This window comes from Silene latifolia, chromosome 3, assembly GCF_048544455.1.
Source record: "Silene latifolia isolate original U9 population chromosome 3, ASM4854445v1, whole genome shotgun sequence".
NCBI classification, from domain to species: Eukaryota; Viridiplantae; Streptophyta; class Magnoliopsida; order Caryophyllales; family Caryophyllaceae; genus Silene; species Silene latifolia.
Window position 1 is genome coordinate 7,503,103 of NC_133528.1, and position 58,859 is coordinate 7,561,961.

Sequence of the window (58,859 nt, forward strand, 5' to 3'; positions counted from 1 at the left end):
TCACAACCTCCTTGCTCGCCATGATGGGCCTTATTTGGAATTGTAGGGGTCTCAATAACACGCTCTCCCCTACAATTCCTAAAATAAGAGCGTTATTAGGTAGTAAATTTTACGATTTCTTGTTTTTAATTGAGACGAAGTGTAGTGCAAGCCAAATTTTCCCTATTTTTAGGTCGGTGGGTTTTAATAGACATTTTGGTGTTGGAGCTTGTGTCCTCCAGTTAGTGCGGATAACGTCATTGCACATACACTTGTACGGACAAGTGGGAGCTTGTTGGGGTTGGTGTCCTTAACAGTTAGTGCAAGGACTTATAAACCTCTAAAAGGATCAAAGGGCATACTTTGGTATTATTATCAGTTGATCCACGTTTATCAATAACGGTTGGCTTGCTAGATAAGTTTGACGTTATTGTCATACAGATGGCGGTGATCAACTGGTCCCTAAAAGTCACACCTATAGGATACGTTCGAGAGACGTGACAAGATGGAAATCTTGTCATGTAGATGCAAATTTGACTAACCGATTAGTCCGAGTTATTTGACTAGTAATTAGTCAAATATGTGATGTTGAGATATTATATTTAATACGGATTAAATATCATGGGCTAAGGCGAATTAACGAGTTAATTCGTAAAATTAAATATAAACGATTTATATTTAATTAAATGTATATTGAATATAATTATACAACAATTGTTTTTGTCGGACACGAATTAATAATTCAACTAACCCGTATTATTAGCTGATGCCTTAATTTCCGATAACCGATAACAGTTTATAATCAAACCGCGTCATATACATTCAGTCATTGGGGTTCGGACTACGAGTCAAATAGAAGAGGAAATGGAAAAGCCCATTTCCTCCCCATGGACTCGGTTTGGCCGAGCCAAACATAGACAAAAGGAGAGCTTCTCCTCTTGTCTAATCTAATCGTTCATTAGACAAAATATTAGGGTTTTGAAAGAGCATTCTCCTCTATCGAAACCGAGATCTCTCATCTCTAACAAACTCACATCAGTTCTCCACTTGACATAAGCCTCGCAGCCCCAAACCCGTATAAAGGACAAGTTAGGGACCGTTCCCTTCCATAGTTCATATGGAGTCTTGTCATGAGCTTTAGACGGACTTGATTAAGTATTAGAGCGGTGACAAAAGAGCATAACCCCATAATGAATCGGGTAAAACCGTGTGACTCATCATGGATCGAACCATATCAAGTAGTGTTCGATTTCTCCGTTCGGACACACCATTGGTGAGGTGTTCGGTGGAGTTAATCGTAGGGCAATCCCAGTCCTTTAGGTGTTGATCAAACTCGTGAGAAAGATACTCGCCACCACGATCTGAACGCAGTGTTTTAATCTTTCTACCTAATAGGTTCTGTACCCTATTTTGGTATTCCTTGAATCTCTCAAAGGATTCACTTTTGTGCTTCATTAAGTAGACATAGCCATATCTACTCAAATCGTCCGTGAAAGTGATGAAATACCTATAGCCTTCTCGTGCGGTGATTGACATAGGACCACATACATCCGTGTGTATGAGCCCTAATAGGTCAGCAGCGCGCATTCCAACACCTTTGAAGGAAATCCGAGTCATCTTACCGATGAGACATGATTCACACGTGCCAAATGATTGAAAATCAAAAGCCGAGATAGCTCCATGTTTGATGAGCTGTTTTACGCGTTTCTCATTAATGTGTCCCATACGGCATTGCCATAGATACGTTTGATCTTTGTCACCAACCTTTAACTTTTTATTCATTACGTGTAATATTTCCGAGGTCTGATCTAAAACATAAATTCCGTTCATGGAAAGCGCCTTGTCAGTAAATCATATCGTGTAATGAGAAAATGCAAGCATTGTTTTCTATTACAAATGAAAAACCAAGTTTATCAAGCGCGTTTAAACCGAAATAATGTTTTTGGAAAGACTAGGTACATAATAGCGATCATATAATGACAACTCAAATCCGCTTGGAAGCTGGATCACATATGTCCCCTTGGAGATGGCAGCTACTCTTGCTCCATTTCCAACACGCAGGTCCACCTCACCCTTTACGAGGGGTTCGATGTTTGAGCCCCGCACATGATTACACAGATGAGAACCACAACCAAGTATCAAGTACCCAAGTTCCGTAACTTGCGTGGTTAATCTCAATCATATGAATAAAAGTAGAAGAGAGAGAAGACATACCAACGGGTTTAACACGACCTGCCTTTAAGTCCTCATGATAAACAGGACATGTGCGTCTCCAATGCCCAGACTTGTGGCAATGATGGCATTCCATGTTTTCACTCTTGCTCTTTGTCATGCCCGATGAGTTGCTCGCCTCACCAGGACCACTCTTACCTGAACCCGACTTCTTGAACTTCGCCTTACCTCTTTGTTAGGTTTGCCGGAGCTTTGCCCTTACCTTTCCCTTTGTTTGACACAACGAGAACATCTTGTTTCGAGCTCCCACTGAACTTCATGTCCTTCTCGGTCTGTACGAGGAGGGAGTGCAATTCATGGGGAGTTTTCTTCAAATCATTCATATAGTAATTCGCTCTAAATTGCGAATAACCATCGTGGAGTGAATGAAGAATACGGTCGATAACGATATTCTCGCTGATGTTACTGATTAAAGGTCTCCAGTTTCTCGACATTCTCAATCATGCTGAGAATGTGTGGGCTAACAGTTGGCCCTTTCGAGTCTCGCATCAAAGAAGCGAGTGGTATGCTCATAGGTCACGATTCTCGGTGCTTTCGAGAATTCCTTGGTGAGCGTGGTGAAAATCTTGTTTGCACCATGGGCTATGAAGCGTTTCTGCAAATTGGGTTCCATTGCAAAAATGAGTACGTTTTTTACCGCACCCGCTTCTAAAGCGAAATCGTTATACTCGTTGATTTCGTTAATTCCAGCCGTGGGGCCTGGGTTTAACGGCATGGGCTCAGCGAGATATCCGAGCTTCCCGTCGGCAGCGGCGGCAGCATTCCGTAATCGCCTCCCGATCGCGAAGTTGGATCCGTCATTCTTGATCGAGTAGACCGATTCATCCGACTCATGAAGATCCTAAGCCAGGACTCACGGTCCAATGTGGCACTTGGCATTGGGTTATCACTTGAACCAGCCATTTGTTGTTTAGCAGTTTAATACGTGATCTACACTGAAAAAGAAGAAAAACAAAACGAAATAAGCAACTCATCGAGGTGATTTAAGTCTATTTTAAAATTCATTTTAAACATGTAGACTCTTGCACTTGCATAATTGATCTCCCTCAAGAATGATACAAGTGATCCCAAGACTCAATTTGATAAATTGATAAGCCAACTGTTTAGCTAATTCTTAGGAAGAACTCTTGGTCGATAGATTTCTGTAAATCCTATCTATAGTCCACCATGATCACAGGATCGTACGAGTGACCATAGTGTTGAGATAAAATAGGTCAATTGGTTCCAACTTACCCGACGTAGAAGGGGTCATAGTATGCCTACCGACGAAGAAGGGATTCATTGGAGTTTGACCTATAAAGACCGTTCTCAATTTTAGTTTATACGAGGAAGATCCCATCAACTAAATTATAATTCATTTTAAGTGAACGAATAACTAGCGTCTGTCGTGAATGAATTTATTTGGATGATGGCTTAAAACGTGTGACATGAGAATGTCAATGAAAACTAACTCGTGACCTCTATATGTGTCAGTTTTCATGCAATAATTAGGTGGTTTGGTTTTTAGGTGGAAAATGATGCAAATTATCGTAACAAGGAATAAATAAAGTAATGCAAAACGTAAATAAAAATTTCCTAGTGTGGCCTATCCTAGTATAAGAACAAAATACATCTTTGGAATCCACCGTTGGACCCGAAAAGCTTGTCTTGATGTTCCATCTTGATCCAAGTAGCGGGAGTGAGCATCTGGTCTCCATCTTTGGTCTTCTCAAAAATTACAATTTAAAATTACAAATATAAACCTATTTACATTCTAATTAAAACTGTAATTACAAGTGAAAAATCCAAAACGGAGATGCGAGATCTCAAAATACAACCAAGACCGTGTTCCATCATTACGGTAACACGTTCTACTAAGGCCACACTAAGTTACAATCAATTGTAAAAATTAAATACGTAATAAAAGGCATTCACGGCATTCATAATTAACGATAAATAAAATGCATCAACTAAAAACAAATTCATTCGTGACATAATTCCGTAATTATGTTAAATTTATCCAAACCACCTTTTAATGATTAAAATTCATGTGATAAAACCGCTTCTATCATTTAATTTTAATCCATTATAATCCGTCATTTTAAAGACGCTTTAAAACAACTATATGGTACGTGAGTGAACCGATTCACTATTAAGCGAGTGTACTATATCCGTATAAAGTACATATTGAAGCCAAAAGAAAATTTAAATCAAAAGAAACAAATTTTCAAAGCTGTTAAAGGCAAAATCCCTCGATCCAGGGACACAAGTGCTCGATCGAGGAACAAAAGGGCTCGATCGATCGAATCGCAAGTCGATCGAGGGGTATCTGTCGGGAGTACTCGATCGACTAACCTGGAGGTCGATCGAGTACCTATATCAGCAAATCTGCTCGATCGAGTACGAGGACAACTCGATCGAGCGGAGGGTTTTGAAGCGAGGTCGATCGAGTACGCAAGGACTCGATCGAGCAAAAAATTTTGAACGGGGTCGATCGAGTACAGCAGGGACTCGATCGAGCAAAAAATATACAGAAAAGCCACTCGATCGATTAAAAACATGGTCGATCGAGTGCTAAAAACTCTGGAAAATTCAAAACCCTCGTGAAAACATATTTCGAGACAAAAACAATTGCAAATATGATCAAAAACGCATTAAAACAAATTTGACAATTGACAAAACATGACATATTGTTATAATCTCTGTATAAAACAACAATATGCAAAAACCAAATCGAAAAAACATGAAATTACCGTGTAATACATGACACGGTTTGAAAAAAAAAATCTGCCGTGTATACTAGGCACGGTTTTCAAAGCAGAAAATCATCGTTTCAAAAACGTTTTATGAAAAACACATGAAAAATCCACGTGGCCTCGCTCTGATACCACTTGTGGGTTAATATCCGTATACTACCCTTTAAATTTAGGACTATAACGTAAATTTAACATGCGAATATCGTCATAAAACATGAAAACAATAGAAACGATAATAAACAAGAAATAACCTCGGGTCCTTATTGTGCGGCGTAAAGAACAGGAATCAAACGAGTTTCCCTCCTAATTGTTGCACCCAAGACTTGTCCGAGATATGCCCTTGTGCTAGATAGTGTTCTCCGATTGCCTTGCAGTATTGGGAGAACTGATGTGAGTTTGTTAGAGATGAGAGATCTCGGTTTCGATAGAGGAGAATGCTCTTTCAAAACCCTAATATTTTGTCTAATGAACGATTAGATTAGACAAGAGGAGAAGCTCTCCTTTTGTCTATGTTTGGCTCGGCCAAACCGAGTCCATGGGGAGGAAATGGGCTTTTCCATTTCCTCTTCTATTTGACTCGTAGTCCGAACCCCAATGACTGAATGTATATGACGCGGTTTGATTATAAAGCGTTATCGGTTATCGGAAATTAAGGCATCGGCTAATAATACGGGTTAGCTGAATTATTAATTCGTGTCCAAAACAAAAACGAGTATTGTATAATTATATTCAATATACATTTAATTAAATATAAATCGTTTTATATTTAATTTTACGAATTAACTGGTTAATTCGCCTTAGCCCATGATATTTAATCCGTATTAAATATAATATCTCAACATCACATATTTGACTAATTACTAGTCAAATAACTCGGACTAACTGGTTAGTCAAATTTGGCATCTACATGACAGTATTTCCATACTGTCACGTCTCTCGAACGTATCCTATAGGTGTGACTTTTAGGGACCAGTTGATCACCGCCATCTGTATGACAATAACGTCAAACTTATCTAGCAAGCCAACCGTTATTGATAAACGTGGATCAACTGATAATAATACCAAAGTATGCCCTTTGATCCTTTTAGAGGTTTATAAGTCCTTGCACTAACTGTTAAGGACACCAACCCCAACATTTGGGGTTGATGCCGTAGAGGCATCGGGTGGTTTATGGGTAGGATGGAGAGTTGAAGCTAAGATGAAGTTGGTGAAGGCTTGTAATAATTTTATTATCCTTGTTGTCGAGAAATATAACGGAAGGTTATGGTATCTTGTGCTTTTTTATGGTGCTCCAAGTTTAAGTTTGCGTACCTCTGTGCTAATGGAAATAGAGAAATGGATGGATACATGTCATCACCCATTCCTTATAGTAGGGGATTTTAATCAAGTTGAGTACAGTTGTGATAAATTAAATTCTAGTCAAAGACCAATCGAAGGGGCGGAGGATTTCAGTCTATGGAAATTAAGGAATGAGTTGGTGGAGATTCCTTTTAAAGGACCACGCTTTACATGGTGCAATAACAGAAAGGGAAATAAGAGGGTTTACGAGAGGCTGGACAAAGCTCTGGGGTCTAAAGACTGGTTCTCCTTCTTTCCGGAGTCGGGTATTAAACATTATCTTATCCAAATTTCTGATCACGCTCCGATTGAAGTTGATTTGAATCTAATTAAGAATGAAGGTAAAAAACCGTATAAAATCGATGCGTGGGCACTGGATTACGAGGAATGTCTTGAAAAGGTGCGGCAGGTTTGGAGTACTAGTGATAAGGGGTCACCGGCTTACTGCATCACCAGGAAGATGGCCCGAGTTCGCACTAGTATTAAAAAGTGGACTCTGGACAAAAAGGCGGAATGACAGGTGAAATGAGATGATTTTGACAGAAAACTTGAACAAGGGATGAACTTAGCGTGCTCGGGTGAAGGCTGTGAAGAGTATGACAAAACAAATGATGAGGTGAGGGAATTTGCAAAAGCCGCTGCGGTTTTTTGGAAGCAAAGAGCGAAATTAAAGTGGACTGTAGATGGGGATACATGTACTAAGTTTTTCTTCAATTGGGTCAAGGGGCGCGCAGGAAGAAATCATATCCATGGGATAAAAGGGAAAGATAGTCTATGGCGGTATGACGATGATTTTATTAGTGGTGAATTTCAACACTCTTTTATGGATCTCTATTTGGCATCGGGAAATGGCGTGGAAGTAAGGGATGGCTCGGCTTTTGTTAATATCCTCAAGCATGTCAAACGGGTGGTAGCACAGGATGAGGGAGACAGATTAGGTAGACCTTTTACAGCTAAAGAGGTTCGGGGGGCTGTTTTTCAAATGGGGGCTTTTAAAGCTCCAGGTCCGGATGGTATACCAGCTTGTTTCTACCAAAAATGTTGGTCGCTGATTAAAGGTGAGTTTACCATGGCGGTGCTATCCATTTTAAACTCTGGTAGGGTTTTACGGGAGGCTAATAGAACCTTTATTACTCTTATTCCAAAAACCGATACGCCAGAAGGGGTTTCAGATTATCGTCCTATAAGCCAGTGTAATGTGATAATGCGAGTTGTTACCAAATGTATTGCAAATCGGATGGCAAAGGTTATGGGTTCCTTGGTAAGTGAATCACAAAATGCATTTCTGCCGGGTAGAAGCATTAGTGATAATATCTTAGTGGCACATTAAGCGATTCATAATATTTCGAGGTTTAAAATGGGTAAACATGGAAGATGTGCTTTTAAAGCGGATATGAGTAAAGCTTATGATAGGGTAAGATGGGATTTTCTGGAATCGGTATTACTAAAGTTTGGTTTTCCTCAGAAGTTGGTAAGGCTCATTATGAACTGTGTTACAACAGTAAGTTATGAAATTCTTTTTAATGGAAAGCCGTTACCTCAATTTCGACCGTTGTGTGGATTAAGACAAGGAGACCCGCTGTCACCATATCTTTTCATCCTATGCATGGAGGTACTTGCGGCGAATATTGATGATGCCCACGATTTGAGACGGATTCATGGCTTTCAACTATGCAGGAGTGTAAGACCAATAACACACCTGTTTTTTGCTGATGACTCCGTTTTCTTTTTCAAGGATAAGGGTAGAACGGCTGAAAATCTCATGTGCCTTATTAATGAATATTGTGCGGCTTCAGGACAAAAAATAAACCCGACAAAATCAGGTATCATCTTCAGCCCGAACACTACTTTAGCTAAGGCTCAGAACATTTTGAAGGTCTTTCGGATTAGGGCCAACAAAGGAATTGGGAAGTACCTTGGAATTCCGGCAGAGTTTCAGGAATTGAAAAAAGGTATTTTTAATGCTTTAGTGGAGCATATTACAAAACGCATCTCGTTATGGAATGGAATTTTCTTATCACCAGCGGGAAGACTTACTCTAATTTCATCAGTCCTATCAAACCTCTCAAATTACTTTCTATCGGTTTTCAAGATTCCGGTAAGAGTGTCAAAAAAGATTAATTCTCTTCTGGCACAATTTTGGTGGACGGGATGTAAACTAGGGAAGAATATTCACTGGTGTAGTAAAAATTTCCTGAGTTTTCCTAAATGCGTTGGAGGACTTGGGATACGGAATGTGGCGTGTTTGAATCAAGCTCTGTTGGCCAAGCATGGTTGGAGGCTCGTTTCTGGAGACACCTCCCTGTTTAGCAAGATCTTTCGGCACAAATTGTTTGGCACAAACACTTTTTCTCACAGCAGTGTGCACATCAAGGGAACTGGTGCGTCGTGGGGTGTCCGCAACATCATTCATGGGTTCCATCTGATTAGGGAGCACATTGGTTGGAAGCCAGAGCGAAACTCAAGTCTAAACGTATGGTTATCTCGGTGGGTTGGGGGTGTATGCCCCGAACCAAGAGACTGCTGGTTAGGTGTCAATAATGTTCACTTGGCTAATCTACAAGTGAGACATCTTTTACTGCCAAATGGTGGATGGAATGAACCCTATATCCGGACACTTTTCAAGGAGGATTATACGGAAATGATTTTGGCAATTCCTCTTCGCAACTTGCGAGAGGTGGATGAGGTTTTTTGACCTCACACAAGGGATGGGGTCTACACAGTTAAGAGTGGCTACGGGCTGATCTTTGATGAGTACATGTGTAGGCATGGTTCACAGAAAGATAAAGCTAGGATGGGAGACCGGGGAAAGGTTTTTTGCAGGAAACAACTATGGCATCTCCAATCCCTAATATATGGAAAATCCTGATCTGGAGGATTTTATCGAACACACTTCCCGTGGGAATGGAATTTAAGAAGCGAGATCAGGACATGAGTGTCACTTGTGGAATGTGCGGGACAAACCAAGGACAATTGGAAACAGTTGAGCACATCTTTCGAGATTGTGCTATCGCAGGTAGGATTTGGGCGGGTTCGGACCTAGGTATAAGGGTTGAAAATGCAGGGTCACTCAGCATCATTGATTGGATTATTGACTGGGTCAGCTACCTATCTGGTGGGGAGGAAGGAAAGAAGCGGGTGATAATGTTCATGGCAGTGATGTGGGGTCTGTGGAATTTACGCAACAGGGTTAAGTTTGATGGAATGACCTTGAATTCGCAGGTTATATCGGGGTTTTTGTTTACCCTGATTAAGGAAAAAGCTAATATCCTCATTGATCACGTTGATGGTGCTCGACTCAGGTCTAATCCAAGAGGGGTGGATGATGTTGTTCTAGACACTATGCAATCTGCGATTAAGGATGGCTTCCCTTTCCAGATGATAGGTAACCCGGACTAATGTGACATTATCCGCGTTAAAGTGTATGCTAGTTGGAACCGGAACTATGCGGCGGCGTTCGGATGGGTGGCTTACGATTGGACGGGTCGGGAGTTGAACTGTTGACAGGTGCGATCTCGAGCGGAATCAGCACTGCAAGCGGAAGCGATGGGACTGCGAGACGTTCTCATTTGGGCATCTTTGGGGGGACATCTTCATTTGCAGATCTCGACTGACTGCTTACAGCTTATCTATGAGCTTGCAGGGGTGGATAAGGCTGATCATCTAATCGTGGCTCTTTTAGAAGATATGCGGAGCCTTTCTAGCGTTTTTCATTGTTTATCTTTTACTTTTATTCCAAGACATCTTAATATCTTAGCGCATGGCCTGGCTCGACAGGCCATGAGACTGTAGAACTTTCCTTTACAGCTGTGAAAAAAAAAAGTTTAGATCCTGTGCTATATTACGGTTTTTTTTAGTTTTGTTTTATACAAAGACATTCTCATTAAATTAATTACATAAATTGATTTGTAACCTTTTTTTTCTCATTTCTTTAAAAGTCATCCTACATACAAACAACATTATACAAAGTATAACCTCACCTATGCTGGCAGGATAGTCCTAATCAACTCTATGTTGAATACTCTTTATTCATATTGGGCAGGCATTTTTCTTATTCCTAAAGCTGTGATTAAGAGGATTGAAGCAATTTGTAGGAATTTCTTATGGGATGGGAGTTCTGATTATCACAGGGTCCCTCTAATTGCTTGGGATAAAATCACTTTACCAAAAGAGGAAGGAGGCCTCAGAATCAAAAAAGCTGAGACCTGGAATGTTGCCACTGTGGCCAAACTAGTAGATTGGATATAGGGTAAGGCTGATAGACTCTGGGTTAGGTGGATAAATCATATCTATCTGAAGAATGGAAGCTGGCATGATTACAGACCACCTGCAGATGCTGCTTGGGCATGGAAATCTATATGTAAAATCAAGGAAAAGATGAAACTGGCCTATGTGAATGATCAATGGACTCCTGACTCAGATGGGTACTCTGTCAAACATGGATATGAATGGCTCAGGCATAACCAAAATAAGCAAGACTAGTATACAGTGGTATGGAATAAGTGGAATGTTTCCAAGCATGTTGTTATCACTTGGATTGCTATAAATAATGGGCTCAATGTCAGGGAGGAGCTTTTGGGTGGTTATTGCCGGGAAGCAAGCTGCGCAATTGTGAATGTGCAGCTGAAACAACTGAGCATATGTTATTCAAATGTGATTACAGTAGAAAGGTGCTGCAGTGTATTGAAAACTGGTGTGGTTTCAGAATTGATGTGTCTATGACAAACTCAGGTAGAACAGGTCTGAAGTCAGGAGTTCATTCGATGCTATGGACAGCCTGCTATTATTATACCTGGTACCAAAGGAACAATGCTCGACTAAATGTAGCTCTGATGAGGCCTAACAAGGTAGCTGAGTGTGTGAGGGAGGAAGCTAAGCGAAGGATACGTCTCATGATTTGCAATGATCTGAGTCGAGGTGACAAATAATGGATTAGGAGATGGGGTTTGGTCCCTACTGTTGGCCAAGATACTAGCTAGCTTCTCTTGTTTGTATTGTTTTCCTTGCTTCTTTGTAGGAGTATAAGCATGTTCAGGCTGATACTCTTGAACTTTATGGTCCATGTTTAAACTCGTCGTCAAAAGCTACCAACCAAAACAATATTTATAACTTCACAAACTACTCTTAGTAAAGTGGTAAATACAGGTCAGATCCCAAGGGACGAGTATTGATGTAGGATTCTCAATTATAAATAGCTATGTCTTAGGGTGTCACAATTTGGGTTGAGGTGATGTGTAATCTAAACTAATCAACAAAAATGAAAGTAAATTAATGAAAACAAAGCAAAGTAATTAAAGAGGTTTGTAAACAAATGATTAAAGGCACTAGGGTGTCATGGGTTCATAGGGGATTCATGGGAGTTGATCATACAAACATGTTCTCAATTAGATGCAAGCACTTATTGTTGTGATGGGATCGAGTTAGTGTATATCTTACAATCCCTAAGAAGGTTTGGGTCCCGGAGACAAGTCGTCTAGACTGTACAACACCTACAAGTCGGCTTAATCATTCCTATTCAACTCTATGCATGGTCTAATGAGGCTCGAGTTGGTTTATGTCTTACAAGCCTCATTGAAAAGATAAGGGATGGTCAAAAAATGCAAGGTCAAAAAATGCATTTCATCAAACATAAAATGTGCATAGGTTGAAATCACAACAAGCAAGCAAATTAATTATGAAAACATATTAGATTAAGCATAGATCAATCCCCATGTTTGTTTCCCCTAATCCCCCATTAACCCTAGCTAAAGAAACTACTCACTCATGATTAAGTTTAGCATGCTAATAAGGTTGTCAATCATACTAACAAAGCAAAACATGATGAATAAATGAAAGTGATTAACAATAATTAAACAAGATTAAGAAGGAATTATACCTATGGAGATGATCCAAAATAATAAAGGAAAGAATAATAGAAGTACTTGATGATTGATGGAAGGTTGTCAATCCTCCAAATAAACCCAAATAATCTTCTAATTACCGAAATAAAAGGAAAAACAATAGAGAAATTAAGGAAAGATTAAGATGTGATTAATATTGAGAATTGTATTGCAACTAAATTAAGACTAATTTAAGAGAGTATTAAGATTGGATTAGAAATTGATTAAAATTGGATGCTAATCTAGGTAGTACAAAGGGGTATTTATACTAAAGATTAGGTACAAGGATTAGGGTTACTAAGGGCTTAAATGACTATTAAGACCCTAAGAAAAATTGAGGAAATGCTACTCCCGAAGGAAATGCGCGAATCCTCCTTGCTAGTCCTGCCACGATCCGCTCGTCCCGTGCTGAGGCACGGGCTGTTCTGTCTTGGGATCCGCTCGGATCAGGGAGGAGACGCTCAGATCTTTGCTGCACGGTCCGCTCGTCCTGGGATCAAGCCGCTCGGATCCTTGCAGTGTGGCACGCTCGGATCATGCTCGGGCCGCTCGGATCCTTGGGCAGAGTGCTTCTCTTGTTTAGCTCCTTAACAATCCGCGAGGATCATGTTGGGGATGCAAGGATCCTTTCATCATTGCCCATTTCACTTTATTTATTTACTTAGGCCTCTAGTGTCGGTCTTCTCTTTGATGCTTGGTCATTAGATGCGATCCATTTAGCTCCATTTCGCCTCATAAATGCAAGGTTACCCATCCTCTCCTACCAAGGACACAAAACCTCAAAGAATATGCAAAATGGGAAACTAAAGATAATAAATGACTCAAATATATGCTAAAAAGCATAGGAACGAGGTTAATTCGGGGACTAAATGTGCTCAAATATGAGTCACATCACTTTGGTTGTATATTTGCAAAGGTTTGATATATACTATCTACTCACATTTCACCAAAAAAAAAAAAAAAATACAAATGGAGATAGTTTATTAAGCTCAAAATAACACACATGAATGAACTATAAGATAAATTATGCACATGAAAGAATCATAAGATAAATAACACATTAGTAAATTGGTACCTGCAAATTCTTGACAAGTTTTCAGTATACGCGGTTTAGTCACAAAATGGAAATTGGGGGCGACAAGTACAAACCATTAGATTGCATTACAGAAATGAAAAAATATAACAAACCAAGGTAATTTATGAAGATTAAAATAACAAATGTGAATGTTAAATTGTTCAATTCATGATTTAAGGTTTGTAAAAGATGAGAAGTGAAATTGAATCATAACCTAGTCTCAGTTTGTTCAACACCCTTGTTATTTAACAGTTGTGGGTCAAAATCAATTCACTAAATTTCTGGCTACAGATTTGGTTTCTCTGAAAGTTAACTCATCAACCCTAATCATCAGATTGGATCAAAAACTCATCACTAACTGTAGCATTGAGGCACAAACATAAGACACATATGCAATGATGAGGATGAGATAAGTGAATAAACGAACTTTAAAACCGAAAAATCAGAAATCTCTAATTTTGTAATTTGAATAAAAACACTTATAATTACCCAAAAACCTAATTAGTTAAATCGAAATTATTCAAGTTAGGAGATTATACCCTGGCAAAGAGAACGAAAATTTGCAGAGGGATGAGCCGCCGTTGCTGGGGTTGTCACAGTGGATAAGTTAGGGCTCGATGATGGCAAGGACGAGTGCGTCGATCGCAGAAACTGAGATTTGGGAAATTAGGTTAGAGCTGCAAAGGACGGTTGTATAAGCGTCTTCGTGGGCTGCATCCTGATCTTTGTGGTTGACAATGGTAGAATACATATTAACTAAAGAAACTCGTCATAAACCTAATTACCCAGAAATTAGAACTAGAAATTTAAAGCAACAATTAAACTTGGAACTTGAAATTTAAGGAACAAATTAGGGAAAATTACCAATTCGCAGTAGGGTTGATGTTGAGATGGATCCGCCTCAGATTTGTGGTAGGTTGTGATTGTGGAGAAATCCGAGAGAGAATGAGAAAGAGAGAGATCGAAAATGGAGCTTAGATTTGTTTGATTGAGCTTCAAGTTGAGGCTTATCTGAATATCTGTTACCTTAAACAACTCGCGTGACACGTGCCTTCAATGTGGCTATTTGAGGCGTTATATAAAGAAAACGCCGCATATAAGTCATTTGAGGCGTTATTCTATAAAAATGCCGCAATTACTTTAATTTTTGGGGAAGAAAAGGGAAAACTCGATTTTTATTTGCCGTGTTTGCGTGAAAAACGCCTCAAATAACCCGCCGCAAAATAATGTTTTTCCACTAGTGGGAGCCTCACAGATGCTCTAAGATTCTACCTTCGTCAATACTCTAGCCCTACAATGGGGTTTATGGGTGGGGGTTGGTGGAGTGGGGTTTCAACGGAGGTGGTGTAGGGAGCTGCATGCTGTCGACTATATGGCAAGGTAGTCAGGGAGTGTGCACACTGACGACTAGAACTTAGAGAGACTGCCGTCGGTGGCGGTGGCCTGGTGGGTTAATATTTCACATTACGTTCTAAACCAAACAAGTTTTATAATCAAAGGGGAATTCAATTCATTTCCCCGAATTTCCCTTTCTAATTCCCTTTCCCGCCTTCGAACCAAACGCCTTCTAAAACTACTAAAATTATTAGACGGAATTAAAAATATAAACCAAAAGACCGCTTGCAGCATTGCGCGCAGTCGGGCACCTAGTTTAAAGATAAGAGGAAACCAGATAGAAAGGAAAAAAACATCAGCCACAGTTGAACACCACTTGAACAACGCTTAACACATAACCTTTTGCTACCCTTAAATTAAGCTTCAATCTATTAGTTGTTCAAAACAAAATTCATCTAAAACTACTGCGTCAGTAGTCACATACTGTGATTCCAAGACAATCTAAAATCGACTCGGCAAATATTCATTCATTTGTTTGTTACTTAATAACGCTCCATATTGAATGGCACCTTGCCGAGAACAAGGTTCTATCTCACGGGTCCCTGCAGGAAGCCCTAAGGGCCCTCGACTATAAGCATCCACGGAGCTTCCGGCTCTCTCCTTCGTGCTTCTGTGATTCAAATCCAACCCGGGATAATTACCCTCAAATGGTTATCACAGCTCTGCCTTCGCCTCCAAGTCGATTTGGATTGAGCCATCATCCCTAACATTCTCCATCTTTAGGGAGGGCATTGCTAGCTCAAGCTGGTCCATTTCTTCACCTGTAATTCTAGCAGTGAATCGCCTCGCCTCCAAGTCAAGGTCTTTCCACTCGGCTACAATTCTTCTAGCACCCTTGGTGTTGCAAAGAGGCAAAGTGCATTAAACAAAACTACATTCTGATTGTGTATATGTTGAATACTGGGTAACAGACGCCAAACTCTGGTTTTAATTATATATTAGCCATGTTCAATTTACGGGAGACCTTGAGGCTATGGTATAACACAATTGTTATTGTTTATTGTGTTTGATTTTCAGGAGTACCATTGACTTTCATTTGTTATATAATGATTTGTCAAAAATTGTAAAATCTACATCATTATATAGAAATATATTTTTATAAAGAATACTAACTTCATAGAAATTAAGACATACTGATAATAAAGAAAGGCAGATAAAAAAAAAAAAAAATTCAGAGCCCTACCTGAAGCTTAGGCTCCTTGGTCATTGGATTGTTGCAAAGGTCAATAGTTTTTGCCTTAGATTTCGTAGAATTGCCACACCATGACTCACACCAGAGCCACTCCTGGGGTAGAGAAAAGATGGGCACGGTATGCTGAGCATAGTTTGGGAGATCCTGAAATATACCCAAATATTAACAGCATGACAAAATGATAAGGAGTCTTTCTTCTTTCTTCCAAATCTCTTTTGGAGAATGTTCATTTTCTCAAATGTTGGCAATTACTTTACAGTTTTACCAAACAGCACAACTTTGAGTGCATGTGAAGTTGAATCGGGAGTAAAGATGTATTTTCTATTTCTAACTGGAGCCAAATATTTTCTTCATTTTTTTTCCATTTTTTTGTTGCTTTTGAATATGATGGAACAAAACAAAGTTACTATACAATACAATACGCTTCTTTATTGTGAAGCCACATTGGGTTGATGCAAATCTTGATGCATTTTCAATATGGCTCATAAAGAACCTTGAAACACATGGGTAATGTTATTGTTGTAGGCAGAAGAGAAGCAGCTCTTAATTGGCCCAAAGGCCGCCTTGAATTTTTTTACAAACTAAAACAAATCAGTTAAGTTGCAAGTTGAGACTCTTATGAGATACCTGGTCTAGATTAGAGAGACTATTCGGATCCTTGCTAAGAGTTTCATAAAATACTCTGAGGGTATCTCCAGCAGCAGTTTGACGAAATTTTGCCAGATCTACAACATAAAGTGCACTGCAAGATGCAAAATTCAACCAAAAATTAGTCTCCTCAAAGACGGTCTCATCAGAACATAATTTGAGACAACCCTAATTCAACTACTAGAATCCATACCAATACCAATTAACCCACTAAATAAAACCAACAAAACTACCCAAGAATATGGTTCAGCCTCATGTTCTTTCCTGAAGTTCGTGTTCATTGTTCAACATAATGGATTCCAATAAAGAATATTGATAGCAGATGTAAATGTGTAATTCAAGAATAAACTTCCACCTGATGTGATACGGTCTACCACGTAAATGCTCCTTCCAAAATCCCTACACAAAAGGTATCAAAATTGTAATTGCATATGCCATACTTTGAGAATTTTGAGGCCAATATAAAGCTGTAGATACTGAAAAAAGAGATTACTTGTCGCCAAAATCTATAGCCATCCATATCTCTGTTGTTATCACAGAACGGGGTGTACGCCAGAGGTCTCCCTTTAATGTCCATGTCATAGAGCTCGCCCATGTCTGCACGGACGATCTGATCAGCATCAACGAATATAACCTGCAGATTCTCACATTAATGAAATATCCATCATTCGCAAGAATTTTACAAGAATTTTTTTCAAAAGAAAAGAAAGAGAGCTTAAATCATACTCCGTATAAGGCTAAGCTATATAGTACTCCCTCTCTCCCTGTCATTTGTTGTCCTTTTCCATTTTGGGGTGTCTCAGTCAATTGTTGTCATTTCTATTTTAGGATTGCATTTGATGAACAATTTGATCATTCACACTCAATTTCATCCACATGTCATTTAGTAATTAGCTCTCTCCTCTTTCCTTGGTCTTTGAGCCAAAACCAAAGGACAACAAATGAGCGGGACGGAGGGAGTATATATCTACTCCAACAAAAAAAAGCTAAATTATATATACCTTGTCCAATGAAAGGGGAAAAATAACATCCAGAAACAAAATTTTGTAAGCCCAGATAATTCGTTGCTTTTCAGCCTGTTTATGAAGCCATGTGGGCCATTTGTACGTAATTAATTCATAATCAAAACCATATTCTTGAGCCATATGTGGAATTACATCCTGCACATAAAAGTTAAAAACAGTCAATCCCAAAACACACTATCATTTTCTGCTCAGACCCGATGGAGATGGTATACAACCTTAAACTGTGGAGACAAATAGTTCTTGATGAACCAAAACTTTACGGGCCGATGAGTGTGCTTCAGTACACTCAACATCATAATTTTGAGAAAGCGTTCATACCTGTAAAATAAAGCATACGTTAACTTGCATACCGGAGCAACAACAACAACAACATCAGAGCCTTAATCCCAAAATGATTTGGGGTCGGCTGACAACAACAACTTGCATACCGGAGCAAATGAAAAAAACGCATAGAAGTAAACATTTGCACGGGACACAGAACATTTTACAAATATCACAAAGGTTGAACATCTAAGCATAACATGTAGCACATTACAGTGTCATTCATAATCAATTAAGGTCCTTATTTCTCAAACACACTTGGCTAAAAGGACGTTTTCCCTCTGTCCCGGATAGTTAATGTATTCCATTTTAGTTAGTCTAGCTAAAAGCGTATCTTACCTTTTCAAGTGTGTTTTGTGTGGTGGAAAACAAATGTGACACTCAAGCATACTTGCATGTGCTTACATAAAAAGAAAAAGGGGAAAAAAAAATTGCCGACTCAATGGCCAATGCTAATTAAAAGAGAGGTGTAGTGTTGGCTGATAATATTTATGGTCCATTAAATATCTCCACTGATAGATAATTGAAGGCAAAAGATAGATGAAAAATCCTAGAAGATAGATGAAAAATCCTAGACCTAATCCCTTGAGAAGAGTTCTAGCAATTCGGAGTAAAATCTTTCTCAGCAAGAGAAGGCTATTGGAAATAGAACGCCTAATATTATCCAAAAGCAGAGCAATTAATATAGCGAAATACTAAATAGATAGCAGCTTTGAAATAAAATAAAGAAACAGGCTTCACTCACAAGTGTCCAGATGCAACTGAAAATATGTTAATTGGTTTTCCATGACGGCCATTTTTACTCTCCTGCAAGAGTTGATGTTCACGTTTTGTTACCAAGATGTTAATAAACAATGAACTTAGGATTCAAACGTCAAAATACAAAGAGATGTAACTTCAATATGTTCTTCCAGGAATAAATGCCAACATTTGCAGAAACAATGATCTTCACGTCATCAAGTGGTAGACCTAGCAAACAGATTAAGTCGTGTCGTGTTCAGTTCGTGTTCGTGACAATTTTAAATGAGTCCTCATTCCCCATCCCGAACCCAACCCAATTACACAAACAAGCCATTTGTCTCACAAGGCTCATAACCTTGAGGTCACGGGTTCAAATCCTGTCTCCGCATGTTTTCCTCTATTTTTTTTCATGTGAAATTGAGGGGCGAGATCTTTTTTTTTTTTTTTTTTTTTTTGTTCTGACACTAAATCTGAATAGCCCTAATCCAATCTATTTATTTTTTTTCTAAAAACCAACCCTACCTGTTTACCCCCTTTTATTTTTAAACATTTCATGTTCAACCTCTTATCTCATTTAACTCATTAAACTCATTAACCTAACAATCTTTATAACTCAATAAACAAAAAATGATGATTAAGGCGGGTTAGTTGATTAGCATGTCAACCCACCAAAATTACGAAATGTTTGAATAAATTGGTTATTCGTGTCCGGTTCATGTCGAAATACCTCAAACCCTAACCCGACCCATATAAGTTTTGTGTCGTATCCGTGTCAGCCCAATTTCATAAATGGGGCACATCATCTTAACCTTAACTCTCTAACTTTGTATCGTGTTTTTGGATCGGATCAATTATTGCCACCTCTATCAAGCGGCAACTTAACAATCTAGCTTCCAGGTCTCCAAGTAATCCCTCCATCCCACTTAGTTAATTTAGTTTGTCCCCATTTAACTTTAGTGTTTAAACAATGTCGACTTTGATCATGGTTCTAATTCTACGCCGATATATATTGTATTGGCCGGAGATGTATTGGTATAAGAAGTCATCACGAGATCTTGCGATCAGTCAGGGCAAAAATATCGCCCGAGGCGGCCCCGTTACTATGCAAATCAGCTAACCCAATCCGATACAGCCCGCGAAAGGCCCAAGATGTGACTCTGGCCAAAATTTGTTTATAGTGAAAATATTGGTCGAAATAGTTACTATAAAGTCATTTAGTCATTAAATGATCCAAAATCTCAATAGACAGTTAAAATAGCTATTATGCTTCCAAACAATTGCTGTGCAAACTGCAACCAAGTTTGCAAGGGGCAACGGCCGCATCAAGTACATTTCGGAGACACAGTTACCGCAATTGCGATTGATACCATGATGTTAAACACTAATGATGATATGATAATAGTTATTTTGATAAATCAAACATGATAAATTTTACAATGCATGACTACATTGCACATATATATGCAGAAAGATTCAGTGAAAGTTGACATTAGTAAAGATCAAAGTCAAATCGGAACAATCAATTGGGATGGAGGTAGTATTGAACTGTGAAGATTCTCAAAAACTCCTCAGCTTCATTTCCATTAACACAAGGGCATGTGGTCATGATCAGTACTCTTCTATACGAGCTCCAAATTATTGGGTTTCTGGTTTAGGTGTTTAACTGTTTAAGCCAGATATAGTCAAGCAACTTGAAGGAAGTGAAATCTTCATGACCAATAATTTGTGAGATAATTTGGCACAAACGGCACAAAACCAAAACTAATGATTTTTCTGACAGCTAGTGTTTCTTAAAATTATTTATGAATAATTTATGGCAAGAGCACCACCTCCTGATATATTATAGGATAAATATTTTATCTAGCATTCACGTAACTGTTGGTTGATACCACACAAATCAAAATAAAGGATACGAAGAAAAAGTATGTGGATTACCACTATAGGGCTCTCATTCCTTTTCACATGTTGACTTCCACCAATAAGTCCAGATGCCCATTTCAATAAGTTTCTGTTCCAAATGCTCTGCCCGTCCTGCAATTGATTACAAAAAGAAAACCATCGAGCACATTATATCTAGGCTAACAGTCTAAGGCAACGCTCAAGCTTTATAAGGTTTTGAAGGTTATTAATACCATCGTAAGCTCTATAACTTCATGTATATATGTTGGTTAGTCGATGTTCAGACATAGGTCTAACCAAGTGGACTCATCTCAAAACGCAATGAATATTCTAGTTTATTGGGACCAGGCTCTAATATTATTGACTTGAGAGTCGGTGAGACTTGGCTCTAGACCAATCTCCAAAGAGGTTTCTCTATAATCACAATGGATAATAAATTTTAGCATCTTGAAACAGATCTTCTCACTATAGACAACAACAACAACAACAACAACATCAGAGCCTTAATCCCAAAATGATTTGGGATCCTTTAGAACCGTCCATGGGTGAACGCCTACCTCAAAATGCGAAAATATAGAAAAGAAAAAGTGAAAAACAAAAGGGGAGTGAAACATAAAAAAATATCCCGTTCCACTTTCTAATTAGGACAAAGCAAGAACCGCTATGTAACTCACTTTATTCCCTTCAGTAGACTCAACGTCATCAGCAGCATCAGAGAGCAATTTTTCCTGTTCCTTGCCCTTCCTCTTCACTACTTCCAAGTGGACGACTTTACCACGTAAATTATCTATGGTTATTCGTTTTGACAAGGTGGTCCTTTCATTTCCATTATCATCTTCATTTAAAAGGTAGAGTTCAGAGCTTCTTCCTGGGGCAAGTTGCAAGTACCATATACCAGGAGAAACTTTCATTTGCCAATAACCAAGATTTGCCATGACGAGTGTATCCACCAGATGTGGTGTATTCTTGGTCCCAAGTATCATTTGGAGACCTCTAGGGGGTTCGTGGGCTTTCTCAAAACAATGACCTGATTGCCACATCCATAAACAAGACAGCAGACACAAGCAGCATATTAGAATAAAAAACATGGAGTTTCACATACAAAAATCATCTGAGTCAAGAGCGAAGTGGTCCTTTGATTGACAAAGAAATAGAAATTTCTGTGTTGCTTGATAATTTCCTGTACTGGCAAACAAATTTGCCAAATTCAAGTGGATTCTGTGAAGGAAATTAATTTTGTAGACTGAATTCCTAAGAAATTCGAATTGCTTGATCAACCACGCAACATGCAAGGATGCACAATGACAGATTCCACTGAGAGACACAATACCTGTAAGAACAAGGGCTTCAAGTTCAAAAACAGCTTGGAGTGTCCTTGTCTCTCCCAAGTTCTCAAGCAATATATTATCCAAGTCGTGGCTGTCGGGAAAACACACAGAAGTTGAAGGGCACAGGAAACAAATTAGGAATAGAAAAAGTATTGGTCAAAACAAACACTTCGGACATAAGAAAACAAACTTCTCAGACTATCCAACTGATTCAGAATTGGCATCCTAAAAACTAGGGGACAGTAAGGAAAGACCCAGACAATCAGTAGAATAAACAGAAACCTACATGGCAATGACGGGCTCCACAAGCCAAGTTTCAGGTACATCAAGGTTCATTGTCAATGTTTTTGATAATGGCATGTTTGCAAAGAAGGCCTTGGGTCCATTCACAGTGTTCTCAGAATTGCTAAAATCATCCTACATGAAGCACAACCGTCAATAACAAAAACAGAAAGAAAATCCATTTATAGATCAGAATCATTATCAATACCATTGATGGTACAACATATCTGTAATAATTCTTCAACGGGAGATCAACAAGCGAACTCTGTCATGAGAAGACAACATGTCAGAAAGAGAATTACTGCCTGAATCAAAGTATCTTACTCTATATTTTATATTTTATGACAGATAAACACAACACTGTTTCCACTAGATCACTTTAACTTATTCGCCACCGCTTATAACATAAAGAAAGTACAAAAATATCAAAACATCGCCACAACACCGTCCTATTGATTCTCAAAAGATATGATGCGCGAAACTCTACATGTATACAACTTCAAGCAGTATGCTAGATATTAAGACTGTTTGACCATTAAAAAGTAGCATTCCTAAATCAAAGAAAAAAAGGAAGAAAAGTGTGAATCTAAGGCACTGCGCTGCTATGGCATAAAGTAGCAAAAGAGAAGTACAAATATTTCTAGTGTTACGAATATACGCTCAATGCTTTACAGCTTCCACTCAAAACTATAAAGGGGTACCATTTGTGGGTTCTCTTAATTAAATAAACTAGTATTGGTGCCCGGCTTCGCCCGGGCTACCTCTACTTACTATTAAATTTTTTTTTTCATTAAATAAAATTACTTAAAGTTGCATAACCCATAAATTTATCATTAATATATTTGTCTATGACATATCCTAAAATTACGATGAAATAAATTTTGAGACAAATTCACTACTCTCGCTAGTAATATTTTACTCTTATTAATGAAATAATGGTAATAACATTTCACTACTTGCCCGTAATCATTGTTACTTTCACTACTCCTGCCGTAATTATTGTTACTGTCACTACTGCCGCATTAATATTGATAATTTCACTACTCCCGCCGTAATTATTGTTACTTTCACTATTGCCGCATTAATATTGATTATTTCACTACTCTTGTTGTTGTTTCTACCACTTTCACTAATCTCGCTGATAATATTGTTACTTTTACTATTCAAATGAGTGATTACTATCATATAACTATATCCAATGTTACTACAATTCTTTTCTTTCTTGTGAAATTACTTTTACTACTTAGGCATGTAATTTTAAGAGGATTATATATTTATATAAATATATTACATATATGCATTAAATCAAATCGAAAGAATTATGCAATATTATATATTATGGAATCTAACTTGAATTATTTATAACCTACTTATATTATATTTTTGTATGTATGTTAAATAATTAATATCTCTATACATCTAATAAACTCTAAAGTTTAATAAAATTGCATAGATTTTAAATTTAATATATAATTTTATGATGATAATAATTAATACCATAAGTGTGCATGTTTATATTAATTAATTATTTTATTTTAAGGAAATTGACCATCTTCTAGTCTCTATAAATATTTAGGAAAATTACCAAACACCATCTTAATTAATTATTTTATTTTAAGGAAATTGACCATGTTTTAGTCTCTTACAATTGTTTAGGAAAATTACCAAGCTTCTATATAATTTAATTTTAACCCAAACTATATAATATTTGCATTGAGATCCCTTAATCGGGTCCATCACACGGTGCTAGTGATTTAAAACTATATAGTATAATTAATTTGTATAACTTTCTTTAATTACATTGAAGTCCCTTGATTTCTGGATTTAATATATAGTATTGATACCCGTTAAACAAGGTCAAAGTATTATTTGACCTCACCCATCGTCAATGAAGCGAGAGAAGTCATGTACGACGTAGTTGGCATCTTAAAAGGCCTATCCTTGCAAAAGAATTAGGTAACAAGCGAAAACCACGTGTATAACTGTATTCAAACATGAACATATGTTCGTAGATTCATATTCAGGCAGGCACATATATATAGACCTGGTAAATGGGTCACGATTTCGGATCGGGTTAAATCGGTTCGATTTAACTCGGGTTGACATTAGTTTTGGGTTTTGTTCATTTCGGTTAGCCACTTTAATCGGTTTGTGTTAATTCGAGTTGGTTTGAGTTGGTTTGAGTCTGGTCAATATCAGTTCAGTTAAGTTTCATACATTTCCTGCGCTAAGGCCCAACGGTAAAAAAAAATTAGCTTAAATGTACCTTATGCTTTTCAGTTTGAATGAAATAATTCATAATACCATTAAGGCATTAACCAATAAAGAATCAATGAAAACACACCTCGAATATGTACTGTTTTTAGGAGAAAATAAATATTTTGAGTTTAGGTCAATCGATTCACTTCTTATCGGGTTCAGATATATTCACGTTCGGGTAACGTTGGGTTATTATTGAACTCGGTTCAGTTTTAATTCGATTCGGATTGAGTCGGGTCTCACGTACTATTCAAGTTACTCATATCGGGTGTTCGATCCACTATCAATTCAGATATTTTCGATTTCGGTTATTCTGGTTCATGTATTTTTTGCCAGATCTACATATATGGGTGTATGTCTGTATGAGGATGTCTTACATCTACCAAAGGTTAAACTAAGATCCAGCACAGTTAAGAAATTCATAGTACAAATCAACAGCTTTAGAAATAAGAGTCGATTACTCACCAATGGATTAAGTACAATTCTCATGCTGGGCTGAACATACTTCCACAAGATGTGAAGAAGAGATGTGAGCTTTTGACCTAATGGGCTCAATGGATCAATCACTGCATCAATATGGACGCTGGAGTTTCCGGAGTTCAAGAGAACAGCACTGAGACCAATAAATATAAAAAAAAAAAAAAAAAAAAAAGAGTCAACAAATGCACAAATAAAAACAGGAAAACCAATACACGGATTTGAAGAGGACTCGAGGATAATTGACAAAACTCGACAAAGGCGACAATAAAACAGGACTGTTAGAGAGTACAAGTGAGATAGTACAGTAAAGGCAGCAAGTAATCTTTGTACCAAACCCGCTTCTCTAGTACCTATCTTTCAAAGTTACTATTCTTAAGGTCTTTAGAATTGCAACTTTTTTACCCAGCTAAGAAAAGGATCCCATTTTCTACAAAGAACACTATAATTTCCATCTTAAATTAACTCTCCCTTTTAGACTTCGGCAGCCATTTAGCCGGTCAACCAATATCAACTTTGACCATTAGTTTCGCTAAATACATGTTGAGACTTGTCATGTTAATTTATCAAAACAATTATTTTCACATCATTTTTAAATTTCTGTGATTAAATGAGAAATTATCGGTCAAAAATGCCATTATTTGACCGCCAAAATCAAATGGGAAAATCTATATGGGGTGGAGGGAGTATAAGGCACATAAACCTCGTGCCTCAGCTATTCCAGATAGGAATACAGTTGAGATTTATATTCTATGTACAAACAACAACAACAACAACAACAACAACAACATTACCCCAGTGCCAAAATGGCTCCCGCAAATTGCGGGGTAAGGGGGGTCGGATGTACGCAGCCTTACCCTTGTGTTAGCAACACAAAGAGGCTGTTTCCGAGTGACCCAAGATGAAAATTGCGTCGAGAACTGCATCGAACGACCACAACTTCACAAGAGAAAGAAGCTTAGCCACTTTAGTGAGCCATTTTGCTTTATTCCATCATAATCCAGAACCAAAGAGTAATGAATCTTTGGCTCCATTGGAAATATGGAAACAATTCTATGTACAAACAATAAGAAATAATTGAAATACTAATCAAAGCACCTAACCTGTATGATGACTGCAAAATCTCAAACCGAGCACCCTCAGCACTTCGTTCTCGTGTAGCCATTGAGGATGAAACAAGCATGATAACATCACTAATAAACTTGCTGAGCATTTCACCAAAATGATAATTAGTAGCATGACCAGAATAGTATCACAGAGAAAAACATATGATCAAAGTTTTCCTTTAAAAAATAAAATCCACAGCCTTAGCATCTATATCACGGCAATAAAAACAGCTGATGCTAATGTGAAGCAAAGCCCTGATTCAAACAAGCTTAATACTGAATGCAAAGCTTATCAAGTTATTCATGTAATTGGTTGCCAATTTGATACTGTTATTCAGATATTTGGTGTATATAGAAGGAAAGCTGTAAGCATACTTCATTACTCCTAGAGTTAATAACTCCCTACTATATTCATTTGGATTGACTAAATTTTCCTTCTGTTAAGATAAAGATATAATATTAATTTAAGGACACCAAGGGGGTGACACCAATGTAAAAAAGATATCATGGAGGTGAAATGTGTGCACTTCATTCCAAGCGGCTCACCACATTCCACTTGGGGTAATAAATAACGTAGTTGCTCTTTCACGTACGAGTTTTACTTTTTCATGGACTATTTTCCATAATCTTTCCACCACCTACCCTTCGTTTAAAAAACCAAAAAAATTCTCCCTTTTCCTATTACTCTACAACAATTAATCAAATTCTTTACAAATTCAAGAATTATGTATCCGAATTCTCATAGTATCAAGTGATAATTCTATTTTCTATTAAGCATCAATTTATTGTATCAATTAAAAATTAGGGTTTAAAAACTAATTTATGTATCCTTTACACAAGTTATGTTAACGAAAATAGCCAGTCGCCACTACTAAAACTAGCATTTCAATACAAAGCATTTAGCCATTAGATTTAAAAAGATACCCAGCGAGAGTAATGTGTTTTCAATTTCGTTGTTATCCTTGAATTTCTACATTGATTATTTGATTTTGTCAAGTCCAATCTGCGTTTAATAAGGTAACTGTAGTCCTCTTTCTAATCTAATGTTTTAATCTAATCTTTTTGTTAGATACTTAAGCTTTTCGTATCGTTGGTGGCGCTGGGATGGTGGTTGAGTGGCAGCAGCTGGGGTGGTTGTTGAAAGAGAATTTATGTCCATGATTAAGTAAATCATGTACATGAAAGAGCAACACCCAATAAATAACCCTGAAACACTCCCTGTGAATGTGGGCTGCATTTTTTTTCTCACAAATTTTCCATTTCCTAACATTTTGGCCAAAAGTAATTGCACTGAATTTGAATGGAGGAAGTATCATTTTGAGACTAAGGTTTACTTATTGACTGAATGATGATAGAAATTTGGGAACAAAACAAGCACGCAAAACCAATAGAGAAAACAACTTGACACCACCATCTACGCCACTGATCATTTCACAAAAATCTATGAAAAGTAGACTATCAGCGGTTCAAACATTGTGATGCACTGTAGAATGAATATTGATCCCCGATCCTACGAGCTCAACATAGAAATAAGAACCACTCAGCTAATCCACATACTCAATACATATCGTTACTAACATTAATTTCACTCTTTTAAATGCCTTACAAGCTTATACAGATTATGATTGGCTGCTAATTCAGATTGCAGATAAAGAGCAATACTTTCAAGTCAACACTGAAACTTACACGACTAATTGCAAATGTGCAGGGCATTTTGAATTCCTAAAGACATGAGCAAATAAAAAAAAAAATACGGAGTAATAAAAAAGGGGGATTAATTAAAGAAGAACACAACAGACGAATATAAGTTTTCAGAATTTTCGAACATGCACAGACCATTGGTAAGAAACTTGAAATAACATGAGAGCAGACGAGAGAAGTTATACAACCTTGTCAAAGTATCAGGGTCAATTTTCTCCCACTTCAAATCTTCAATGATTTCAGAAATATGTTTTATTCTCTGCTTGAACTCCAATGATTCCAATAAATGCAAATCGTGAGACATGAAAGTAAATTCTTCAACAAGGGCAGTCACCTGATATTGGCACCCAATACAAAACTCAGATTGGATGATAATGAAGATATTTAAGCATCAAATTTCCATCTGAAACAAGCACCGGAAGCGTTCAACCACCTAATTTTTCATACGAAGAAGAGTGATGACTATACAAAAACACTACGCAATGCCTAGAAGGCTGCTGCCAATGGCGAGGTAAGGGGTCAAGTGTGTGAAACTTTACACCTACACAGATGTTGATTCTGGATGACTCGTAATGTAACTGGGTCTAGAGTTGCATAATCACTAGTGCTTAAGAAATGTAAAAGCACATAAAGTTTAGTCGTCGCTCTGCTTCACCGGATGTAATGCCAAAGCAAAGGAATAGAAAGTCCTGAAAGAGAGATGGCCTTCATTGTGGGAAATTAAATTAGGAGAAAAGTTTGGCAGAGAAGGTAAACAACAGATATAGAATCTATACGGTGATCACCAAAAACTAATTAGTTATAGCTAATAAGTGGAAACGCACCCTCCCATTGGTAATGACTGCATTCAAAGTAGATTCATGCGCAAGATTCTTTTGCAGGAACATAGCCACCTGCACATCATAGAAAACATGAAGCTACTAAACGTGGAATTCATTGTTCCTCAAGGGATGAAATTTTTTAAATACCCTGAGCAGCAAATCTAAGTTGAAAATTAGAAACACAAACGACAAAACAAAAATTTTTAAAAAAAACCTTAAAAAGCAAAAGAACATCAGCACTGAACAATTTGCAACAGACAATATTTCTAGTCAGTAAGAGGCTAAGAGATACCTTATTCAGGTGACTTTGCAAATCATCAACAGAATATTCTTTGAGCAGCGATCTATATGTCTTGGATGGCAATGTAGTCTCATCTGCTAGATCAGTAACCTTTTTTATAAATGCTTCCATTCTATCTATTTGAAGAGAGGATTCTTGCATCAGATCTTGCTCATATAGAGAGCACAACTGATCCAAGAATTTCAACACTTCCTTCTTGTGGCTGAATAAAAGCATGCAAGCACGTGATGAACAGAATTTAGTAACGATATCATCAAACAACTGGATGTGAAATAAATAAAGTTGCTCCCTTGACAAACCCAAAGCAATATTAAATACCCAAGGCCAAGAAGTATGTTTATTAACAAAACACCCACACATGTTACCTGTATGAGGATGTGGTTATCTGAACGATCTTCACAAAAAGGAGACCAGGTGAATCAGATGCTAAGTTAGGATGAAATAGTAAACCTATACGAGCTCTTGTGGAACCGTCTCTCTGCAATAAAATTGCCATCAGCTAAGTAAATTACAATTGTGACAAACCTACATGACTGCAAATGAGAAGTCTTACGAGATAATGTATTCCTTCTCGAAGCAACTTCAAACCCTTTGCCGATGTCAAATCAACAGAAAGAAGATGTGTCACTGGTTTCAAGTCATCAGTAGCTGCGATAAAGGATGATTAAAGTTCAGATACCAAGCCATACAGCACACTTATTTAGTTATATAACCAAGGAAAAATAAATCAATCAACACAATGCAAAAACTTTACTCTCTGTAGAATGAAGATAGCTTATCTCATGAAGAACGCATTCCTTATCCAGAATTGCACTTGCCAGTGACACAAACTTTGGTTTGACTTTCCCATCAGTTATAATCTGCACATAATCAAATATGCTGAATATACAATGAAACTAGGTAGTATCCCGCGCTTCGCGCGGCCTGTTTTATAATTTTATTATTATAATTGATGAAAAATAATATTCATATATAAGCTTTAAGATTTTTAGTTATAATTAAAAATAAATTATTTTTTCTGAAATTAATTCTTTAGGTTTAACTTCAATGTTTTAAAATAAAATACATACAATTTTAATTAAAACTAATAAGTGATAATTAATTATGCATGATCAACGCTTTATAAATAAATTTGTGACTAATCAAATATCATATTAATTAAAATAAAATTTAGTCGAATAATGCAACAATCAACACTAAGTTCTCAAATTATATCATTTCATGATACGTTATGTTCAAAATCAATTAAAATTGTTCAAAATTATGTGAATAGAATTTTATGTAATTTTTAATTTTTTATGTATAAAGTGTGTGATATTTATGTATCAAATATATAGGGTCCAAACTCAACTTATTCAAATGTTTTGATTGTGTCTTGCATGTGCTATGAAATTTGCACCTTTTATTTTTTTAAACAACTATATATAATGATGTTTAAGAGTTTACTTATAAATAAAATAGGTTGAACTTTCTCAAATATTATTTTTTGAGGTTTAACTTCAAAGTATTTAAAAGATAACATATAAAATGTTTTAACTAAAAATAATATTTAGTTAGTCATAATCAATATTTAATAATTGACATATACATATTTAATTGAAGATATTAAAGAAAATTGTAAAGTGTTTTCTACTTTTTCATGTCGTTTATAATACTATATTACTTAATAATTATTATTTTTGTTTTGATTATTTAAATGCAATCGCGATCAGTGTGTGTACATACATACTCGTTATCACACTATATAAACCTACCAAAATCTCGATCATATGTATTCAATTTCTCGCAATATAATTTTTTTCATTCCACACTATAAAAACATATCTCTTAGTAGTTTTCTTTAAGTTCTATTTTTAATAAATACAATGACTCTTCCAAATATATTTTCCTTAATGGATTTAATGGTCTAAGTTTTATAACTTTACGTAAATGTAAAACATTGTGAGACTCACTTTAATCATCTCTACATATCAAAATATTTCAATAAATGTAATGAAAATTATACTCATATGAAAGCATTTTTCGGAATGAACGTATTTATTTACATTTTAGAATTTTTATCAAAAAATTTTTATATAAATTTAAAATCAAATCACCGTAATTGTTATATGTAATTTTATAATACATTTATTAAACTCTAATTAATACTTTGCTGAGATTTATGTAGCATTTATTATGTTTATATTTAATGTTTAGTTGTAATTAATACTTGTATTTAATACTGGGCTCACACGTGGCGCAACCAGAGCGCTTCAACCCAGTTATATATATATATATGGTGAGTTGTGAGTTTGGAAAATCTCAGCCATTGAATTAAGAAAACCAACGGCTTAGATTAGATATCACAAGTCGCATTAACATTAAAAAAAAACGACATCTAGCCAAAAAAAGAAAGGATCAGACTTTAAAACACATCCCCCACCTCTCATGTTCACCCCACACAATCAACCGCACCTACCACCACGACTACAGCCAGCCGTCGTCCACAACCACCATGACGAACGCCAATGGCATCATCATCCACCCCAGTCACTGACGACGTCACCAACCACCCTAAACGACGCTGTCAATATCATGAGGTTTTGTTTCGGGTATTTGTAATCTTACGATTTCTGCTGTTTTCGATCGATTTTTTTCAGATCTCTTACTTTTGATTCAATATTTCGTTGAAAGAATATTTTTCAATATTTCAGAGAGCTGTCTTGTAAAAGAAAAGGAAAGAAGACAAGAATTTTGTTCAAGCTAATGTAGATGTGTTATTAGAATTCAGTTTTTTCATGTATGTTCATTTTTTCATGTATGTTCATGTAAGATTTCAACCTGTATTTCTCTGTACCATGAGTGAAAACAGTTGTAACCCTTGAATTTCGGGTTTTTTTCCCTCAGTTTTTTTTTCTTATAGGAAAGTGAATTTGTAATGCCATACTGAGTAATTATTTACTTAATCTACTTGTGGATTTCTCATCGGTTTATCTACTTTTTGCAGACTTGACAGACAAGTCTGAGTATTCTGTTAGAATTCCTTCATTTTCAGACTTGACAGACAAGTCAGATTAGTCGAATGCAACTTTGATTTTACGTTAATCAACGAGTTTTTAACTTTGTAATGAGAATACTGAATGCAAGTGTGAGTATTGGCTTTTCATGATGCCCAGATGATTGCCTGTTACATGAATATCAATGACATAATGCTTAATTTTATTCCTGAATTAATTTGCCTATTAAATATTGGCTCGTTTCCTTTTGGTGCTAGCCAGATTGTTTATCTGCCTCTCATCAAAAATTTCATATAAATGCTGGCCGACAGTTTAGCATAAACCATGAGGTTATCGGAGGCAACCCGATGAAGTTTTCTTCCACATTTTGTGAACATGCCAACTCTATACCTATAATCTACTTTTGATGATGTAATAATGTAATATGATCCGTATACACTTTTCCTTTGTGCCACTTTTTGGGGTCTTTGTATCTTTCTAAAAGTCCTTTTTGAATTGGTCCAAAGGGTAAGGATCCCATCACAATAACACCACAATAACAATAACAGCACAATAACATGTGGTAAAAAAAAAAGAGTAAAAAAATCAAAGTAGTAAAAATCTAAGTGACACCGGAATAACATCACAATCACACCAGAATAACAGTAGAATAACAGCACAATAACACGTGGTAAAAAAAAAAATCAAAGTCGAAAAGAACTCAAAGTGGCACCGGAATAACATCACAATAACACCAGAATAACAGCACAATAACATGCGGTAAAAAAAGAGAAAAAATCAATAGTAAAAAAATCAAAAGTGACACCGGAATAACATCACAATAACACCAGGATAACAATACCACCAGAATAACAGCACAATAACATACGGTAAAAAAAATCAAAGTAGTAAAAAAAAAATCATAGTAGTAAAAAAAATCAAAGTGACACCGGAATAACATCACAATAACAACAAAATAACAGTAGAATAACAGCACAACAACACGTGGTAAAAAAAAAGGAAAAAAAAAATCAAAGTAACAGCAGAATAACATCACAATAACAGTGGAATAACAATAACAGCACAATAACATGTGGTAAAAAAAAAAAAAGAGAAAAAAATCAAAGTAAAAAAAAAAAAGCACAATAACAGCATAATAACACGAGGTAAAAAAAATAAGAGTTTTAAATCACTAGCACCGTGTGATGGACCCGATTAAAGGATCTCAATGCAAATATTATATAGTTTGGGTTAAAATTAAATTATATAGAAGCTTGATAATTTTCCTAAACATTTGTAAGAGACTAAAACATGGTCAATTTCATTAAAATAAAATAATTAATTAAGGTGGTCAATTTCATTAAAATAAAATAATTAATTAAGATGTCAATTTCAAGGAGACTAAAAGAAATAAAGATGTTTGGTAATTTTTCTAAATATTTATAGAAGATTAGAAGATGGTCAATTTCCTTAAAATAAAATAATTAATTAGTATAAACATGCACCCTTAAGGTATTAATTATTATCATCATAAAATTATATATTAAATTTAAAATCTATGCAATTTTATTAAACTTTATACTGTAGTTTATTAGATGTATAAAAATGTTAATTATTTAATATACAAAAATATAATATAAGTAGGTTATAAATAATTCATGTTGGATTCCATAATATATAATATTGCATAATTCGAACTTTCGATTTGATTTAATACATATATGTATTATATTTATATAAATATAATCCTCTTAAAATTGTATGCCTAAATAGTAAAAGTAATTTCGTCAGTAAAGAAAAGAATTATAGTAACATTAGATATAGTTATATGATAGTAATCACTCATTTGAATAGTAAAAATAAGAATATTATCAGCGAGATTAGTGAGAGAGTAGAAATAACGGGAGTAGTGAAATAATCAATATTAATGCGGCAATAGTGAAAGTAACAATAATTACGGCGGGAGTAGTGAAATTATCAATATTAATACGGCAGTAGTGATAGTAACAATAATTACGGTGGCAGTAGTGACAGTAACAATAATTACGGCGGGAGTAGTGAAAGTAACAATGATTACGAGCAAGTAGTGAAATGTTATTACTATTGTTTCATTAATCAGAGTAAAATATTAATAGCGGGAATAGTGAATTTGTCTCAAAATTTATTTCATTGTAATTTTAGGATACGTCTTAGAAAAATATATATATGATAAATTTATGGGTTATGCAACTTTAAGTAATTTTATTTAATGAAAAAAAATAATGGTAAGTAGAGGTAGCCCGGGCAAAGCCGGGGGCACCTATAGTAGTATATATATATTCCAGAAACCAAGGGACTCCAATGTAATTAAATAAATAAATACAACTTAATTATACTTATATAGTTTTAAAACGATACCACTGTATGATGGACCCGATCAAGGGACTTCAATGTAAATATTATATAGTTTTGATTGGAGTATAAATTTAGAGAATATCAAAATATGGTGATTTTCCTTAAAATAAACATGACACACTTATGTTATTAATTAGTATCATCATATAATTATACAATTATTTAACAAACACAAATATAATATAAGTAGATTATATTTTGGAAACTATTAAAAATTAAATAAATCAAGTTAGATTTCCAAAAGATATAATATTGTATAATTATTTCAACTAGGTTTGGTGTCAGGCTTCGCCCGGGCTACCTTTTTTTACCGTTAAATTTTATTTTCAATGAAATAAACTATGTTGGAGTTGTCTAACTCACGCGTTTACTATTAATAATATATATTTTTATAGCATATCTTGTAATTATGATGAAATGTAAAATTTATTTTCAAATAATGAGACACGTTTACTATCCCGCTATTAATATTATTACTTTCACGACATTCTTTGTTAATATCATTACGTTCACTACTCCCGTGGTTATTATTGTTTCTTTTACTAATTCCTCTATTTTTTTTTCTGTTAAATTCATTATTCCCATTAATTTTATCCGAGCTATATTTAAATAAATAAAATATTTCCTTGAGTCGATTGGTTATTTAATTGTTCATACTTTTTCTCATTGTTATCACCGTTACTTTCACAACATTCGTTGTTACATTCACTACTCCCACTGTCATTATTATAACTGTCACTACTCCCACATTAATACCGTTAAATTTTATTAATCTCGTTGCTGCTAATATTACTTTTACTACATTTCATTTAATTTATAATTCTATGATGATACTAATTAATTCCATAAGCGGGGCATGTTAATTTTAAGAAAAATCACTATATTATTGTGTTTTCTAAAATTAATTACTTTAATTTAATGTAGTTTCCATAAGTATTCTTCATCAAGGCATCTTTATATTATACTTTTAACCAAAACTATATAATATTTACATTGAGGCTCCTTTATCAGGTCCATCACACGGTGCTATCGATTTAAAACTATATAGTATAATTAACTTGTATAAATTTCTTTAATTACATTGAAGTCCCTTGGTTTCTGGATTTAATATATAGTATTGATTTGATTTAATGCATATATGTAATATATTTATATAAATATATAAACTCCTAAAATTGTATGGCTAAATAGTAAAAATAATTATGTTAGTAGTGAAAATAATTGTATTAACATCTCACTACTAATATTGGATATAATAATATATTAGTAATCACTCGTTTGAATAGTCAAAGTATGTATTAGTAATGGGAATAGTGAAAGTAATAGAAGCAACAACGAGAGTAGTGAAATTATCAATATTCATGCTAAAGTATGTATTAGTAAGGGGAGTAGTGAAATTAATAAAAGTAACAACGGGAGTAGTGAAATTATCAATATTCATGCGGGAGTAGTGAAAGTAACAATAATTACGGCGGAAGTAGTGAAAGTAACAGTAGTAATAACGAATGTAATAAAAGTAATAACACTAACAACAACATATATCAACAATTAGCTAACTCATCGATTGAAGTAAAATTTAATAGCGGGATTAGTGAATTTGTCTCATAATTTATTTCACCGTAATTTGAAGGTATGACATAAAAAAATATATTAAAGATAAATTTATGAGTTATGCAACTTTAATGTAGTTTTATTTCATTGAAAATAAATTTTAATGCTAAATAGAGGTAGCCCGGGCGTAGCCGGGCACCACATCAGCACCAAGGTTTTTTGTAATGCTTACATATAAGTTACTTGATGCATTACCTGGGGATTGTACCGGCGCACGCCACTTTCAGACAGAAATTTATCCAACACATCAGTACGTGAATCTATATTACCATAGTAAACTTGTTCCTGTACCCTAGGTAGCTCATCATTCATACCATTCAGTAGAGCTTCCTGGACAAAATAGTCACAAGTTGTGATGAGAAAACTGCCCAGAAAGATGGAAACTAATTGAGAGTGAGAGCATTTCAATGTAGTCTACAAAATATTACCCTCATTTGACTTTGGTGGTCAAATGATGCCAACTTTGACTGATATTATCTCAATATATACAATACATACAAACATTTCCAAAATAAAAATATCATACTCCGATTACTCCCTCCTATTCTGACTTATGTTCCTTAATTTCTGTTACGGCTTAGTCACCATTTCTTCCATGTTTTCTTATTTGAACATATAGAGAATTAGAGATACATGAATGGACTGTTCTCAGCCCTACTTAATCACACTCAACTGACTCGAGGCACCCCCAGCCTACCCACCATAAGATGATTAAGATCGCAGCCCAAACCCCTCACTCTCTCCTCCACTCCCAACCTCACCTCCATACAATCACCATAACCTCCCTACGCACCCATATTCTCCTTCATGACTAATCACGCCGGTCAACACCACACACAATCTATCCTCATCCTAACCTCCAACCCATTCACTCACCATGACAATCACATACACCCACCTAGCCACAGCCGCTCTCCATACCTAATCATGTTACCTCTTATCGTCAGCCAAAATACCACCACCCTCTACCCAAAACACGCACCCAAGCCTCAAAAATCCATCCTCCACCTCTAAATTCCCCACCTCGCCCCCAAATATTATAGATGGTTATTGGAGCTGAAACGGCAGATTTTGAGTAGATGGGTTGGTGGTTTTGGAGGAAGGAGACAAATTTCAAGGAGGTGGGGTGGTTTTAGTGGTTGGAGGCATTTCTGGCCCTGGGGTATGTCGATGGTAGGAGAAGAGAGCAGTTTCAGGTCACTTGCTTAGATGGTGTTTTTAGCAGGTTTGATGGTGATTGGGGCTAGGTTTTAGTTGTTAGAAGGATTGGGTTTGTTGGTTGGGTGTTGGGTGTTGTGGATGTGGGAAGAATATGGGTGGGTAACATGATGGTATAAAGGTCATTGTCTCTCTTTCTTAATTTTGGTACCCAAAAGAAAATACAAATCTTTGGAGAAGGGAGTCATATAGCATATGACCACCTTAAAACCAACCCTGACACGAAAGAAAAGAAAAAGGAATCCACAACATCTTCTCTTTCCTTTCCACAATTACTAGACTAACACCACAATTTCTCTTTCTCCACCATCTGCTACTTTCCTCTTGCCAACTAACCGCCTATCTAGCATCGACAGCCGACATATCTCCTCCCAGTCACCCCACCAGTCGTTTCCATCAACATCTTCTAGTAAATGCACAAGAGTTCCGTTTTAACTTTTAACAAAGACACCACAATATAAACAAAGCACACTATTTTAAGAAATTAGATATATCTGTCCTTTTTTGACAAGGAACCGTAAGCAAACAGAAAGGATAACAGTGGCTCCCATTTATAAAATATTTCTCCTGGTATTGCTGCACAGACCAGCTGTTTTGCCTTTTATCTCAAAGAGATGCTTTCGTAACGAAATAAAAATAAACCTAGCAATGTCTCCATGAAGGATAGATGTGAAATGGTCCCACGTTCAAATTACCACATATTCAAAAAATTAGAAGACTGATGATAAGTTCAAGGTTAACATCTACGGCCACAGCTAATGCTACATTTCAAAGATAATTCAACCCCGCCTAAATATTTGCTTCCAGTTCATTCATAATCTTTTAAGAAAATACTCCCTCGGTCCCTGTGAATTCGTAAAAGTTTATTGTTAGTGAATAGACCTTGCGTTGTGAAATGTCAAATATACCCCTTTTTACTCCTTACAACTACTCCACCCTCCTCACATGCACCTTTCCTCAACCACCAACTTGGCACTCCAACAGTAAAACCTGCGCTCACATTCAGCCATCTTAACCAACCACCACAAACACTTCCAACCAACCTAGATCACTTCTATGTTCCAATCAACCTCTTACCTTCCTAAATACAGCTTCAAAGCACCCTCACCAACCACAAATCACCTACAACCTTACATTTGACCATCTCAAATATATATATTGATAGTAGATCGAAGAACACCCATATACCTCCTCCCCCGTCTTGGTCTTTGTGCAAAAAGTAAACGTAAAGAGTTCATCGAGACCGAGAGAGTGGTAGATTAATAAAAATAATACAAATGACTAAAAAACATGTCGAAGTACAAAATTAACAGCTACTGTAATATAATTCAGTTACCACACATAAGAATTTACCTCATTTGAGTCGTACACAAGTCCATTAAGTAAGAGGCAGCACCTGCGCTTTGACAAACCCAATTGGAAAACAAACAGGGAACTCTTTTGAGCCACATCTAAAAAGGTTTTCTCTTCATCCAACTTAAGCAATGCATCCTGTGGATGCGACTTTGACTTAGGTCTGCAGATATAGGCATGTGCGTTCCAAACAGTTAACAAAAAATCAGATATCAAGTATTTAGAAGAGTTGGAGTGCATTCAGTCAAAATTCAAAAACCTTAATTTTTCATAGAAACTGTGCATAACATGAAAAAACAAAGCCACGCCAACTATATGCTTTAAAGTTTAAAGAGTTTACAGTAATGCATCGACAAAAGCTGCTTCCACTTGATGCCTCTCAAGAGCATCTTCTCCCAGATCACCAGACTCTATGCGAACCTGTAGAAGAAAAAAAAATGCAGACACAATGAGAAACAAATGTAAGGGCAGTCTGCAAGTAAACGTTATGGGTAGGACACAACTTGGATATGGACAAGTTTTATAAGAATAGCGTAGTACGAGCACGCCTCCTACATATTCTCTCCAAGATGCTCGTCAAATACTCTGAACAATATATTAAATTTGAATACCACAGTACTGTACCAAGGCAGTAAACCCGGAAAAACAGAACAGTTAGCCAAAATTTACCAAACCCAACATGAAACTTACATGAGAAATATAACATCCATCTCAGAAAAAAAAAATACAAAAAGACTTGGTTTCAAAAGGCCACATACCTTGTTAAAGATGAGGAGCAAATGCAATGGACTCACGTACGATTGACGTGATGAACTAATATTTTATATGAACTAAGACTAGACTTAAAAGCCTCCAATTTATGATTCCATATAGAATACTCTCTCCGTTTCTTTGATATCTTTCAATTAAAAGTGGCACATGACGTAAGCAACACGGCAAAAGAGTTCTGGGTAACAAACATAACCCTTTTCTCTCTTTATCCTGCTTGGGGAGTGAATAGGCAGCTAAATAGCTTGGTCGTTTGCATGAAAATTAATTTCCAGAAAAGGCAATGAGAAGAGATCAAAGAAACATTTTGAAAGGAAAATTTGAAAGATATGAAAGAAACCAAAGGGATAACTTGGACCCTGTGACAAGTGTGTGGGACATTAAGTGCCTATACTTACATTGCTTAAAAACTTGAAAGCTGTCTGGATTCCTTGATGCTCCTTGATATAAATAAACAGACGAATGATCTGCAAAAGCAAAAAAACGAACAAGTAAGTCGCAACTAATGTGACTAGTCACTATGAGCGCACATATTCTTGCAATAGAAACTCCAGCCAACCACTAAGGCACTAACTACACCCAGCTTCCTTTTCCTTCTATCACTCTTTCTACTACCTTCATGTGACTCATTTTCAGTTTGCTGATGACACTATTTTATTTTTGTCAGAGATCATCATTTCAGAATAGGATGTCTCCTTTCCAAGTTTTTGAGCTGATTCAAGGAATTGAGATCAATGTTACCAAATGTGGGGTTGTAACTATCAAAGTTTGGAGATATGGTTGGATGTCCAATACTACATTCACCCTTCACTTACCTGAATTACCTCTACAGGAAAATCCTATTCTTCGTTTTTGGATCCTGTAGTTTCTAGGGTCACGGCAAGATGGTTGGAAGGGCATATTTCTCATTAGGAGAAAGGATCGCTCTGATTAGCCTTTGCCTTTCCTCATTGCTGCTCGGCAGAAAAAGATAATGAGGGCATTATAGTAGTCCAGAACTACTGACTATAAAGACCATATTTAATAAGTTGGGAGGCTGTTTGTCGCCGAAAGATACGGGATGTTTAAGCTTTGGTCAGATTGATTAACCATATGAATATTTATTTGTTGGGAAAATGGTTATGGCACTTCCCTCTAGAACCTTATTTTTTGTGGCATCAGATCATTTGAAGCAGCTAATGGTATGGTATTCAACTCTGATGGTTAGGGCTCTTACAGGAACCACAGCTACCCATGCTTCTCCATGGAAGTATTCCTGTCAGATTAATCATCTTTAATTCCACATGTAGATTACCAGTTTGGTGACGAGGATTGAATTTCAGAAATTTGTAAAGGGAACAGAACCAATCCTTCTCCACTTTGTTTCCTCATATCTACGCTTCATCCCATCTACTTAATTCATGCTATGGGAATTCATTGCATCTTCAAGTAGAACAGCTTCTTTTGAGTGGGAGACAGACGAGTTGACCTGTCTCGTATCGATTCTCAATTATTTTATTTTTGGCAAACGGGAAAGATGCTCGTATCAGGAGACATGATGTTGAGTAGACCTAAAGCTTCTTCTTTAAGCCTGGTATTGCGAGCTATTTGGAAATCCAAAGTACCTACGAATGCCCGTGCATTTGTGTTATGTGTTGGAGCAGTAGTGAGGACCATTCTGATTCGTTCTTACAATGTAATTTTGCATACTTACTTTGATTGAGATTAATGAATCTTCGGATAGAGAATTGGGTGTGCCCAAGAAGTATAACGGATTTATTGAGTATCCTCGTTGTGGGGTTAGGTAGGAGGGAACGTTACTATGGAAGTATGAATTACTTGTGGTGTTTTGATGTGAGTGGCTGGAGGGGAGTATTCGAATAGTTTCCAGGGTTCATTTGGTAGATTACACTTGGTGTCAGTTTCTTGAATCATTCTTCCTTATAGGCAAAGGCAGCAGGGGCTTTGTTTTGTAATTCTAGTTAGGAGGACTCCTGGTTCTTTAAAACTTATCTTCTTTACCGAAATTTAAATTTTCTACCAGCAAAAAAAAAAAAGGTTCAGCTTTTATTTAGAGATTAGCCTCGTAATTAAATGGATATGATGGCTTGATTTTCAACACTCCTTCAGCATATAGTCCTCTGCTTGATTAGCACTTTAGCAGTGAAGACACTATTTCCACCAAATATGCTTAATCCTTTGTTCGAATAGATAAATTTGGAGAGAGGGAGGGGAGGGATTTGGAAGGAATGAATTTCCTTTATTAGTTAGAAAAATGAGTGCAGAGGGATTTGGTGGGGAGGGAAAATAGATCACTCCACTTCCCTCCTACAAAGCAAATTATTTTCCCTCCAACAAAGGAGGGATTGGGAGGGAAAACTCCCTTCCTCCATTCCCCCTCCCTTTCTCTTCTCTCCTTCCCTTCCCTCTTTCTCCCTCCCCTCCCTTTCCCTCCATTTTTGGTATCCAAACAAGGCCTAAAAGGAGGGACTTCATTTTAGCAAGCCAATGTATCACGTCTATGTCTGTAGAGTAGTAGTCATATTATCATCTACTTCTCCATCGCCATTAGTTTTCTCTCTTTGGTATAAAATTTCATCAATGTTACTTACGTTATTTTGATTTTCATACCTAGAGGTTTAGCTTGGCTTTTGTATTATGTTTACCTTCTCATTCATTTTGCACTCTTTTCTTTCAATCTCTTTGCATTATGTGGTGTGCGATCACTCAGTAACGGTTCTAAAGGATGATTCATGTCAACCGACCGCAAATCATTTTGGGATGAAGGCCTTGATGTTGTTGTTACTTGCAGCATTTGCTAATGTACATGATAGGAAGAAATAGTTACCGCTCTGAAAAATAGAACACGCAGTCGCTCTTCACGTTAAAGATATTCAAGACTTAAGAAGTGGCAAGCTTTTCCAGGATGGAACTCCACACATCCACAACTGTTATAAATATTCATGCTCGGCAAACCTTCCTGGCGACTTCGCTTGAAGTGTTTCATTGATGATAAGAAAAATATCTAATTCTCAAGCACATTGCTAAGGACAACAATGTTCAGCTAAATCACAATGTTAACTCTAGGGAGTGGGTCGATAGCTCACAAGATATTATCTCTGTTCTCATCCCCAATAGATAAGAAGAAAATGTAACCCATTCCTTATTTCAGACATTCAATGACTTTTGCATTTTTTACAAGGTAGTGGTTCATTGTTAATCTATAAGGGTATTGCCAGTCGCAACGGATATGCCAACAACAAACTGAAGTTCTCAGAGGTGGATTAGGTTATACAGGCTATACTATAAACCATAATGTTCAGTTCCCTTTTTCCCATTTCCAGTAAGCTATTAGTATAGATTTTATAACTCTTGGACAAATTCCTATTTGTCATATTAGACTAGACACACAGTACCCAATGTTGTGAGAAAGGAGTTACGAAATACTTACAAAGCTAGAGATGTCTTCATCAGTAGAGCTGGGATTGGACTCCGTGACAATGTTGCCATTGCTTTTATCAGCTTTCTCAATGAATGCTGTGGAGTACAATATAACCCCAAATCTCATTGGAAATTGGTTTTCATATAAATTAACTATAGTGTCAATCACCTAAAAAATGGCAAAGGAATTGCCTGTAAGCATCAGTACAAGACATGTACATCAAGATGATTGGAATCATACACTAGGAATACTTGCCTCAAGCCCACAAGAAGTTGCAGGATCAATGACATATACTGCATGGAAGATATTTTTACGAATGTACCGTAACTGTCCGGGAAATGTAGGCATCAAAATCTACAGAAGGACAAGTGTCAAAGCTTCTGATAACTCCCTGTTTTGAGAGAAAATGGTGAATAATAAAATGAAAACATAAGTAGATGAAGGGTACCTCATTAATGTTACTGCGCCATCTTTTGTATATAGAATCCTCTTCCAAGTTATTCAGATAATGTACATGACTTGAACGGAAGTCAACACGAAACATACTTGACTCTGAAGGAGGCGAAGTTGATAGAAGCTTTCGTATAGTAGGTTCAGGAATCTACAATTTTTTAGAAATGCAAAAAAAGTCAAAACATATGAACTCGGGAGACCGATCATTCTTAAGCAGAGAATCAAAAATTATCACAACAATGAAAATGGAAAAGAAGAGGAGCGTTCTTTTGAAAAATCGTTGTTGAAATAACTTAAAAGCACCCCCAACGTTAGCCCACAAAGTTGTTAAAAAAGAATTCGTGAATATAGTCCAGAGAATGCATTTTCTCTTGAAAAAAGAAGAGCATTTTGCCTCAACTAGATATACCGAAACATAGCAAGCAAGGCACACCTTCATAACAACTACTCCTTCCCTTCATTTAGTTTAAATACATATTCCATTTTGGTCCATTCATTTGAATTTCATACGTTTTCTTTTTAAAGAAATGAGCCTTAGAAAGACCAAAACACCCTTACTTATAACAACTGGGTTTCACTATGATTAGAATCATCCACTTGCAAGTTGTATTTTTCCTTATATTATTGCTCTTTCTTAAACTTAGTGCCATTTAGAAATGTATGGAATTCATATGACACAAATTCTCATTATAGACGGGAGATATGCGTCTATAGTTATAGACGGGCCAAATATCCACCCACTTTAAGCATAAGACAAGCAACAAGTTGCATGGTGGGGCCCAAAAATGTCACCACTTTAAGCATATTTGACCCGTCTTTTACTTTAGACGGATATATCCGTCTATAGACTATAGTGAGACTAATTGTTCATATGAATAGAGATTACTTTTTTCATATCAACCAAATGTAAAAGTTCAATATCTAGGAAATCAACCACGAAACCAAAATACTCAAATCTACTGATATGCCCAATTAACCTCGACACAATGAATGAGCAACATCGCAATAGCAGCGGAATAAATGTGTCGCACGTCAAAAAAAAAATCTAGCACACACACAATTGGATACAAAGGGTACCAGGATATCGCCTTAGAAAGGTATTGTAAGGATTCATTCGACCCAAAATCATTGTCCAACTAAAACCTCCCACTTAAAACCAAAAAGAAAAAACAAAATCTCAATCTCCCACTTTCAACAGTTAGAAGGTACCCTCATCTATTCACAGAAAATGAGAGTACGCATTTTTTCTTTAAAATGCCTTAGAATGTTACGCAGAGCACAGATAAAGCAGAACGCAGAAGGTTTGCTATAAGCAGATGATTCAGATGCCGAGGATTTGAAGACACATGTTATGCATAACAATGTTATCAACAAGAATAAGGATGGAGCAAAGGTTTAGCATATGCTTGAGGTTTATCTGTAAGCTCAGGGTACTCTTTCGTAAAAAGTACATGACTCCTTTAAATTTGCGAATAAGTAGAAAGATTATATTGAGAAAGAAAATTGTTATAAACTTCATTATAAATAGCACATTTTTGAAAGTGCTGCCTTATGAACTTTTTTTAAAAATTTACTAACTTCGCAAGGGTTCTGGCTTTAGTTTTGCTACCTTAATTAAAATCCGTCCAAAAAAAGGAATATTCCGTTAAATTTCGAATATGCCTTCTAAAATACAGTTTTATACCCATTTTACCCTCTTCTCTCTTCTTCCTCCATCTCCTGCTCTTTGTCCATTGCCCTTTTTCAATTCACACCAGAGACACCATGCACAACCTTTATCATTTCCATTATAAACCTCTATTCACCACCCTACGCCAGCTCTCACACAACCCAAATCTTCAACCCACAACCTAATCTTTTAATTGCAGCAATGATTTTAAATTGACAGCAAATCCGGATTGCAACTTATCGCTTCTATTCCATTCAACAAAATTGTGCCCAGAATACATACCGCGAGAAGAGACAAAGGTTGTCTGGGATCCATAGAGGTAACAGTAGAAAAGGAGAAGTATGGTGGGCTGGAAATTGGTGAATAATGAAAGTGGCGAATTGTTAATGGGGATTTAAAGCTGAATAATGGGGGTGAAAGTGGTGAATTTTTAATGGAGGCTTGAAGATCAATAATGGTGGGTAGTAGAAGGTGAAGAAAGGCAAAATGGACATTTTACTTTTTACGGAAAATCACTTAGGTAGCAAAATAAAAAATAAAACACTCAAAAAAGTAGTACTAGTAGTCGCTCCATTTTATTGAATTGGCCCAATTTTTTTGCAAGGCAAAAAATGGGCCAATGGGACTAATTCGATAAAATAGGAGTAATTTTTTAAGAAATACTCCCTCAATTCACATCAATTCCATACATTTTCAATGGCACAAAGACTGGGAAAGAGTGAAAAGGACGGGGATGGAGTGGGGAGGACAAGGGCGCCAGCGCTGGGTAGTGGTGCCAATGGAGGCGGTGTTGGTGGGTGTTTTGGTTGAGCGGTGCATGCTGGTGATTGCTAGTGGTGAGTGGAAGTCACAGGGAAACGGTTTCGAAAACCCTTGGGGGTGGGGGAATGGATTTTGAGGAATAAGAGTAAAACCTAAATTGAAAAAAATGGATAAAGGGAAGGAAAACTGAAGCAAACAAACATATAATACATAAGAGAATGAACAAATTTCATTCCCTTTCCCTTACCTTAAACTCTCCAACCAAGCGCCCCCTTAATGTAATCAAGGGCAATATCCCTACGTAATTATGTTAAAAATTGTTACCTAAACATGATATGGTTAAAATCAAAACTGAGGCCAGTTCGCAAAAACAGAAAGGTTCTCTCAGTCTACGTTGAAGACTTCCATTGTCCACTTAATAATCTACGCCGTTAATTACAAGACCTAATGGGGCATTAAAGTGTTAAGCTTTACAAAATTTTAGTATGGGACCCCTCTCCCTTTTCTCGACTATCAGAGAGGTGGAGGAAATGTTGTCCATGCGATGCAAGAATGATTACATCTCATACTTACATATTCCGAACAGTCATCATCTTATGATAATGCACAGGTTTTAAAGACTAAACTACTTGCTAGAATTTCCTCGCTTCAAACAAAACAACTTCCAACCTTTCCCCAAATCATCGAATGCCATTCAGCAGTTTATGTGTAAAATAGAAAGTTAGAAATTAAGTTGTATCGGTACGCTAAGCAACGAGTCCTATGGCACAGTAAGAGTTTCCTAGAATGACAGATAACGAAGAAGATAGTAACTACAGAGTAACTTTATCAAACGGCCAGGAGGGTTGGAACCATGGTTTTCCTATTTAGTGGTACAAGACAGACATATCCCAAAAAACACAAATTAAAGACGACAAAGTTTTGATAGATATAGAATGAAGACATGCTCATACAACTTACTCATACAACCCTTAGGCAACATAAACTTCCTCTTCTTCATTTTCAAAATAAACATGGAAACTCCGGAAGAACACAATATCAACAGAAAACAATGCCCGTAGAAGACCACGTCTCTTTAGCAGATGCACACAACAAGAAACATTCATTGAATAATTAAGAAAGCTTAAAGCGACTAACCTCCAATTTTGAAAATTGATCTGCCAACGTAAGCTCTTGGTGAACTATATCAATTAACCTGGAAAAGAAGTAATACACATTGGACCCAGTTAAAATAGCACATGGACCCAACTGAACAAGAAGAAATATTCTATCAGAATAGCAGTCACTACTTGAATGTAATAACCACAAAACCAAGGAATAGTCAATAATTTATCCCAATGAAATCTTTCTACTGTTCTAACAACAATATCTTAGAGGAGGGAGTTGGTTAGGGGGATAATGTAAGTAAATAGATTGGGTAGTACGAGAACAATGTGGTCATTTACTATAAGAAACTTACCTGAAATGGAAAGAAAGAGAAATAGGAAGACAAAAAAAAGAATTTGCCAAAAAAAAAAAAAGGAAAGTGGGAAGAGAATAGAAAATTTGAGGGATTAGTTTTCAACATATTAGTAATAAATTCTTCCCCATTCATAAACACTAAAATAAGATTTCAGTCCTCCAAGGGAAATACAAGATTTGCACCCATAACATTTCATGATTTAACTTTATTTACATACCAAACCTAATTACAACTTCCACACCCATGGTTCTTTATGTTGAATAGCTTTTTAGGGAGATAACTTTTAGCATCAAAGAAGACCAACCAAGCTGAATTCACAAACACCATTAGTTTCGAAGGAAAAGAGTAGTGACGCACAGGAAAAACACTAAAAGCTCATCAAGACATGTAGAATAAAAAACCAAGTTCCATTATTATAAGATAAAAGGAATACAGGTTCTAAAGATTAAAGAAAACATAAAGCATTACAGATAAAGGTCAATATCTTCAATATTGATTAAACCGCCATTTATAGCCATTAAAGACTTCCCCGGAGGCACCATCCTTTGGTTTGCAAGTATTTCATCCTTCACAGAATCATTCAACTGCAAGAAATTAATCAACATTTTTAATAAGTAGCTGAGAGCAGGAATAAATAAAAGGTTGCAACACTGAAACTTGACCATTATGTAAAGGTTTTTTATGATCATCATGACCTCAGTTTTTGATCATCATGACCTCATTTTGAGGCGATATTTGCCGCACTTAGTGAGATTAGGGTCTGATAGTCAATACAGCTATCATAGCTCAAAAACGTGCTTAAGCCCAAGGCTGTGTGTGCACTAGCAAAGACGCATCGGTGTGCCTTATACACAAGGCGCAATTACTGACGCGCACTACTATGCTAATTCCAATTTTTTCTTCAAGTTCTTTTATTATTATGCTCTCCTCCTTATCACTTTATCCCCATTTTTTACCCCTTTACATGTTAGCCCTCTTTAAAAACCCAAAAAAAAAAAAAATTGGTTGAAGAAGAGTTTGTCTCGTGTCTAAAAGGCGTGCGCCTTTGCCTCGGCCTCTATCATCGCCTCAAATCCTTTCAAACTAAGACGCTATCGTGACCGCAACCTTGATTTAGTACTATCGTTACTAGAATCCTTTGAATATATAAGAGCCACCCAGAATTAATCCAATCCACCTAGAAAATCCCACCGACGGCAGAGTTTAGCTAGAGGTTTAGGTGTATGTATACATGTTCCAAAATCTCGGTTCAGCATTCAGCATTGATCCCGAAAGTGGTTATCACTGCCTAATCTCGGTCCGTGCGTTATAAATCTGGCAAACTCTGAAACTCCGTCTCAAAATGCGGCCCAGAGTAGCTTCCAAGACATTGATAACTTGGTCGTGATGTGGTGTCGTAGCACCATGGATATACATTTGCAATTTTGCACATCGTATCTTTTAACTAGTCCAAGAGGATTCTGTTAAATATATCTCCCCTTTAACAAAGGACAGTGATGATTGATGAACCACTTGATTTTTTATTTTTTTTGGTACAAATTGATGAACCACTTGATAAGAACCTAAACTTCTTAAATATAGGTGAAGCTGAGTAATACCTTCATTCTAGATAATGATGCAACAACACTGGGAAAGTTTTGATTAACTTCTTGCATTGCTTGCAAAGGATTTGACGCATGGACAATCTTCTGCGCAGTCTGATGTCCCAAATCTGTATGATAATTTATTAGTTTCACTGGGAAAGTTTTGATTATTTTTTAGTATTTGATGTTTTTTTGACATATTTAGTGTTTTTATTTAATTTTAAAAAATTAAATTATTTGTTCTTCTCTCCTTTATTACACTTTTTTACCAACCACTTTCTTATATATTTTACTTGGTTTACTTTTAAGGCATTCCGGATCCCTAATTCTAATTCGGGTTTCAAAATCGTTTTAATCTTTTCTCTCGATTCAAATTTTAAGTTTTTATAAAAGAAATCCGGAATTCGATTTTAAAACCTCTAAGTTTACCTTGACTTTCCATTACATTTTCGCTCTCCCTTTTGTTTTCCATTTTCCCTTTTCTATTCGCATTTTGAGGTGTGCATTCACCCATGGACGGTTCTAAAGGATGATTCATGTCAGCCGACCTCAAATCATTTTGTGATTAAGGCTCTGATGTTGTTGTTATTGTTGTATTGGGAAGATCAATAGCAACTGTAACCAGAGGCAGTAGATGCTACGTATGGTTACCTTTCAATTCCCAAACTTCAAGAGTATCTGATACACTGGATGACAAAAGATAATCCCTGAAAACCATAATCTCAGTGGATACCTCTGGCTTACGTTCCTGCACGATGACAAGGAGACAGATCAACTACCCAATAACTACAGAGCATATAAACACAAAAAAGTTTTTAAAAGAGATGGTGGAAGATTGGAAGCAAAGATTTACCATCCTGAGATCAAAACATATAAGACCATATGTAAGATAATGTATCACGAGAACTTGTCACTAAGGCTCAAAGTTACAAATAGCTAGCAGACATATCTTATGTCAGAATCTTCGGAAATGACACAGAGATAACAACAAAGCCTTAGATCCAAAATGATATGTGGCTGGCTGACATTAATCAGTCTATACAACCGTCAATGTGAGATTGGAAAACAGTGAAAAAGTGGAGGGTAATAAAACACGATAAAAAAATCAAGATAGGCGAAAAAAATACATGGGAAGAAAGAATGGAAAGGCACAAAAATGACGGAAACTATTTAGATGAGAGCTAGAATAGATTAAAAGAGAGAAATAAGTACAAAGGAAAATCAAAAGGAAATAGTAATACGAAACTGCCGAAACATTAAGAAATTGGACAAAAATTTAAATGAAAAATTAAAAATAAAAATAAGACGATAAAAAAGAATTTACATTGACAAGACAATACAAAAATTAAACTCACTATCATTAATATGAATTCTTTAAGTTCACTTTCCCATCTCGAATGCTGTATTTCTTACAATCTCAAGTAGACCCAGATTTTCTAAGGTCTTACCCTACCCTCACAATCTCCTCATTTCCCCACTCTTCCCAGGGACTTAACCAGCGCATCACTTGGCTCTATCTAACATGGTCAAACTACTTTAGCTAATTCTCTTTCCTCATAATTTCAATAGATCCACCAGCTACTTTCTCCCTAGTTATCTCATTCTACGAACATGAAACTGTTTTACGACCAAACATTCAATGTTGGAATCTCAGATAAACAAAATGATAATAAATGTGTTGCTAAAGGGACAACAATTGTCTCTCCCTACCATAGTACTAAATCTCAGTTTCAGCAGTGGTTGCAACTTTAGGCCTAATCTTCCTATATGTCTGCCAATGCTGTCTTAAGATGCAGTCAATGCAGCCTCGGGGATCTTCAAACCTTTGCAAAACGATGGTGTTCAGATAAGTGATCTTCATTAACTACCATGTTCTCCACGACCCACTCGCACCTCCTACTTGCTATTGTATCCACTCTTGGGATCTGGGCTTCACCATCCTCAACCTTAACATTACAACTCCATCATCTCTTTTTCTTTCACTCTCTCGGTCTCTTTTCCATCACAATTTACCCCCCCTCAACACACACACACACACACAAAATTGCCCTAAAATAATAAACAATATATCATGAGTGGAAGAGCAAAGTTTGCCTTTTTAGTCAATTCGAGCCTTAGCAGACCTAAAAATGCATGTCAAAAAATATAAGGTTCACCAACCAGTAGCTTGGAGAAAATGAAGCCTCTGAGCTCCTGGCTAAAATCTTCTGTATGAGGATCCTCTAGAGTAATACCTGCAAGTAATCAGAAAGGGTGAAGCCAAAACTTAGTAATATAAGGAGAAGATCAGGCACTTCGACAAATCAAGAGGAAAAGCTACACGGCCTTTTTATGTAGATAAATGATCGTACTACAACTTTTTCTCATCATGACACCACCGCCATTCGACAATATAATAGAGATCAATAGACCATAGTGAAAGTCAACTGGGATCTCCCGTAATTATACAAGCAATTACGAAGAGCTTGGAGAAACTAATTCAAATAATATGCATACATTTTCAAAAATAAAAGAGAGCAATGTGAGAAAAAATGACAGCAATAAAAATGTCTCCAAAATGTACAGCCGCAAGAAAGTAATGGAGGAAGTACTAGGTGCAATCCATGAACAAAATCAACCAAAATACAACGAAGCTTTTATAAGAAAAATTACACTTTCATGTCAACTTTTGTACATGGACTTGCCCATGGCCATACTTGAGGTATTTATCGAGCCTCAAAGAAGGAGAGTCACATTGAAGAAAACATCAATTTTGAAGCTTCAAACTTCATAAGAACTATGGTGATGGAGTGAATTTTTCCTCAAATAGAATCTCAAGTCATCATGATTCTCTAAGCAGGCAGGTGGAAAACCGTAAAGATACTAACTTATCGGGGGATAATAACAATACTCACTTTTTTTTATCAAGCTATCATCCATAGCTTTGTATTCCATATTTTTCAAGGCAAGCTCAACACCATAACCACCCAAGTTGACGGGATCCTTGGTGCCAAGTGCACTGCAGCGGCTAGCCTTTGTCTCACAACCCCTGGGCAGTACAGGTCTAACAACATACCTAACCTTTTCCTGAAAAGTGAACAAAGGAGCACAAAGAAGAAGAAGAAAAAGATGTATATAATGTCACAGCTGAGGAAAGAAGAAGAATTACATAAAATGGCCTTGCATTCTAGACTCCAAACACACGTACATTGAATGTTTGGTTAAAAGATTTAAACAATGACAATGGATTCACCTGTTTGGCTGGTTGAACAAGTGCATTGTGAAACTCTGTAAAACAAGTGGTCCCGAGAGCTCCATACAAAATAGCAACTGGTTTTGAAGTGTTAGAAACCGTATAGACGTGATCAAATTCAAAAAGCTGTGGCTGCTGCTGGTATGAAGGTCCGGCTCTGGCATTCGCAACAACCCAATTCAACCAACCATGTCACAAGTTGAAGCATTATTTATAACCAATTTAATTTGGATAAGCAAGACTTACAAATGATCCAAGTTTTGAAGCCAAGGTATGATTTCAGCAACATCAAAAAAAAGTGATTCACCAGTATCAACCCAACAGCATTTTCCTCCAATACTTTTGGGATTTGAAATGGATTCATCATCATCAGTCAAAGGAAAAGAAGACAGAGAATCCTGAGCCAATTGTCGATATAGGACTAGAGTAGGTGACGCTGATCTCAGAGTTAGCGAAATTTCAAAAATTGAGCCGAGATGAGGACTGAGAAAAGAGCGGCCAAAGTTAAGAATATGAATCAAACACCCTTTCGCCGTAGTATTGGAATCGACATCATGTTGATGTTGAAGCCAACCGTCAACGAAATCCCAATACAGATCATCTTTCCACTCTCTGGACAGTAACTCTCTGTCAAAAGAACAAACAGTTAGTCTTGCTGAAGACGGGTCGGAGCAAGTGACGGGTAATGCCACTCACAAAACGGATAGGGGGTCAAGGTGGAGGCACCCCCATGTGCTTCCCTCTCTCCTCTATTTGGGTCATTTGTGAGAGGAAATGGTATCCGTGACGGATACGTGCCGTCTTCAATGAGATTTTGTGAAGAACAAAAACAGTGAAACTGTAGATGAAGCATTATTTGTATTAAAAATGAAAAAGAATGAGAGAAGAGAGCGATACCCAGCTTCCAGAAGAAGAGAAGTGGCATCCCATTTAGCGCGAAGAGAAGTTTGAACATTTTTAGGGCGATGTGATTGGGAAGAAGCTAAAACCCCAAAAAAGACAACCAAACCAAAGATTATTATTAATATCACAAGCTTTGATCTCTCATGGCTTCTCATTGTCGTCTACTTGTAGTTTTGTAGAGAATGATGAATTCAGTTTTATTGGATCCGTTTCAATTGTATGTATGATTTCACATCAACAATTTAGGAGTCATTCAATTGAATTCAACAACAATTGAGATTGAGATTGAGATTGAGAATGAGAATGAGAGAGTGTTGGTAGTTACTAGTTATACCAAAGACTTGTGTGTTACTACTGTCAATAGTCAATACAAGCCTACAAGTCCTAGACCTAGCAAAACCAACCCGACCCGATTGACCTGATTCGAAAAGGCTGACTCGAGATTCGAAATGACTCAAACTACAACCCTCAACTGTGATCCGAAACCCGAATTAATTCGACCTGACCCGAATATGACCTGAACTTCGTTGACCCGGAACAGACCCGGCCCGAAATGACCCGATCTAAAACCACCTGACCCGAAAACGACCCGACAAAACACAACACTAATTGAATAAAAAAAACTTAAAATGACTAATTTAAAAGCACACTTAAAATTGTTAATGTTAAAAATAGGGTGTTGATTTACGTAGTACACACTTTACTCATTGTAATACACTTTTGACGATTCTACCCCTCTCATTTCATAAGTGTATTGCGATTTGCGTACTACATTGAAAGGAAAAAAAAAATCAAAATGTAAACCCAAACCACGACCACCGTTCACCGTCGTAGTTGACCACCCTCCATCACCACAGTTGACAACCCACCATCCACCGCCTCTCCCCTTTGTGCGACCACCCTTCTTCCCGCCGCCAGCGATCAGCGGCCCGATAACAACGTTTTCCCACTAACCTGCTACTATCCGTCTATCCCACTCTCCCTGCCCGACTGCCCACCTGAACTCTCGCCGCTGGCATTACCGCTGCCCCTCGTCGTCGGCAACACCTTCGTTCCCTTCGTCGCCAGCGACACCTCCACCCTCAACGGTGGCATTCATCCTTCCGCGCGAAACCTGCTTCGTCCCTCTTCTCTCACCCTTTTCCCCTAATCCACGACTTCATGCCAGCATCCCCTTGCGCCACCCTCCGCCTGCACCGCCCCTTCCTCGCCGTCCTCCACCCACGCCGCCATTACACTACCACCAAACAACCAATGAACAATGGTTTGTAATTAATACAAACCCTAAATTAAAAAAAAGTCAAAAAAATGAAAGAAACAAACGACTTTAATCTTCCCGGGATTTCCCACATGAATTCAAGTTCCTACATCCAACCAAATTAGATTTCTACAATTCACATGATTTTCAACTTCATATGACTTTAATCTTCCCGGGATTTCTATATTTCCCATGGTGAACCAAACGACTCCATATAGTTTTATTTTCTCTTGTCCTATAAATCTCATGGCCGTGCCTCAATTTCATGGTGTGAGTGAATAAGAAAGAAAAGCTTCCCCCAAAATATTGTTCATTCTTAATTCTTGCTCTTCACTTGGTGTTTACTTTGCTTGCACAAGAAGAATGAATATCAGCTCCAAAACTGGACTCCAACACAAGCCTTGCATCCCTTGAAAGTCCTAATCGAGAGCCTTTGTATCATTCGCGTCTATCGTGAACAGCTTAACTTAAAACAGCCACATCTCATTCGTTACTCAACCGAATCAAGCATAAGACCACTCATTGGAAAGCTAACATCTCCAACTGAATTCAGAGCAAGATGAGCAATATTTTTTCAGATATTATGTTAGCGAAGATTACGGTATTTTTTGAGCAATACGATTCATGCTTTCTCTCCCCTCTAAATTTCTACATATTAGACTTTAAAAGCAGCTGAATGAATCTATAACATTAGGAATGACTTAAACAGATTTGTTTATTGCATATATACCCACGTTATTCGTGCATCAGTTATCATCTTGTCATCATCAGTTGCTTTACAAAATTACTTAATTTTGGATGAAAAATATAAAATAATAGAGGTGTACGTAATCCCACCTGCTAGCAGTTTCAAGTTTTATAGCAACAAATTGCTAATAACAAATATTTTCCCTCTCAAATTCAATAGATGAACATGGTTGAGTGTTCAACTATATATAATATAAGTGGTTATGTGTTGACAATTTTCATATAAGACGGTTTTGCACTAAGATAGTGGAGGACTAATAGGAATTTAGGAGTCTAACCATTTTCTGGTTTATTGGTTTCATTTTTTTATCAGGCTAACGTGCATCTATATGCACATAAGAATAATACAAATGTATGATATCATAACAAAGAAAAGTGAGTCTATATATGTACATAAAATTAAGATTTGAAGAGCCAAGCTTAGTGGATCTATATGATCGATTATATTGACCATCTATTTAGCTGTGTGTGTTACTTGAATATGAGAAATACACTTTTGTGCTTCATTGTACTTGTTCATGGAGTTCACAGTAGAGGCCGTGATGAGCGTGGTGCAGCTGAAGGCGGTGCGCAGCCTTATCGAACCGGCTTCCACTTTCAGCCTCCCAAAAACTGGATGAATGGTAACTCCTTGGCAGATTTAGTCGTATACTTTTGCAATGTATGTATGTATGTATGTATGTATGTTGGTTGTTGACTTTGTTACTAATTTTGCTTGTTTCTATCTTGCATATGATTTCCGCTTTGATGGGAATGTGCTCATGTTTGACTTCCAGATCCTAATGGTATGTTCTAATTTTTAAGCTCTCTCATATCGAAAATTGACCACCTGCCCATTCTAGTCATGAAATTTGACGTTTTTTGTTATAAAACCTTGAAACTCCAATTATGAGTTGACCTAATGTACCCGGACCTGCCTCGTACGTACCAAACCCAAACTTTCTTCTTGACTGGTAATACCTGTAATGCCTGAAGAAGTACTCATGTGATTAAGTTAGTGTGTATACGATTTGAATTGACAGGGCCAATGTACTATAAGGGAGTGTACCATCTCTTCTATCAATACAATCCTTATTCAGCAATATGGGGAAACATGACATGGGGTCATTCAGTATCATATGATCTAGTTAATTGGATTAATCTCGAATTCGCTCTTCTTCCGTCTGAGACGTATGATTTAGGTGGCTGCTTCTCTGGTTCTGTCACCTTTCTTCAACGCAATAAACCGGCCATCCTATACACAGGAGTTGACATTGATAATTTCCAATCACAAAACATAGCATTCCCAAAAGACCCTTCTGACCCTTTTCTAAGGGAATGGTATAAGTCTTCGCATAATCCAGTAATCTCCGCAAATGATTATGGTGACATCGATCCTAGCAGTTTCCGAGATCCAACAACTGCGTGGCAAAGTACAGATGGTACTTGGCAAGTAATTGTGGGTGGAAAAATTGCTGGTCGAGGCTTGGCATTTTTGTACCAAAGTAAAGATTTTGTTTCTTGGACTAGGAGTGACAAGCCATTTCATTCATCGCGTAGAACTGGAATGTTGGAATGTCCGGATTTCTTTCCGGTATGTGTTAAAGGTAAGAATGGTGCGGAGAATTATCTTGCAAAAGAAGACACGAAATTTGTTCTCAAGGCAAGTTTTCTAGATGATGATCACTATGTATTAGGTTTATACAAGGATGAAGCAGATGGATTTGAGGTAGAAACATATGATTTCATGGAGGGTACTGTGGATTTGAGGTATGATTATGGAGGCAAATTTTATGCATCTAAGTCCTTCTTCGATGGTGGGAAGAAAAGGCAGATATTATGTGGATGGGTGAAAGAGGCTACTAATCAAGCAGACGATGTGAAAAAAGGATGGTCTGGTCTACAGGTGCTAACACTATTCTCTGGCTATCTTCCTTGTTTTTGTACTTGTTCTTAGGATTAGGATGAAGTTAATTTTCCATTTCCAATAGAGTATGCCCAGGTCGTCTATTTTGTTTTCCTTCCAATGCCCGCGTTTCTGGTTTGATCATCTAGGATCGATTTGTTTCTTGGCTTGCAGTCTATTCCCCGAGTATTATGGCTTAGTAGAAGCGGAAACCAACTAATGCAGTGGCCTATTCATGAGATTGAAAGTCTTCGAAAGGAGAAAGTAGAAATCCAAGAGAAGGAGCTAAAAAGTGGATCACTAGTTAACATTGTGGGCATCACAGCATCGCAGGTAAATTGAGAAAATCGTGTAAGAACATCATACGCCAAAACCCGCTCACCCCAAATGACAAAATCTTTGAATTCTCACACTGTTCTACTTTAGCCTACTAAAGGTTGTTTAAACTTTAAACTTTGCAGATATGTATATATTACAAGTTCTTACATAAATTTAATTACTTTACCAATTTTATCCTAATTTTTATCCTGGATCATCAGTAACAATCAGTTCAGTCAAGTTGCGGACATCTTCCCCGTTAATCCATCAAAGAAACCCTTTTACTTTCACTCAATTGGTTAAATGGTCTCGTGCTAATTAATACAAACGTCTTATAGAAGAGCTACTGCCTTGAGGGAGTGGGGATAATGAAATACAGTATGATGATGTTGTTGTTGTTGATAGGCTGATGTCGAGGTCTCATTCGAAGTGCCTGACTTAGAAGAGGCTGAGCTCATGGAGCCTAGTTGGGTTGACCCACAGCTCCTTTGTGCCGAGAAAAGTGAGGTAGTCGAAGGCAAAGTGGGGCCATTCGGGTTGCTGGTTTTGGCGTCTCAAAATTTGACAGAACAAACTGCTATTTTCTTCAGGGTGTTCAAGAATGACAGTAGTAGATATGTAGTCTTGATGTGTACAGATTTAAGCAGGTAACACCTTTTGTTTTCACCTTCTTAATCGTTTTGAACTATTTTCTGTTTTTCCATTGTTTTAAGTAGTTCAATATTGGCAGATCTTCCGTAAGAAAAGAGGTGGACAAGACGAGTTTTGGAGCTTTTGTAGACATTAATCCTCTTCAGGAGAATATTAGACTTAGAATTTTGGTAAGCAGCTAGCTATACTTGTTGAACTTCTGTTATGTATGGTCGATTTTGGAATACCAGAAATAAACATTGTGACCGTAGGATGAATGCAATAACTTAAATGCCTCCCTTTACCCACCGTTGTACTCCAAAAGTTGTCGTTTCTTGCTACGGCACTATTTCAGACAATTATGGCGTACTCCGTATGTTTTAACATAATAAGATTTGTTTTGCAGATTGATCATTCAATTGTTGAAAGTTTTGGTGGGGGAGGAAAGACATGCATCACTAACAGAGTTTACCCAGTTTTAGCTGTAGGCAAGGATGCAGAACTAAATGTGTTCAACAAAGGAAAATGTAGCATAAAGATGTCAGAGCTCAAAGCATGGAGTATGAAAGAGGCCAAAGTCGTCCCTTTTACGAAACGAAGAAAGCCTCCTACCAAAGGTTGAAGCTCAAATAAATGTCCTAAAAAAGTTGTTGATCACACTTTAGTTTCCAACAGAACAACTGATAAGGAGTTAATGTAGCAGCTGATCTATTAAAGATGGGAGGTTCGACAGGAAGTAGGATTTATAGTGGTGGTTGATACGAAGGCGGCTATTACTAGTGGCTATGAAATGTGAATGTTATTGGACTATGATGGAGGGAGAGTGATCTTCACAATTTATTCATGGATGATGGTAACTTATATTGACTCCATGACTCCGTGAGCATATTTGGCTTCGGATAACAATCATGTAACCCTCCTAATCACTAGCGCATTTTTTTTGTTTGTGCCAACTTTTTTTTGTTTGTGAGATTGCACTAGGTGGATAATAGTATATCAGATAGTATAATTTTTTAGCGTTAAAGATAAAGTTTTTGAGTTTTAATTTAAAAAATTTGATTTTTATTATAAAGTTTTTGAGTTCATCTACTTAAATATTAATCTTAAAAAGTTATCTTATAACTCGAAAAAATTACATATAAGTTCAAAAAAATTTGATTTTTGACGTCATAAAACTAAAATGTAATTTATAAACTCTATAAAACTCAAAAGAAAAAAAATACACAAAAACTCATTAAGTGTGAGGTAGTACATCTGATTTACAATCCTTTTTCTGTGAGATTGTGACAATAACTCATTCTTGGTATTTTTATCAATTTATCCATGTTCACGCGGTAACCTTGTAAATTCGCGATTGACGCGAAAGTGGTAATTAGGCCCCTTAACTCTGTTCAATTGTGCAATTAGGCCCCATAAGTTTTATTTGGAGCAATCAAACCCCTTAAGGCCCTTTTTTTCGGCTTTTTATTTGAATCAATCAATC

General features: G+C 36.7%; 3 protein-coding genes across 4 annotated transcripts; 2 read left to right on the plus strand and 1 right to left on the minus strand.

Moving 5' to 3' along the window:
- Positions 1 to 6,144: 6,144 nt before the first annotated feature.
- On the plus strand, positions 6,145 to 6,801 carry LOC141648598 (uncharacterized). The gene has a single exon (XM_074457326.1). The coding sequence runs from the start codon at positions 6,145 to 6,147 to the stop codon at positions 6,799 to 6,801; it is 657 nt and encodes a 218-aa protein (XP_074313427.1).
- Positions 6,802 to 14,960: 8,159 nt separating this feature from the next.
- Positions 14,961 to 52,917, minus strand: LOC141647007 (UDP-glucose:glycoprotein glucosyltransferase-like). Its single transcript, XM_074455035.1, has 37 exons — positions 52,533 to 52,917; positions 51,882 to 52,262; positions 51,636 to 51,792; positions 51,298 to 51,469; positions 50,564 to 50,637; positions 49,055 to 49,151; positions 48,419 to 48,531; positions 47,289 to 47,404; positions 46,496 to 46,553; positions 42,923 to 43,075; positions 42,730 to 42,828; positions 42,484 to 42,642; positions 39,452 to 39,520; positions 38,626 to 38,705; positions 38,286 to 38,448; positions 35,910 to 36,044; positions 29,489 to 29,594; positions 29,288 to 29,382; positions 29,100 to 29,212; positions 28,726 to 28,936; positions 28,437 to 28,505; positions 27,801 to 27,946; positions 25,909 to 26,010; positions 24,794 to 24,941; positions 22,278 to 22,334; positions 22,074 to 22,204; positions 21,790 to 21,878; positions 21,134 to 21,486; positions 20,496 to 20,591; positions 18,565 to 18,626; positions 17,714 to 17,816; positions 17,475 to 17,633; positions 16,967 to 17,107; positions 16,829 to 16,872; positions 16,453 to 16,567; positions 15,817 to 15,969; positions 14,961 to 15,467 (listed from the first exon to the last, which is right to left on the minus strand). The coding sequence occupies exons 1-37, from the start codon at positions 52,691 to 52,693 to the stop codon at positions 15,288 to 15,290; spliced, it is 4,860 nt and encodes a 1,619-aa protein (XP_074311136.1). The 5' UTR covers positions 52,694 to 52,917; the 3' UTR covers positions 14,961 to 15,287.
- Positions 52,918 to 54,885: 1,968 nt separating this feature from the next.
- On the plus strand, positions 54,886 to 58,343 carry LOC141647008 (beta-fructofuranosidase, insoluble isoenzyme CWINV3-like). Of its 2 annotated transcripts, none has more exons than XM_074455038.1 (7): positions 54,886 to 55,166; positions 55,320 to 55,328; positions 55,566 to 56,428; positions 56,603 to 56,761; positions 57,152 to 57,393; positions 57,477 to 57,567; positions 57,783 to 58,343. In XM_074455038.1, exons 1-7 carry the CDS (start codon positions 54,977 to 54,979, stop codon positions 57,996 to 57,998), a joined length of 1,770 nt encoding a protein of 589 aa, XP_074311139.1. In that variant the 5' UTR covers positions 54,886 to 54,976; the 3' UTR covers positions 57,999 to 58,343. The 2 variants fall into 2 exon arrangements, with proteins under 2 accessions (XP_074311139.1, XP_074311138.1); XM_074455037.1 differs by lacking the exon at positions 54,886 to 55,166 and having other exon boundaries at positions 55,262 to 55,328; positions 55,566 to 56,129; positions 56,220 to 56,428.
- Positions 58,344 to 58,859: the final 516 nt, after the last annotated feature.

What these genes read in the sequence shown, in the direction of transcription:
- LOC141648598 (XM_074457326.1), top strand. Translation starts at nt 6,145, where the DNA reads ATGAAGTTGGTGAAGGCTTGTAATAATTTTATTATCCTTGTTGTCGAG.
- LOC141647007 (XM_074455035.1), bottom strand. Translation starts at nt 52,693, where the DNA reads ATGAGAAGCCATGAGAGATCAAAGCTTGTGATATTAATAATAATCTTT. An exon ending in GGCGCAGTAACATTAATGAG is followed by an intron (nt 42,829 to 42,922) that starts GTACCCTTCATC and finishes GTCCTTCTGTAG; the next exon opens with ATTTTGATGCCTACATTTCC. An exon ending in ATTTTGCAGTCATCATACAG is followed by an intron (nt 24,942 to 25,908) that starts GTTAGGTGCTTT and finishes TATTGGTCTCAG; the next exon opens with TGCTGTTCTCTTGAACTCCG.
- LOC141647008 (XM_074455038.1), top strand. Translation starts at nt 54,977, where the DNA reads ATGATCGATTATATTGACCATCTATTTAGCTGTGTGTGTTACTTGAAT. An exon ending in AAGGATGGTCTGGTCTACAG is followed by an intron (nt 56,429 to 56,602) that starts GTGCTAACACTA and finishes CTTGGCTTGCAG; the next exon opens with TCTATTCCCCGAGTATTATG. An exon ending in ATATTAGACTTAGAATTTTG is followed by an intron (nt 57,568 to 57,782) that starts GTAAGCAGCTAG and finishes TTTGTTTTGCAG; the next exon opens with ATTGATCATTCAATTGTTGA.